Genomic DNA, 67,866 nt, shown 5'->3' on the forward strand with positions numbered 1-67,866 from the left:
GGGAGGAGGGTTCAGACAAAGACACAAAGGAAGGGAGGTCGCAGGATGCGAGAGGAACAGTGGGCGGTCCAGTTTGGCTGAAAAATAGGGGATAGATGAGGGCAGGGGAAAGGAGGCAGGCTGAGGGTGGGTGGTGGATCTGGTGGATGGGCGGAGTGGCTTAGAATGTCAAGCTGAGCCTGGAGGAGCTTGATGTGGAGACGGCCATGCTCAGAGGCGTGTGAGCAAATGGGACATGGGCATAGTACATAGGGTGTGTGTGTGAAAGTGTGTCTGTGTGTGTGTCTCCTTTGGTAACCCAAGGCATCATTATGAAACGTCTTGAACATCAACGTGCCCATTTCAATGTGCTTCCTTCTCCATTGGATAGTGGTCAAAAGTGCTTCTGGGATCAGACACTGCTAGGGTTCAAGCCTGGGGCTCCGCCACTTACAATCTGGGCAAAAATTACATAACCTGTCTGAGCCTCAGTTTCCTTTGTATCTAGAATGAAGATACCACACTTTTCCAGGGACGAGGTGAGGGTAGTGAGGTGTGTGTGTAAAGCACTAGTACAAGGCCTGGTGCATAGTCGGTGCTCAATAAATACCAGCTGCTATTATTACTGTTGTCGTTGTTGTTATTTCCCCTCTGTTGCTCACTGGGCACCCCAGGTACCTGCTCTGGTAACCATCCCCCGGCTCCCCCCTTCCACCTCCCATCCTGGGCCATCCCGCTGTTCCTGGCCTGGGAGCTGTGGTCTCCTCACACGGATGCTCTCTGGCTGGGACCCCCAGTCCCACTGCTCACTCCAGGGTCAGACCTTGTGGGAGAAGACCCTCTGAAAGGGTCCCAGGCAACAGGGAGCCCTTTGATAGAGGCTGTGTGGAGAGTGTGGCCCTGTGCTGATGGTCTCGCTGAGAGAGACTCTGTGTTGGGTGGGGCTGAGGGATCGTGCAGGCTCATGGGAAGGGATGGAGGTGGATGGGCTGGCTGGGGGTTTTAGGAATCCAGATGTTTGGAACCCTCCCCCAACACTGGTGACACACAGCCACCAAGCTCCTGGGTCCTGCTTCATGAAGTGGGTGAACAAATAATGTGTCGGTGGTGTGGGAGCCATTTCCGTGCTTTAGTGAGTGTAGATGCACTTTCCCTCGGCCTGTGCCCAGGGCCAAGGGTTCTAGGTTGCCCTGAAGTGTGGGTCCCTGTGGCCTTGCCTGCGGGGCCCCTGGAAGGCTCTTCCTCTCAAAGCTGCCCCCTCCCTCACCCCTAAGATGGCCCGTCCTTTGTCCCTGCTCTCAGCGCATCTTGTGGCCCAAACTGAAAGACGGAGGTTATGATTCTAGCTCACCACCTGAACGAACTTGTCCCAACCCGGCTTCCCGTCCCCACCTTCATCATCTCAGCAAGTGCAGAGTGCACGGGCCTCGCCTGACTCACCCTCGGGCGCCCTCGGGCCCTCAGCTGTGGAAGAAATGCTGCTGAGGCTTCAGTGTTGCCTGAGTGTAGGATTTTCCAAAACTCCATCTTGCTGATGTTACCCAAGGAGAGAGGAGAAATGACTGGGAAGTTCCCCAAGCCCATAAAGGTGACAACGCGGCCGCTCCACACGGGGAGGCGGGCAGACCCAGGTGTCCGGGTGTATAAAAGGGGCAGGCAGCGGGGGAGAGGACAGCATCCTCCGCTTCTTCCTCTGCCTTCGTCTCCTCCAGCCTACAGCCACCATGACCTGTGGATCAGCTCGCTTTAGCTCCTGCAGTGGAGTCCGCACGTCCAGCTCCTGCGTGGCCACTCAAGGATACAGCTCTGGCCGCACCTTCAGCTGCTCCTCGGCCTGTGGGCCCCGGCCTGGCCGCTGCTGCATCACCGCCGCCCCCTACCGCGGCATCTCCTGCTACCGCGGCCTTGCCAGCGGCTTTGGCAGCCGCAGCGTCTGTGGGGGCGTCCGGGCTGGCTCCAGCGGCCGCAGCTTCGGATACCGCTCTGGTGGCCTGTGTGGACTTAGCGCACCCAGCATCACCGCTGTGTCGGTCAATGAGAGCCTCCTGGTGCCCCTCAACCTGGAGATGGACCCCAACGCGCAGGGTGTGAAGCAAAAGGAGAAGGAGCAGATCAAGAGCCTCAACAACAAGTTTGCTGCCTTCATCGACAAGGTGGGTGTCCTTGATCACACCCTTCCTGAGTCCCACCCATGCTCAGGACTCAGGCTGAGGCAGGAGGATGGGGTCCAGGTGAGCTCCCAGTCTGATGGAGAGATGGACGCACATCCAGGCCACAGACATGGAGAGATAACAGGGCAGGGATTCCTGGTTCGATACAACTGTTATTAAACACAACCTCTGTCCAGATTGACAGGGTCCCCAAAGAGAGACAAGGACAAGACTTAGAACTGCCTGTCAGAGAGAGGAGGCCATACATGCACACAAGATGCATAAGAAATACACATAAGAGATAGGAGCAGGACCACAGGGTCATCCTTTGGGATGATCCTGCTGCCTGGAACTCCCAGCCTGATCTCACACACAGACACACACACATAGACACACACTCATAGTGAACATGGGACCAGCTGAGGCCTCCTGGGCAATGCTCCCTCCCAACAGGTGTGGGTCAACAGGAGAGTTAGCCAGAGAAGGTGTCCTAGGGGAAATCTCTGTGATTTGGGAGGGGATTTTGATCCCTGGCATGGTGACCCCGGGTATGAGAAAGGATGTCTCCGCTTGGACATCTCCAAGATCATGGGAAACTTGGACTAATACTTGCAACCATTTCAAATGATAGAGAGAGGCCCTGGTGTGTGGGGGGGGGGGGGTGGCGGGAGGGGAGGGAAAGGCTGACGTGGAAGCTGGGGGGGGGGATGGGTCCTCCAGGATGCCAGAATTATGGGCAACTGGATGGCTGTTCTTTGGGGCCTCAGGTGCGCTTCCTGGAGCAGCAGAACAAGCTGCTGCAGACCAAGTGGCAGTTCTACCAGAACCGCAAGTGCTGCGACAGCAACCTGGAGCCGCTGTTCAGTGGCTACATCGAGACGCTGCGGCGGGAGGCCGAGCGCGTGGAGGCCGACAGCGGGAGGTTGGCCTCGGAGCTCAACCACGTGCAGGAGGTGCTGGAGGGCTACAAGAAGAAGTGAGTGTGGTGGGGCCGGGCGTCTTCTCTTGGAAGGGGATACACGATACGACAACGGGGGGGGGGGGGCCACTGACCGCGCTTGCTTTAGAAACTTCTTTCTTCATGAACCGGCTCTGTGCTTTTATCAGCTTCAAAGGCAGTGATGGGAAGACACATGAAGAGAAGAGAAGCTAAAACAGCAGCTATGAGCCCTTCCCCATGGCATTATGAACTTTTCAGGATGACCATCCCTATTCATCCATCCATCCATGCATCCATCCTTCCATCCATCCCATAAACCTGGTCTGAGCACTTACTCTATTCCATTATTGTGCTAGGTACCAGGGGTACAAAGAAATGACACCACCTCTGCCCCACTGTTCCCACCCGCTGGTTCCTGTTGCCAATTCCACCTGCCTTCCCAGATCTAAGCCCGGGCAGTCAGCTTATTATATTAGATGAATAGAAAAACCCAGATCTTTAAAATGAGCAATGTTTATATAAGTTAGAGAAATGTACTACTGAGGATATGGGTGAGCCAGGTGTTTCAGAGCTGGGGGGAGGGACATGGATGACAGGGGTATTTCAGACATCCCGGGGGAGGGACATGACAGGTCAGGTTGGGGTGGTCTTTCCTCCCTTCCATTACTAGCCAGACCTCCGAATAATTTCCCAAATCCCTTTCTTTTGTGGAGGTATGAAGAGGAGGTCACCCTGAGGACCACGGCAGAGAATGAGTTTGTCAGAATCAAGCAGGTGAGTCGGTCTGCCTGTGGGCCAGCAGCCTGGGACTCTGGCAGCCCCAGGGGCATGCGGTCCTCCCTCCGTCAGTTCATCAGCTCATACTTGATTCCCCCGATGGAAGGGCATTTTCCTCCTCACACCCTGGGAGGTCCATAGGGCAGGAATTCTCTGGATCTGCCTTTACAGAGAGTCCCAGAGAGGTGGAGGGACTTTCCAAAGTCACATGCTGCATTTTGCTACTGTGGGAGGGAGAGCTTAGCTTCCCGACCCTCAACTTCTGGGTCTGTGCCCGTGACTGGCTTTGCCGGGCTGGCAGTGGGATTGGGGATTCCTCCAGGGTGGGACTGGGGGAGGTGGAGTCCCCTGGAAAACCTCTACAGCATCTGGGGACTGCCTGTGTGTCTGTGTCTCCAGGAGGTGAACGGTGTCTACGTGCGCAAGGGAGACCTAGAGGCCAATGCCCACAGCCTGGTGGAGGAGATCAGCTTCCTGAAGTCCCTGTATGAGGAGGTGAGCATCGGCCGGGAGGGCGTTGGTCACCCTCCTCTCTCTGTCCCAGGCCAGCCTGTGTCCAGAGCAAACAGACAGAGGGGTCTGCAGGCCTGAGGGCTTTGGAAATGGTGGCTCCACATGTGTGTGTGCATGTGTGTAAAGGAAGGATGTGAGCTCTGTTCTCCTTGGCTCGGGATGATATATGTGATGTGAATGGCTGTTGGTCCCCCAGGAGATCCGCGTCCTCCAAGCCCACATCTCAGACACCTCGGTCATCGTCAAGATGGACAACAGCCGGGAACTGAACATGGACAGCATCCTGGCTGAGATCAAGGCTCACTATGATGACATTGCCAGCCGTAGCCGGGCTGAGGCTGAGTCCTGGTACCGTGGCAAGGTAAGTGGCACAGGACAACTGCCTCCACACATGGCAGTGGGAGGAATGTGAGGTGTATATTAGAAAAGGCTTCTTTTGTCTGGGGATTCTGATCTTTGGGATGATAGTAAAAGCGCAGAGAGGGCTGAGGTTGTGGGGGTAGGGCAGGGCTGCCATGTTTGGTTGCACAGGTTGAGCACTGTACAACCTGCACTATCATCTCTGCTGTCCTGAATGGTGGGATGTCCCATCCTAAGCCTCAAGGAGTCTCTCTGCCTCCCCCCAGTACGAGGAGATAAAGGCCACGGTGGTCCGGCACGGGGAGACCCTGCGCCGCACCAAGGAGGAGATCAACGAGCTGAACCGCATGATCCAGAGGCTGACCACCGAGATCAATAATGCCAAGAGCCAGGTAATGGTTGTTTGGGGCTACCCGGGTCCCACAGGCAGTGTGTGCCCCATGTGGATCTCACCATTCATCCCCCAGCCCATGTGCATGAGTAGGGTCCCTGGTTGTAGTCACTCAGGGAGACCCAGTGGATAGGGCAGGAGGACTGTTCCTGGGGTGTTCCCAGCTGGGTGGGAGGCCTGGACACATGCAGGAGATGGACGGAGAGACCCAGGGACCACAACCCACCCTGTTCTCTTCTGGGTCCCCAGAACTCCAAGCTGGAGGCGGCTGTGAGCCAGGCTGAGCAGCAGGGCGAGGTGGCCCTCACTGACGCCCGCCGCAAGCTGGCTGGGCTGGAGGAAGCCCTGCAGAAGGCCAAGCAGGACATGGCCCGCCTGCTCAGGGAGTACCAGGAGGTGTTGAGCTCTAAGCTGGGCCTGGACATCGAGATCGCCACCTATAGGCGCCTGCTGGAGGGCGAGGAGCAGAGGTGGGTGCAGCCAGCACGATTGGGCTCAGAGCCTCACCTGCAGACCTGACCCGTTTATTTGCCCCATTACTTTCCCAGCCCCCATTTCTTCTGCTCCCATCTTGGAACCCTTTCGGGGTTCCTCCTTGCCATGGGGAGAGGCTAAAAAGAATAGTCTTCATTGAGGTCCACTGCTTGATTTCCAATAGTCTTCTTGTATGATTTAATTAGGGACAATGGTTTGCTGGATGTCTGAGGGGGAAAAAAATCCCTCTGATTCATAGTATTTGCTGATTCCAGTGGTGTAAATACTTCCATCATGGCTGATTTCAAGCTACCAGTCTGACTTCATGAAGAATTGGCCAGACATGTGCAAAAGAGGCTCTGTGAGCTGGTTGCAGAACACCACTTGTTAGGGGCGAGGATAGAAGGGGACCTCAAGCAGAAGGGGAAGATAGAAAGAAAGACATATTTCTATTAGGGAGATGGACAACCTGAGGCCCAGGGAGACTGCATTGTTCCAGGTCATGTAGCCAGTCTATGGGGCGGGGGAGGTGGGCTGGAGTTGAATTCCTGGGGGCAGGTGAAGAGATCTCTGCGTCCCGCTGCGTTTTGGCAGGTCCCACTTCCCAGACAGATTCTGGGAGAGCCCGCCCCTTGTGCTCTTTTGGGATAGAGTTGGGGAGATGCTGAGCTACGGGGGATGCTAGACCTCAGACCTTCTCCTCGGACCTTCTGGGGGGGGGGGACTTGGGTGATTCCTTGGGTGACCGGGTTCAGAGCTGGTGACCACATGACTCCTGGGATCATTGCCAGGAACTCCTGCCCGGTCCTAATGCTGACCTTTTCTCTCCCTCATCAGGCTGTGTGATGGCATCAGCTCTGTGAATATCTGTGAGTAATTCTGGCCCGTAAGGGAGACACCGAGGTTAGACAGCGGGAAGAACATCTTAGCTCTGAGGGTGGACAGACCCAGGGCGTGGGGGTCCCATTCATTTCCAGCCACACAGTTACAGAGGGTTGACAGGTCCTGAGTGGAACAATTCCTCACTCCAGGCCTGTCAGGGTGCCGGTCTTATTTTCTCCCTATTCAAACACGCTGGTCCATGTTCCAGAAAAGTGTCCAACACTTTTCTGGATTAAACAGGTATTTTATCAGCTCGGTGTCCCCAGGGAGGTCTTCCTGAAATCAGTTACAAAAGAGTAGATTAAGAAGGGGTTGAGATGGACTACAAGATGGACTCCCTTCCAGTGAGAATGGAAGTCCCGAGGACAGACCACAGGGAAGCTCCCATTGTCTGTCCTCGGAGATGTGGCTGAGCAGGAGCTGTCCACCTGGGTGCTCTAGGCTGGTAGGGAGGGAGTTCTGATTGGAGGTGCGGGCTGTTTGGGACCAGCTCCCCACCCCCACCGAGGGTTCTGACTTCTCATTATTGTCCCTGTGCAGGTGTGAGCAACTCCCAGGGCGGAGTCGTATGTGGGGACCTCTCAACCACCCGTACCTGCACCATCAAGTCCCGCGGAGTGGGAATCTGTGGCAGCAGCTATAAGAAGTGTTAAGTTGGCAGGGCTTGGAGGAGCACCCGAGCCCCCAGCCCTCTCACCTTCCCGAGGATCCCAACTGGCCCTTCTGCCCAACCTGACCATGTGCAGCCTGGTGGCGGGTGCGATAGCTTGATCTCATGTGGACCCATCTTCCCTGCTGTCCGCTTCTTGTTTCTCGTTGCGTGGGAGTCCCCTCGACTCCTGCCTTCTCTGGCTGAGAAAGGCTGTTGGGAGGAGTGACACGTGGATCTGTTCTGTAAGAGGATTCTGGGCTGCCTGAGCCCATGAGGAGGACAGCCCCTCCGCCCCCCACCCTCCCTTTCTCTTGCTCGTCCCTTCCTTTCCCAAATCTTCTTTTCCTCCTTGCTGTCTGTGCTTAAAATAAAGTCATATAGTTCCTGCCATGGTTGTCAATCTTTCTGTCCATTATTTCAGGCCTGGAGGGGTGGGTGGGATCTCCAGGAGGGCATTCGACACGGTGGGGGCTGCTAGGGCCATGCCAGCGATCCATTCAATCGTGTGTTCAGGGCTTGGGGTGTAGAGCAGGGGGCTCTGAGGGCTCAGGGCTCCCCGAGGTAATTCTCCAGTGCTGGGAAGCGTCTGGCAGAGGCTTGTAGCAGGTGCTGGGCAGTGTTACGAGAATGAATGAATTCGTCTCCAAGGTTCCCAGCTGCCCAAAGGGCATCTCCATTTGAATGTTGCCCTGATATTTGGAATTCAACATGCCTTCAAAACATCTCATCATTTTCCCCTCTACTGATGCTCATTTGTGAGCTTTCCCTCTTTCTATCAGTTCTTCCTGAAATCTCCAGCTTAAAACCTATTTTCCCCACCCAATGAGTCATCAAACCTTGTCAATTTTTTCTTTGAAAAATGCCACCAGGAACTTCTTTTCTTGCAATATGTTGGACTAGGAACTCTGAAAAACCCTTTGTCATAAGTCACTTAAAATTCTGCATTATATACTTAAAAACTATGTTTTAATTCATCAACTATAGCAAGAAGGTATGGGAGATCATCAGAGGCAAAAACAACAAGAAAGCATGACTCCAGGGAGGGATGGGAAGGGATGCAGCAGGTTGGCATGGCAGGGGCACCTGTCGGTCACTGGTAGAGTGGGAGGGAAGCCCACTGTGCTCACGGATGGGGCACAAGAGTAGGCCCCTGAAAGGGAGAGTGGATGCCATGTCCCTAACAGACAACTGAGGCCGTCTCCAGCACCGGGGGAAGCAGGAACAGACTCTGCAAGGGGAGAGGAAGGAAACGGGCCTTCTTGACCCTGGCTTTGGGTAAAGGGAAAAATGTTTTCCCTGATAATTCTGAACTACAAGTTTGCCCTCACATAGGTTTGGCTTGGAGTTCATATTTTTTTCTGTGGTAAAAACCTACAACACCCAAGGTGAGAACATAGTTTCAAATGAGCCCAGATTGATGTTTCCCCCCTAAATCTGGCAAAAGCAAATGCAAATCCTCTCTAGAGGAATGCCATGAAAACTCAGGCTTCTGGGAATTCTCCGAGAGAGTCCCAACAAATGCAAGCTCACAATTAAACAAAGGTCGCGAAACGTGAGCAAAGATGCCATCATAAGCGGGAGTCAGCAGAAGCACCCCACTCCAGAACCCTCCCTGTGAAGACTGAGGATACTGGAATTAATCAGAGGCAGAAAAAACTGGGTGTGTTTCATATGTTAAAAAAAAAAATAAAAGAATACTAATACATAAGCTAGGAATAAGAGCTTTTTAAAAATAATAGACTGACTCGAAAAAGAATCAAATAGAATTTCCAGAAATGTAAACTATAACAATTATATGAAAACCCCAACAGATGGTGAAACAACACATTAGGCCCAATTAAAGAGAGAGTAAGTTGACAGATAAATCTGAAGAGATTTCCTGGGATGTAGCACAGAGAAACAAATAAAGGGAACATATGAAAGAGAAATCAAGAAGAATGGACCCCAAGATGGCCCAGATGTTGGAATGAGCAGAAGAAGACTTCACAGAAACTGTTATATGTTTGGAGAACTAAAAGGGTATATAATCTTAGTGAGTGAAAACAGAGAAATGGAAGCTATAAAAAGAACACAATGAAAATTCCAGACTTGAAAAGTGCCGTAACTGAGATGAACAATTCAATGAATGGGGTGAACGGCAGATTGAAGGTATCAGAAGATGGTGACAGTGAACTCGAAGACAGAAGAATAGAAATTTTCCAATTGAAACCATAGAGAAAAAATATTGAAGTAAAAAATAACAGAGCCTCAGAGACCTGTAGGACGTTATCAAGGAATCTAACTTCTCTATAATAAGCATCCCAGAAGAAAGAGAGAGTGAGAATGAGGTGGAAGAATAGTTGAAAGAACAATTTCCTACATTTGATGAAAAACATCAGCTTATAGTCTAAGATGTCAGAAAGCCCCAAGCACGATAAATACAAAGGTATCACAGGCATATCATAGTGAAAATCCTGAAAACTGAAGATAAATAAGCTAGAAAGAAACCAGAAAAAAAAGGTACATTACATATAGGGGAGCAATAATAATTACTGCTTACCAGTTATCAGAAGCAAGAGGGGCCAGACAACAGTAAACCCAGAATTTTATAATCAGCAAAAATACTCTTCAAAACAAGGGTGAAGGAAAGACATTTCAGAAACACAAAAGTGGACTGAATGTGTCACCACCAGACCCGCGGGACAAAGAAAGGATGACGGAGATTCTGCAGGCTGAAACGAAACGACATCAGACTGAATCTCAGATCTCGAACAGACACTTTACAAAAGGAGATGTATTAAGGGCCAATAAGCTCACGAGAAGTAGCTCGTCGTTCTTAGTCATCAGGGAAATCCAAATTAAAACCACAATGGGAAAAAAAATCTAACACCCACGAGGCTAAAATGTGAAAGACTGACAATACCATGTGTGGGGCAGCTGGAATTTTCATGGGGTGTAAAGTGGCATAGTCACCTTGGAAAATAGTTTGGCAGTTTCTTATAAAGTGAAACATACACTTAACAAATGACACAGCAATTCCATTCCTGGATGTTTGTCCAAAAGCAATGAAAATAGATTCACACAGAGACGTGTATATGAATTTCATAGGAGCTTTATTCATAATAGCCGCAAAGTGGAAACAATCCAGCTATTTATCAACTGGTGAATGGGTACGTAAACTGAGATGTATTCATGCATTGGAATATTACTCAGCAATAAAAAAGAATGAACTAATGACTCATGAAACAATGTGGATGAATGTTAAAAACATTATGCTAAGTAAAAAATGTCAGACACAAAAGAGTTTACTGTATACTCCTAGTCACATGAAGCTCTAGAACTGGCAATACTAATCTACAGTGACGGAAATTAGGACGGTGGTTGCCTGGGATGGGGTGAGGTGATTGACTGCAAAGGGGCATGAGGGGTCTTTCTGAGATGATGGAAAGGTTCATATCTTCATTTAGCAGTGGTTAAATGGGGACATACATCTGTTAGAACTTGTTGATTTGTGCGTTTAAAATGTGTGCATTTTATTGTATGTAAATTATATCTCAAGAAAGTTGGTAAACTAATGATTTAAAAATTTATAAGACATCTAGAAATAAATCTAACACATGTGAAAGATCTATACCTAGAGAAATATAACCTTTATGTAAAATGTTAGAGGAAATGAAAGATAACAAAGCAGATTTAACTAAATGAAGAGATGTATCATGTTCATAGATAAGAAGCTTTACTTTCATAAAGATATCAATTCTCCTTAAACTGAGTTACACAATCAATGCAACTACCATCAAATTCCAAACAAGGATTTACATAACTCTTAACAAGTTGATTCTAAAATTTATGGTGAGGAACAAAGATCAAGAATAGTCAAGGCCCTGATGAAAAAGAATGAGTCAGTATTTGCCCTTTCAGAGATTATGACTTGTTATAAAGCTATAGTAATTCAGTGTAGTATCCACACAAGAACAGATAAATTGACCAATGGAACAAAATGGAAAACCCCTCAAGTGACATATATATTGTCTATTCTTGTGTGTGTGTGTCTATATATATAATATAAGTATATTAAATATATAAATGAATTATATATAATACATAAAGTTTTATATATATATACTTTATAAATCTATATCTATATCTCTTTGATACATAAAGCTGTGGTATGGCAGATCAATCAGTAGCAACAGAGGGACTATGTACCGGTTTTCCCTATGGAAAAAAATGAAATTGAATTCCTGCCTTTTATTATTCACAAAGTCAGTTACAAGCAAATTAAAATGATAAATGTCAAGTGCAAAACTTTAAATTTTTTAGAAGAAAAAATTAGAGAATGTCTTCCTGACCTTGATGTATGGAAGGATTTTTAAACAAGGTACATAGAACGCTTAATATAAAAGAAAAGATTAAATTAGTCTACATTAAATTTCAGAACTTTTATTTATCAAAATATTCCATAAAGTGAAAAGACAAGCCATAAATTTGAAGATGAAATTTGTGATACATATAAATGACAAAGTAGTAATATCTGGAAATATAAAGAATACTTATAATCCAATAAGAATAAGGCAAACAACTCAAGAGAAAAAATGGGCAGAAGAAAAGGAAATACATACGAATAATAAACATTTAAAGAGATAATTCAGCCTCAATACTAATCATGAAAATGCAAAGCAAGACCAAAAATGAGATTGATTACACCAATAATTATTGAAAATTCAGATGCATTGGAGAGGATATGAATCTTTTCTACTCTGTCGATCAAAGTGTAAGTTGTTATTATAATGACTTTGGCCAGTAATTCTTGTCTTGTAACCTTGAACATTTGACCATCCTATGGCCCGGAAATTCAACTCCTGGATGTCTATCAAAGAGAAATTCTCATATAAGAGCATCAGGGGACATTTAGAAAAATGTTCATAGCACCAACTTTGTAAGAAGAAAAAACAAAACAAAACAATAACAGAATTACATAAAATCTGGAATATTCACTCAATAGAATACTATGAATCTTAGTGGAGGAATCCTAATTACATAATACTTTTTTAAAAACCAAGTCTCTGTGTACCATCTTTTTTATAAAAAAAGAAAACGAAACAAGAAAAGCTAAATATATCTTTAGGCATATGCACTTATGTGATAAAAGTAACAAGCAAGAGAATGATGACACACATTCAAGGAAGTGGTGACCCCTAAGGTGAGAAATAGGGGACAGGGTGGGGAAGGAGTGCGCAGGTGGATAAAAATTAATAGTAATCTTTTGGTTCTCGTGTCAATAAGTGGGCTCACAGGTATTTCATTTTCATTATATTATTAAATAAATAATAAAAGCAATGTGCTATTTATACGAAATGAACCCAAAACATAAGATCATAAATTGACAGTGAGAGAATGTGTCAAAGTGATGGGCTCGTGTATTGCACACAGCAGGAGTAATTGTTCATTAAACTTATTTCAGTTCATCTGTATGAATATGTATGTAGGTACCAATTCATGACATAAAATATATTTCTTTTGTGAGTTGTGGTTAAAAACGTTCGACAGCCCATATCCTGAAGAACCTCTTGCCAAACTACACCAGCAGTTATGTACAAAAAAGTTCAAAGCAGCATTACTTGTGATAACAGACATAAAAACACACATATGTATGGGCCAGCCCCAGTGGGCAGTCTAGTTGTTAAGTTCAGCGTGCTCTACTTTGGTGGCCTGGGATTGATTCCCAGGCACAGACCTACACCACTCGTCTGTCAGTGGCCATGCTGTGGTGGCAGCTCACATAGAAAAAGAGGAAGATTGCCAGTGGATGTCAGCTCAGGGTGAATCTTCCTCAGCAAAAAACCCCAAAAAACAAAAATCAAAAACCACGCATATACCTACCCATAGGAAAATGGAGAAGTATTCATAGATTGGAATACTACACAGCACTGAAGATAAAGAATGCTACATGCACCAGAAAGAATGAATCTCACAAACAGAATGTTGAGGAAAGAGTACATCATTGAAGCACACAGTCTAATTCTATTTATACAGAGCTTAAAGGTAGGCAAAACCAAAGAGTTTCTTAGGGATTCACACACACATGATAAAATGATAAAGAAAAGCAAGAAACGATTAACGCAAAAACCAGCATAGAGGTTACTTTGGAGATTGGAAAGGGTCAGGGGTGGAGGATGCTGTGATCAGGAAAGCCCACAGGGGGCTTCAAAGGTACTGGTGGGTACACAAGGATTTGTTTCATTACTGTTGCTATTTGAGTCGTCAAATGTATGTTTTACATGCTCTTTGCACGTCTGAGAAATGTAAAAAAGGAAAAGAAAATGCCGACAGCAGCTTGAGCTCTCTGTCCCTGGATACTCCCTCAGTTCAGAGTCATCATCCCAGATTTCCCACCTAGTCTTGGAACTGGAGTCCCCAGGCCCAGGTTCTCTCCCTCCACAATGCTACCAGACAGGCCTTCCTAAATTCCATTTCACACCAGGCCACTGACCTCCTCAAGCACCTTCTGTGGCTCCCCACTGCCCATTCCACAAGCCCAAGTTCCTCTGTTCCACACATTTCCCCTACCTGAAGTACCTGTCTTCCCCCTACCTTCTCCTTCCTTCAAGGCCCATTCCAGCCCAGGGACCTCCACTTTCTCTTCTGGGTTCACAGAAGGGCCCCTTCCACCCACGGTCAGAACTCTGCAATTGTAACAAGGTGAGGTCACAAAGCCCCCAGGAAGGAGAGGCCTGGTCCTCAGAGGTGAGGATTCTGGGAGCTCCTCGGGCTGCAGCTGGGCTTAGGTGCTCAAGGAAGGCGTCGAGCAGACCACAGCTCCCTTCATCATGGTGAGACTCGTCCACGTGGCTGACGGGCTCACAGCGGGGGAGGCGTCTTGGACTCCACCTAGATCTGTTGGCCCCAGCCAGGCACAAGCTTGTCTGCTGTGTCTACAGCCTCTGGGAATGGGAGCAGGAGAGGGTGGGCGGTGGGAATAGGGCAGAGAGTGGCGGGAGATGACGTTTTGCAGTCTGTTCATATCCGTTGCCCCACACGCTGTCTGCCTTGGAAAGAAACTTGCACTGGGCTGACATGAGCAGTTCCTATTCTCTGCATTGAAGTGTGTGTGTGACATTATGTCTCTCAGGGTGTAGAGCAAAAAGCGTGGGCTTAAGATGCAGTCCGGCTCAGCTGTTGAACAGCAGGGCCACTCACGTCCCTCTGGGTCCTTAGTTCTTTGCACGGCAGATGCCATGAGCATCAGCTTGCCCAGGGAAACATAAGGGAGGCAGCAACACCTACCTGGCCTATTTCACAGGTGGTCGTGGGGCCCCAGGAGATGGTGGAGGTAAATGACAGGACAGCATGAGGCTGTGCCAGTGTCAGTTATTGTGCCCAGGCTGGTCATGTGCTGGCATGTGGGGACAAGACGCAGGGAGGGAAAAGGCCCTCTGATTTTGTCCCTGTGGACAGCACTTCCCATAGTGGCCTTTGGTTTGGGGAAGAATCCAGAATTTGGATCCCCGTCACTGATTAAGAGCATTCATCAAGTTAAGGAAGTTTCTTCATACTCTTAGATTTTTAAAAGTATTTTAAAATTAGGAATTGTTGAATTTTATTAAATGCTTTTTGTGTTAATTTAGATGATCCTGTGTGATGAAGGGAGGATAAGTGATTTCCTAGAGTTTAACTAACCCTGTTACTGGGATAAACCCTGTGCGATCTGAGTCCGAAGCCTCGATTAAACAGATTGCTGCTCTGCCTTGTTGCCTTTGTGCCGGACTCCACGCTCCCTCTGGCGTCCCCAGGCCTGGTGGAGCACCCACCACTGGCACAACACAAGCGCATTTCATTCTCTCAACCACCCTTGGGGATGGGGAAGATTACCATCCCCATTTTACAGATGGAGAAAAGAGAGGCCCAGAGGAGTTAGATGACCTGCCCGTGATGGAAGGCGGATGGGTGGGCACTGGAACTGCCTAGCTGCCTCATTCGAGCACCCTTGTCTGCTCCCCTCATCTCCCTGAGCCTCCCCCCTACTCTGCTCCCCCCACCCCACAGTGTGAGGAGATAAAGGCGACCGTGCAGAAACACACGCAGAGCCTGAGGCACAGCAAGGAGGAGCTGAACAGACTCAACCAGGCTATCCAGCGGCTGACTGTGGAGGTGGACGGCGCCAAGAGTCAGGTGAGGGTGGGAGCAGGGGCGGCAGAGGGCTGATGGTGGGGGGTGTGTCCATTGTTCGTGACAACTAGACTGGACGTCTCCCCCTTCCTTCGGAATCGATGGACAGAGTTTCTCGTTGTGAGTGTCTGGGCAAACAGGAGTGTGGCTGCAGGTGCCTGGCAGGCTTACATTGCCTAGGACTCTGTATTTCACGTGGGTAAGTAATTGCCATGTGGGTAAATAGGGATGAATATGTATGCTTGTTTCTATATCGTTTTTTATGTGTATGTACATTTTTATGCCTGTGTGTTTTGTTTATCTTACACAGCATTAAATTTGAGCCCATCTTCAGAACTTAAAAGATTTTACCTAGAACTCCAGTTTTTTGGGTTCTCTTGAAAAATGTGCAGATCTGGCACTATTAAACTATGATCCCACATGGTAGTATTTGGCTGGAGAAGAGAGGACTCTACCTTCTCTGTCGTCTTCACAGGAGGATATGCTCCTGTGTATGCCACAGTCCCCACCAGTCCGTATTGCCTCTTTTGACACCGAGGCAGAGGGTTCTGGGCCGTTTACTATCCCCTTGAAAGAGAAAAGGTGCTGAACCTCTGTCTCTATCTAAAGCAAAGAAATGAAAGACCGAAAACATGAAAGAGGTTCCAGCAGTCTCAGGAAAATGGGAGCGTGTATCTCTCCTTGTGGAACTGGACACTGTTGATTATATTTAACATTTGGCGCCCACAGCCAGGCATCTGCAGATGTTTGTGTTCACGACTCAGGCTTTAGGTCTTCGGAGGGAGCTTCCCACAGGAATGCTTCCCTCCTCAGCCGCCCTCTCCCTCCAGTCCCTGGCCACGCTCCAGCCCGCAGAAGGAAAGGGTTCTGTTCCCTGTCGGTCTGTCTTGCTTTCTGCAGTTACAAGTGTCTCAGGCACTGAGGGATATTTGGGGGCCTCTCGCTTCTCCAGAAGTAATGACTTCGAGAAGGGACAAGCTGTTCAGGTTCTGGGGCGGAAGTGTGAGTGGGTGGGCCCATCGTGGTTCAGTCTCCCACCAGCCACAGCTGCGCTCATTCCCCCCCGGGTCCCTAAGCAGCAAGCACTCCTCACCAAGGCAAGCACTTATTATTATCATTTTCCCCAGAGACTACACATTAGAGCTTCCTGCGAGGAAAGGATATTCCTCCTGTTAGTTTCTCTGATGAAACCGTAATCCCAGTGCATTACGTGCTAAGGGGAATTTGATGCTTCCTGATCCGAGCTCACATTAGAAGTGTCGCCACACTGGATGTAAAAAGCTTTCTCTCAGCTGTCCCAGATGTCCGGCCCCAAATCTTCACCCTGGGAGCGGGGTACACATTTAAACCCACGTTTCCGAACAGGCGTGCTCGCTCCTCACAATGCTCTCTAATGCCTCCTTGGCCCTCCAGCCTCTGAGAAAGGTCTGGATCCTTGAGGGGAGGGGCATGGGGGCCAAGGATGTCCTTCTGTCCATGGTCTTCCCTTCGCCCCCAGCCCTGCGAACTCGAGACAGCCAAGGACTCGCCTGCTCTGCAGGAGGAAGGTGCCTCCGGCAGCGCCAAGGGCAAGCTGGCCTGGCTGGAGGCCGCCCTGCAGCGGGCCAAGCAGGACATGGTGCGGCAGCTGCGCGAGTACCAGGAGCTGATGATCGTCAAGCTGGGCCTGGACTTCGAGATCGCCACCTACCGCAAGCTGCTGGAGGGCGAGGAGAGCCGGTGAGGGCTGGGCAGTGCCCGGGACAGCGAGGAAGGCAGGGACACAGGGAGGTCCCCACCTGGGTCCTCACCAGCTGGGGAGGGGTGGGGAGAGGGAGACCGGGCATCCAGGGATTCATTCTCCCGGAGCCTGTTTTTTCCTACCCTCTTACAGCCCTCTGGAAAGGTCCCAGCTAGTGAGCACCCTTGGCCCCTGGGATGGGGCGACTCATAAAGTCATTCACTCCCAGGATCAGAGAGCAGGGGCCAGTGTGTCCATCAAGACAGCTGCAGGGACCAAGACCCAGCCAGTGGAGTAAGGTCCCCAGGGTAGAGTGCCTTCCTCTCAACTTTGCCCCTCTCCCCCCAGCCTCCAGCTGCTTACACCAGGCGGAGGGGAGGGAGAGGGAGCCCACCACGCAACAGGCATGCTGCATTCATTACCTCCCACGTTTACTCACCCCCACAAAAACCCTGGGAGGGCTACTATCCCCATTTTACAGATGAGGAAACTGAGTCTCAGAGGGTAAAGGACCACCTCAAGGACACGCAGGTAGAAAGTGATTGGCTGAGGCTTGAACGATATTCTTCAGATAATTGAGCTCTCTTCTCTGTGGTATCCTTTAAAATGCCCCTCCCTCCCCCCACCATGGTCTCTCCTTTCAAGATGTTGAGGCCAAAGAAAGTGTAGATGCGTTGCCTTCTCCCTCTTCCAAGAAGTCATCAATAGAGGGGAGAGTTATTGAATTGAAAGCAGGAAGGACTGAGTTTAAAGGTCCAGAAGGAGTCTTTACTTCAAAGAGGTGTGGGGATCCGAGAGCAGTAAGGAGGTGCAGGATGGAGAGCTCTGCGGGTCTGCCAAGGGCCGGGAGGGTTCTGTCGTGGAGGAGGATATTCTGCCTAGCAGTCAGAGGCACTCACTGCTTCCTCCTTCTCCCCGCAGGCTTGGTCTGGGATTTGGGACCGGGAGTGTCAGTAAGTAAATAAGAGGTGTGACTTGGTTAGAGGTGTCAAATCTCGACGCCCCCCGCCCCCCCCCCCCCCCCCCCCCCCCCCCCCCCCCCCCCGCGTGCATCTTCTTGGGAAGGGCTTGTGGCTTCCCTGGACCCACCACCCAGCACTTCTTGGGGCTGCTTCCTCTGGGTGTCTCCCTTTGGTGGGGGGCCATTTCTTCTCTTGGGGATGATTCTTTGTTTTCACAGGTGTTGGGGGGAGGGGTCCTGTGGTCTGTTCTTCGTCGGGGGAGGTTCTGTCTGTTTGTCCTGGGGTGTAGGAGGAAGTTCTGTGGCTTTATCCTGTAAAAGAGACTGTTTTATTCTCGGATGGGGAGAATCTGCGTGTTTGACTTCAAGGAGGGGGGATTCTTGAGTCTGTTTCTTGGGGGAAGGGGTCTGTGTGTCTATTCCTTTAGCGAGTTTGCAGTCTGTCTCCTGGCGGGGAGGAGGGTCAGTGCATCTGCCCCCGGGGGAGGAGTCTGTCTGTCTTCTGGGACTGAATGGGGGCGGGGCGAGGGGAAGAGGGCGTTTCCTCTCTCCAACAGCCGCTCTCCGCTCAGCCCTGGGCAGCGCCCCCACCTGCGGGCCTGGCTCTGCCGCGGGCGCGGCCCCCCCGCCGCCGCCGCCGCCGCCGCCGCCTGCCGCGGGCTCCCTGGAGACGAGCGCCCCTGGCGGCGGCTGCGCGCTCTGCGGCTCCCCCGGCTGTGTCGGGGCCTTCAGCTGCACCGGCCCCCGCGGATGCTGAGCCCTCTTACCCCGCCCCGGAGAAGTCAAGGAACCCTCGCTTCTGCTCCCGAAGACTTGGCCCTGTGTCTCAGACGCCCCCTCCCACGGATCTGGCCCTCCCCTCACCTCTCCCTTTTGTCCCCCATCCTGGAGCGCAAGGTCTTGGAATGTAGATTCCTGGTCGGTGACAGACCCGTCCCCAGGGCGGAGAGCGCCTGGATGCTGTGATCCTCGGGAGGCCTGGCTTGTGGCTTATCTGCGCCCAGCCCTCTGCCCCTCTGAACTGCCCCATCCCTCTTTTCCTGGGACTCCTCCTTTGCAATAAAAAGTTCTGCAGTGGACTGAGCCGCCAGCCTGCTTGTGCCTGGTTCCTTATGCTATTGGGAAGCAAAGACAAAGCTGGCCAGACTTGGGGCGGCGACAACACTACCAAGAAGCCGCCCTCCCCTTATGGTGTGTGGGTCCGCATGACTTCAGTTTATGGTGATATTACAGAACTAGGATCCAAGGTGGGGAGGGGATGTGATCAGAGGGCCCTCGTGAAAGCCACAGAAGGGTTAATTCATGCAGAGGGTCTGCTTGTCCCCTAGTCTGGGGTCTGCAGTCAGCTCTTCCCGGCAGAGGAGCTGAGAACTGCATTCATTCATTCACTTACTCCCTCTACAAATACTTATTGAAAGCCCTCTGAGGGTCAGAGCGCTTGGTGAGTGAACCACACTCTAATCCTGGCCATCTGGGGCAGACGTTCCTGGCGGGAGGCAGGCCCTACACAAGGAGACAGACCAGGAGAAGAGAGTGGGATGCGGAGGAGGACGAGCCTTGGACGGCTGGCCAGGGGCACTTGGGGACAGGCCCTGGGGGAGATGGCCCTGGCAGGATTGGGGCTGGGGGAGATGAACACGGTCAGGTGGCTAAGGCCCGAGTTCTAGTTTAAAGGTGATCTGATGGTTTGCTGGGAACAACCTACTAACCAGCTATGGTGGAGGAAAATGTGGGCTTTGGAGTCAGACGGCGATTCTGGCTCTGCCTCTGCTATCAGGGCTATTGCGTAGTTTGGTCTGAGTTTTCACGTGGCCACTGGACTTTCGGGGGCAGAAGACAGGCCAGTTTGGGGAGTGGGATGGCCAGCGAAGGGCTGGGTTTCCGGGCTCTTTCCTTGCCACATAGGCCCTGGAGAAGCCTCGGTTCAGAGAGCTCACATTCTTTTCTCTTGCACAAAGGATTACATCATCCACACATCCGGGGAACAATGGCTACTGCTTTCCATGTCCCTGGGTGGGGCTAAGGTACATCATTGGCCAGACGCCCTGGGTTTACCTTTTAAGGTATGCTAGAGCCAGGGTGTCTGCTGTGTTCTCCTGGGTCCCTGCCCGGAGAACAGGTATCCCAAAGGCCCCCTTCCTGGTAAACAGAGCAGTCTCATGCAAGAGGAATGTGACCCAAACTTGGCTGGCAGGCTGCCACCCACCTTGAAGGGTCGGGGACACGGCCCCACAGGACTCACGCATCAGCCCTGTTTGATCAATCCTGGGCGACAGCAACTGTGTAAACATTCTTACCAACCCTCCCAATGCTAGCACTGCCTGAAAGCAGGGCCACCCTCTGTAGGACTTGTCGGTCGGGCTCCAGTTCCCACATTTTGCTGGGAGGTAACGACATTCTCTGATTTTCAAGGTCAGGTTTTTCCTGCTCCTGCTGTGCTGGTCATGTCAGAGAAGGAACTTTGTGGGAAGCACAGGGAGAATACCACTAGGAGTTGTCGGGAGGGTTATGGTGAGCCTTCCGCAGCAGCTCTCACCCAGGGCTGGCCGCCTACGTTTTCCTTTTCCCAATCCCGAGCCTGAGGTCGGTCCGGGAGATCCCAAGGGCTGTGGGATTTGAGACTCTTGCTGGGCCAGGGCCACGTGGGCCACCAGCAATGTTTGTGGTTTGGGGACAGATTCTCTGAGTGGCTCCCCTGGCCCTGGGCCACATTCCAGCCCGGGGAGGGAGAGAACTGCTATTTACGGTGCATTTATGGAGAGTCAGTCACCAGCCCATTTACAAACTTTGTGAGTGGGTGACTTCTGAAGGGAAAGGGTCGTCACCGTTCGGTCATGGCTTCTCAGCAGGAGGAGGACCAGAAGGGGTGAACCTTCTGTCGGCTCCCCATGCCTGCCTCACACTTAATACACTTAAACGTGATGGAGGCAACTTCGAGTCCATTGATGGACGCCCGTCGAGGCCAGTGACCGCTCATCCGTCCATCTCCAGGCCTAGAGGTGAACGGGGCTGGGCCCTGCGGTCCTGTTGGCCTGTCCTCGGATGTCTTCGGCCCTCTTCTTTCACCATTAACGTGTCTCGCCCTATGGAAACCCCATGGGAGTCTCTTGATGAGTCTAATTGTCATCCTCCTGTTGCAGTTTCAGCTGCGATGTATTAACCAGGCCCGCCTGGACTGAGAAGGAAGGTCGGATTCTGTTCCCCATTTGCTGTTACCTTGGCCCAACTCTTCCCCTGTTTCCGGGCCCCAGTCCCGCCCTCCCGCAGCTCTTACTGGTGAAGATTCATTTATCCTTTTTCCTTTTCCTCCTGGCTTAACCTCTCTGCACCACAGTTGATCTGTAAAGTAAGAATGGGACCCGTCACAGGGCAGTTTGAGAATTAAATATATTACTGTAGGCAGAGTGCTTAAACATAATAAGAGCTATCTAAATGTAATTAACGTTTCACTCACTGGAGTTCTGGGCAAGGGTTTTGACTACCTTCGAAGAAGGCGTTACAAAGTCCAAGGCCAACTGGCCTTCCTCTGGCCCCACTGGAGCCGGAGTGCCCATAAAGCAGTGGGGGTGGGTAGGTGAGCCCGGGGCTAGAGCTCGGGCCCCTAGCCAGAGGGCACCTCCCCAGTGTGACAGCCAGCAGCACCCGCCCATCACCAGTCTCACCTCAGCCCAGTTCTCCATCCGTGAGCCCACCTCAGCAGCACATGAGTCCACTTGTGCACCCACATTGCACTCATGTCCACATGTACCCACAAAACTCCTCTCTTTAGCATGTCTACCCAGCAGACACACATTCACACATGTAATCACATGTCGAGAAACCCTCCGGCACCCACACATATGTGTTTCCACACAGATGCCCGGAGATGTGCGCACACCTGGGTGCAATCCTGCTGTTCCACTCACAGACAGCTGCCCGTAGACGGAGCTGTGCAGAATGAAGATGCTGACAGTGTGCACCCAGCGCAGCTGCATGGTGCCCAAGCTCCCTGCTTCCCTCCAGCTCCTAGTCCTGTCCTCCGTCTCCAGCAGAAGAAGAGAGCTTTCAATTGGTAAGGGACCTTAGCAGCCATCCGGTCCAAACATTTTTTCTCACTTGTGAATACACTAAGGCTCAGAGAGGGGAAGGGCTTGCTAAAGGACACACAGCAAGGTGTTCATTTCCTCCCTGTTCTGCATCGTGGGCATTGTGTGTTAAATCACTCCCCCTTGTCCCTCACCTGAGCCTGTCCAGGAGAGGGAGCCTAGAGGGAGGCGAGGATTGTGGCTCTGGAGCAGGAAAGAGGAGAAGGTTCAGAGCTGGAGGGAGGGTGAGAGAGTGGAGGAGGCAGGTCATCAAGGTCCGGATGGGCTGATGAGACCAGCGAGAGGGGAAGGGAGGGGTCAGTTGGCAGAGCTGAGAAGTCCCTCGAGCTGGTGCCTTCTGAGCTGGGGAGGGATGGAGGGATGGAGCGGGTGCCCGGGCCTCAGGTCCAGACTCCTGATGGGGCTGCTTCTGAGCTGTGTGGCGTCACAGCACAGAGGGCTGGCTAGAACAGTGGCACACTCTGGAACTCTCCCAGGGCTCTGTCCTGCTCAGAATTCCATCACAGGGGTGGAGGGCCAGGTTGGTGGCCAGGAGAACAGGGATTGGTCCTGTCCCTTCAAAGAGCCCTTGTCTTTTCAAACCACTGGCTTCTGGTCTCTAAATATTCTTAATTATTTCCATTGCCCTGAGGGCTCACATTTCTGCTCCAGTTTTCTGGGCTTGGGACTGGAAGTGTGGAGATTCACCCCGCTGTCCAGATGTATGTTGGGGGACTCGCCTTGGCCCATAGTGAAGCTGAGGGACCATCTCCCTACTCCCACCGCCACTTGTAAGGGCCTTTTCAATATGTGTGTGCATGTGGGGGGCTGGGGGGGACAACAGTTCCCTGCATGGAGGAGCTCCATGGCCCTGGAAGACGTGGAGAGTTCTCTCTGATCACAGATATAAGTGTAAAGAGAGGCAGGCCACAGCCGTGTCCCTGGAGGGATTGCTACTTTATATTCTGAAGAAGAATACAACTAACGAGAAACACATATTGTGGTTATTTTGTGGCAGGCAAGAAGCATGTTATGATGTGAAATTCCTTAACCCTCCCATCAGCGCTATGAGGTAAGTGCTCTTATCATTCTCAATTTAGACATGCGGAAACTGAGGCACAGAGAGGGTAAGTAAATGCTCAAGGTCACTCAGCTAGGAAGAAACAGAGCCCAGTTTGGACCCCAGCAGTCTGGCTCCAGAGCCCAGGTGCTCACCTCTACGCCACATCATCTTCTTGCTGCATGCTGTTTTCTATCTTCGGGGGTAATGTATCAGCTATGGCAGGCCCCCAAACCCCCAAAGGACTCCATTAAAAAAAAAGGTAGCCGCATCAAAGGCTTTCTGAAAGTTTAAGTCATGTTCACGTATTTACCCCTTAAAGAATTCTCATAAATTACTCAGGCGTGAGTCTCCCCCACGAAGCAGTGAGTGATGTTTCCTTAAGCTTGGAGTGACTGGTGAATCAAATTTTTGTTATCCATCAGTTGGCAGTTGGGCACAGGGATGTTTTCTGGGAGGCAGCTGTGGTTTAGTGAAGTGAGCACTGGAGTGGCATTCAGGGTTCATCCCCCAGCTGCACCACTGACCTCAGTGCCAGTCAGGCCCAGCAGCCACCTGTGTCTGAGCTCCATCTGAGAGATGTATCATGAAGGTGGGGTGGATAAAATCACATCTTGTGGGGGCCCAGCGCAACTCTTGGCTAAATCTGAGACTGCTGTGACCCCAGGGACGGAGGACCGTCCTGGAGACCCCAGACTAGGCCTTTTTCTGCTTCTTGTGACTTTGGGGACCCTCCTAAACCGCGACCCTTGAGGAAGATAACAGAGGTGCAGACAAGGCGCAGGGTTGGCTACATTGATTTATTGGAAACACAGAGACAGAGACGGACACGGCAGACGAGGAAAGGAAAAGGCTGGGGGTTTCTGGCTATTGGCCCCACGGCAGCCTGGTCCTCTCTGCGCCGCAGCTCCCTTCCTGCGTGCGCCAAAGGGACTTCTTTCTGGGGTAGCCCTTCCCAGCAGAAAGAGGCAGACGGAGGAAAAGGGGATCGCAAGTAGACGTGAGAGGCCAGGAGTGGGGCGGGCCTTTCAAAGCGCCAGGGAAGTAGCGGAGTGCCTGCTCCGCCCAGGCATGGGCGGGGCTGGACCAGGCGGGGCGGGCCGGGCCAGGCTGCGTAGGGGAGATGCCTGGGCCGGGGGTTTGAGCTGGGGCGCCTAACATTTGCGGCAGCTGCTGGCGTAGGAGCCCACGCCGCAGGAGCTGATGCCGCAGGAGCCCACGCCGCCGGTGCCCAGGCCACAGGACGTGATGGAGTTGCAGGGCGCGCAGGGGGCGCACAGGCCGGTGCTCACCGCCAGGTTCCCGGTGCAGGGGGCGCTGCAGACGCTGCCCGTCACAGGCCGGGAGCCCGACACGCAGAGGTCCCCGCAGACGACCCCGCCCCGGGAGCTGCTGACAGCTGCGAACGCCAGAGACCCCGCTGAGTCAAAATTCTAGGGGGCGAGTCATCCCGCTTCCCTGACGATGCCCCTCCCCAGGCCCTGAGTGCTGGGTTTTAAAAGTCAGGAGCATCTTTACTTGACCACTCTAGGTCCATTTAGCCTCAAAGCTGTGGGTTTTCCTGCTCGCTGACCCCAAATCCCTCCTGCTGGGAGGTCAACCCACTCTTTCATAGTTAGGTTTCAGGGAAACCCCTCCTCCCGGACTCCGCCATCCCTTCCGGGAAGGGAGTAATCCGTCCACATAGGGCCCGTGCTACTCACAGACATTCACAGCCCCAACGCCTTCACACAGCCTGACAGGGAAGGAGAAAAAGGCAACGTTAGTGGCTCCCCAGAGCTGCAGACAGAGCGCCACAAACCCCAGGGGGGGGGGGTCGCCCACAGGAGGTCAATACTGCAGGAGCAGAGGGTCTGAGGGAGGGGAGGGAGGGGAGGGAGGGGCCCTCCCAAACTGCGCTCTCCCCAAGAGTGATCTGTAATACGTTTGTCCCAGACCACTGGCACTGTTGAGCCAGGAGAAAGGGTGGCCTTAGTTCAAGGGGCAGGAAGGGGCAGCTCAGGGCCAGGGTGGGTTGGGCCCCACCTCTGCTCCTCGCCCTCCAGCAGGCGCCTGTAGGTGGCGATCTCGATGTCCAGGCCCAGCTTGGCGTTCATCACCTCCTGGTACTCCCTGAGCAGGCAGGCCATGTCCTGCTTGGCCTTCTGCAGGGCCTCCTCCAGCCCGGCCAGCTTGCGGCGGGCGTCAGTGAGGGCCACCTCGCCCTGCTGCTCAGCCTGGCTCACAGCCACCTCCAGCTTGGAGTTCTGGGGACCCAGAAGAGAACAGGGTGGGTTGTGGTCCCTGGGTCTCTCTGTCCATTTCCTGCATGTGTCCAGGCCTCCCACCCAGCTGGGAACACCCCAGAACAGGCCTTTTGCCCTCATCCCCTGGGTCTCCCTGAGTGACCGCAACCAGGGACCCTACTCATGCACATGGGCTGGGGGATGAATGGTGAGATCCACATGGGGCACACACTGTCGGAGGGACCCAGGTAGGCCCCAAACGAGCATTACCTGGCTCTTGGCATTCTCGATCTCGGCGGTCAGCCTCTGGATCATGCGGTTCAGCTCGTTGATCTCCTCCTTGGTGCGGCGCAGGGTCTCCCCGTGCCGGACCACCGTGGCCTTTATCTCCTCGCACTGGGGGGAGGCAGAGAGGCTCCTGAGGCTCAGGATGGGACATCCCATCCATTCAGGACACCAGCGATGATAGTGCAGGTTGTACAGTGCTCAACCTGTGCAACCATACGTGGCAGCCCTGCCCTGCCTTGCTAACATACACCTCACATCCCTCCCACGGCCATGTCAGGAGGCAGGTGCTCTGTGCCACTCACCTTGCTGCGGTACCAGGACTCCGCCTCAGCCCGGCTGCGGTTGGCGATGTCGTCGTACTGAGCCTTGATCTCGACCAGGATGTTGTCCATGTTCAGTTCCCGGCTGTTGTCCATCTTGACGATGACCGAGGTGTCTGAGATGTGGGCTTGAAGGACACGGATCTCCTGCAGATGGTGGGGGCAGTGGGTGGAAGGAATTGCTCACACAGCCTCCCCTACCAGCCTATATGCAGTCTTCTCAGCCCTTCCCGGGGCTCCAGCCCCTGTGCCCTCTGACAGCCTCATGGATGGCCACCCCTGCCCAGATGCCGTCCACCTCCAGTCCCAGACCAAAGGCCTCTCTTCCAGGCCGGCTGCCTGATTTCTACCTGGACCACAAGCCCTCACCTCCTCATACAGTCGCCGTAGGAAGTCGATCTCCTGGGTCAGCGCCTCCACATTGGCCTCCAGGTCCGACTTGCGGAGGTAGGCGCAGTCCACGTCCTGGGAAGGTGGGGGGCCCTTTGAGCTCAGTGGAGCCCTGGTGATCGTCACCCCAAACTCCTCTCTTCCCACCCATTCCGTGGAGGCCAGGGGGAAAGGATTCCCCAGTGTTCCCATTCCCATCCCATCTCCACACCTTCCCACCTCCAGGACGGGCCTCACCACCTCCTCCTCTTCTAAGAACAGACCCTGGTGCCTTGGAGATGGGCCACCAGCCTTTCCCCCCTCCCACCTGAGACATCTTGTCCCCCCACCTCTCCTTTTTACCCTCCCCTCTTCCAGGAAGCCTGTCAGACTGACTCCCCATCTCGGCCACCTTGACCCTTGCCTGTCCCCCACAGTCCTCCAAGACTGCCCCTTGCCCCATGGCTCTGCTCCATCCGCCCCAAACCCTGGCACTGTGGCCCTGCTCTTGGTCAGACTTGCCACAGTGCTAGACAGGACCCTGTCCCTCCACAGAGAGACTGAAGCTGCCGTGCCCGTGTGTGGACCCCAGCCACAGACCACAAACTCGGAGGCAGAGCAGGACATCCAGGGGGTGACCCAGCCGTGTCCCTGCCCCAGGGCCGGGTGCTAGCGGATATTCCAAGGTTACAGCCCTTTGTCAAAGCCCTGGACGTGCCTTCCAGGACCTGATCTCTGGGGATTTGCCATCCTGAGGTGGCGAGGGCACTGTGCCCCACACTGAGGTGGCGGCCCTGGGTCTCCCCTAGCAGAGCCTGTCACTCCGAGAGCCCTCGTGTCTGTGCCCACCCATCCCACGTTACCCACCTTCTTCAGAGCCACAAACTCATTCTCGGCTGTTGCTCTCAGAGAAACTTCCTCCTCATACCTGAAGCACAAGAGGGCAGAGACGGGGGTCACAGCAGAGCGGGTCTCCCCGACCCCCTCCACTCATCCCAGGGAAGGGGGAAGTGTCAGGACCCCCCGCCCCTCAACACAGCTGGCTCCTGGCAGCCCTGCCGGGTCCTTCCTGCTTGGACTGGGGTGTGTCTGTCACTCTTTCTCCACCGAAAAGGCTTGAGTGGCTAATCTTCTGGGACCTCACAGCCCTGTTCCCAAAGCTGCTCTGAGTTCCTCTCAGGAGGCAGATAAGCCTCAGCACCCAGCCCCACGCAGGAGTGGACAGCACCAGCTCTGGGGCGCTGAGGCCCCACCTCCCCTCCTCTGGAGTCCATCTTGGCTCAGGTGTGGGGGCCTATGAGACCCATCGGCCGTCAGCACTCAGCACCCTTGGCAGTGGGATCCCCCAGAGCTCCAGGACCCGGGAGCCCTGAGGGACCAGATGCTCACATTGGGTCCAGGGGCTATGGTTGGAACCTGGTGGTCAGGAGAAGAAGGCCTGGGAGATGGCAGAAGGCCCTCCCACAGAGCACAGAGGGCAGCTGCCAGGTGAGCAGGCTCAGAGGAGAGAAGGCTGAAGTCGGGGAGAGCTGCAGGGGAACCTGGCCCGCTACTCGCACAGGTAGCTGGGCCACAACTGCACCGATGAGGAGACCCTGCCTCACACTCCTACCCCGGCCTGCACGGCCATGTGCCCTGCTTGGAAATCCTTCTTGTGTCTAATCCGCTGGGCTTTAGCCTGAGTCATTTCCTGGGCCCAGCATCCCTCCTGGCTGCCTCACCTCTTCTTGTAGCCCTCCAGCACCTCCTGCACGTGGTTGAGCTCTGAGGCCAACCTCCCGCTGTCGGCCTCCACGCACTCGGCCTCCCGCCGCAGCGTCTCGATGTAGCCACTGAACAGAGGCTCCAGGTTGCTGTCGCAGCACTTGCGGTTCTGGTAGAACTGCCACTTGGTCTCCAGCAGCTTGTTCTGCTGCTCCAGGAAGCGCACCTGCCATTTGGGGTGGGGAGGAGGGGTCAGATGGCTCCTGGTGCCCCAAATGCATTTTTGGGGGGAGAGAGGTGATTGCTTTAAGGTAAACTGCCAGCCCAGAGCTCCGCAGAGATGACAGAGCTGGGCAGTGAGAGACAGGGCCACTGCTGGATTTCTTGACTGGGTCTATGTCTCCATTTTCCAGCTTATAGATGGGAGCAAGAGGCTGGGGAAGGTCAGTCCCACTCCAGGTAAATTGAGTTATCCCGACCTGATGAGTCCAGGTGGGTGTGGTCAGGACTCAGTAGAGGTCTCTTCCTCTGCCCTGAGTGCCTATCCTGAGTGGTGGGTATGTTTCAGGTAGGACGTGATCAAGGATACCCAAGCAAAAGGTGACCCTGTTATCCTGTTCCTATTTCTTATGTGCATTTCTTGTGTCTTGTGTGCATGTACGTCCTCCTCCTCTGACAGGCAGTGCCAAGCCTTGTCCTTGTCTCTCTGTGGGGACCCTGCCTGTCTGGATAGAGATTGTATTTAATAACAGTGCTATTAAATCAGGAGCCCCTGCCCTATACTCATCTCTGTGTCTGTCTGTCCTGGATGTGTGTCCATCTCTTCCATCAGACTGGGAGCTCACCTGGACCACATCCCTCCTGCCCCTGACTACCTCTTCAGTGCACAGCCCAGGAAGGGAAGGTTCAGGAAAGGCGTGATCAAGGACACCCACCTTGTCGATGAAGGCAGCAAACCTGTTGTTGAGGATCTTGATCTGCTCCTTCTCCTCGTGCTTCACGCACTGCGCGTTGGGGTCGATCTCCAGGTTGAGGGGCGCCAGGAGGCTCTCGTTGACCGACACGGTGGTGATGCAGGGCGGGCTGGGTCCGCACACGCCGCCAGAGCGGTATCCGAAGCTGCGGCCGCAGGAGCCAGCGCGGAAGCCCCCACAAACGCTGCGGCTGCCGAAGCCGCCGGCGAGTCCGCGGTAGCAGGAGATGCCGCGGTAGGGGGCGGCCGTGATGCAGCAGCGGCCGGGCCGGGGCCCGCAGGCCGACACGCAGCTGAAGGCCCGGCTGCTGAATCCTGATCCGCAGGCCATGGTGCTTCTGGAGGTTTGGGTTGCAGAGTACAAGGTGTGAGGTCTGGAGTCTTGCTGGAAACTCCAATACGCTCCTCTCGGCGCCCCGGTCCTATTTATGCTGGGATCTGAGCAGGCTGGGCTCTGCGATGGGGTTGGGGCAATTTGTGCTTTATAGGCTTGGGCGGTTAGGCGGGCTGTGCCTCTCTAGAATGTGCTTTAATGGTGGAGTGGCCCGCACCCTCCTCTGTGTAAAGGATGCCAACCCCTGGGCCATCGGGGACTCAGCATGTTTCATCTTCAAAGTGCCTCGCCAACAGGACTTTCACGCATCTGAGGGTTTGCTGGGAGAAGGGCAGGGCAAGTGGGGGGGTGGGGGAGGAGTGGGGCCAGGAGAAGGGGAAGAGAAGGGAGGAGGAGGGGACCTGTGTGCGTGTAGGGGATGAGTGGGGAGGGGACCCAGGAAAGATTGAGATATTAGCAAAACGTCTAGAAGTTTCCATTCCAGTAGTGGCCGAGAGGCTACTAAACCACGAATCTGGATTTTCCTCATCCCCAAATGGTCCAGTGGGCTGATCAAAACATCTGAACTTTCCTACTGTGGCAGCAGCCAGCAGATTATTAAATATTTGTGTTTTATGGCTTTTTCAACTTTTATTATGAGAGTTTTCAAACATATAGAACAATTGAAAGAACGGTATAAAGACATCTGGTGATGTTCCCCCTCGATACCTGGAGTCAACAGATGTTCACACGCGGCCACCTTTGCGTTCACATGTGCCCGCTCATCTGGCAGTCACAGAAAGTGTGGCGCGTAACCCTCAAACACCTCGGCGTGTGTTTCCTAACATAAGGACAGCACCATTTTCACATGCGAGAAAATGAACAATTCCAAAGAGTCATTTACTACCCACTCCATATTCCATTTTCCCAATTGTCCCGAGAATTTTAAAAAATAGGTTTTATGCGAGTTAACCTGTGGCTCTATTCCTCGTGTTTTCCATAAACTGGGAGTGAATTCCAGAGCTGAGCTGTTCAATATGAAGCCCATAGGCACAAGTGGCTATTTAAATTTAAATTAATTGAAATTAAATTAAAAATCGAATCCTGCAGGTGCACTAGCCGCATTTTAAATCCTCACTAGTCACACGTGACTGGTGGCCTCCTGATCGGATAGCGCAGATCTAGAATGTTTCCACCACAGCATAAGTTTCTGTTGGATGGACCAGAGTGGTCCAGAGGCTGGGTGATGTTTAGCTTAAACATTGTGGGGCAGAATACTTCGTAATAATGCTATATTACCCCTTATTGTATCACAAAGTGTCAGGTTGTCCTGTTGGTGGTGCCACACTGATTCGCTTGAATACATATTTCTCTTTACAATGGGACAGGCCTCTGTAGGGAGATGTGGGTCCTATTTTAATAAGAGGATATTTGCTTTTCACTGGACACCTACTATGTGATCATCGCTATATGCCATATACGATCTCCAGTTCTTGCATCAACCATATGAAGTATGTACCACTATTCTCATTTTACCGATGAGGAAACTGAGGCTCCAAGAGGTTAAATAACTCAGCTACAGTCTCCCAGGTGGTAAGGAGCGGAGCCCAGGAGATGCAATGCCTTCTTGCCTACAAGCTATGGCAACCCCTGGATTTCCTAATCCTTGGAAAATTTCAAGAGGGTAAATTTCAAGAGGGTAGAGAACGTTGTTTAGGAGGGGATATCTGTGGATTCAGGATTGGGGAGAGTCAGTCTAAGGAAGATGGGCAGGGTCAGAGGGGGCTGGGACGGTTAGAACTGGGAGGGGCCAATGGGGCGTGATTTGGTACAAGGGCAATGCGAGGCTGGGGCTGAGGGGCATGGGTTGGATCACAGGACACTGCGGCTGAGATCTGAAGGGAGGGGATGGGAAACGGCAGTTTAGTTATCTGTATACCTCTGCTGACTGTAAGCAGCTTGATCAGTCGTACTGTGTTCTGCTGACCCACAAAGCACCCCCTCTCCAATGGAGCAGGTCCGGAAAAAAGATCCCGTAAAGTAAGGGGTTTGCATTAAATGGAAGAGAAGACAAGAGGAGTGAAATGAGTGGTTGGCAGCCCCCTTTAGCTGCTGTGCCTTAGGGGGAGGGCAGGCAGAGCAGCTTAGGGATGGAGGAAGCAGGCGGGGTTGGTGGGGAAGGAGAAGAAAGGAGAAGAGAAGAAGAGAGGGCTCAGGGCAGGGCTGTGTCTCTGTGCAAAACGTTCTGGAGCGAAGCCTGGTGTCAGGACAGACGGGGTCACGGACTGTGTCAGCTACCTGGTCATCCCAGAGGAGGGAGTGGCACCTGCTGTCACTTTATGTGTTTGGGGAACTGGGCGAGCACTTCCGAGGCCCTTTGTACCTTCCCTGCAATTCCGGGCCCTGGCCTCAGTTGAGCCCTGGGCTCCCAGCTGGCTGGTGTCCTGAGAAGCGCTGAGTCAAGGTGATCTCGCACGCGCGGTGCCGTCTCTCCCAGCCTAACTCCTTGTAAAAACGCCCCGCACACACACGCGCTAATTACCCACGGCTGGCCCTTACTAAGCAGTTTTAAGGAAGCGAGAAGCAATTTAAAACAAGGTGCAAAAAAATTCAAATGTGACCCATGTCGTTAAACTTCAGGTGTTAATTGCTGCTAATTGTTGAAGACTGGAAAGGACATTCAGCCTGTGTGGTTTCTTTGAATGAAAAAGCTTGTGGTGGGGGAGGTGGGGGCTGGCCAGAACTGCCCCTTTACCGTCTTGGCTCTGGCAATGCGAGCTTTATGGAGGTTAACATTGTTTTTATTGTGAAATACGTCACACACACACCCTCAAGAATGGATAGGTGGTGTGCCTACCACCTATAGGAAGAAATAGGACATCCGTGGAACTTGGAGCTTCCTCTGAGCCTCATTCTGATCGCAGCCCCTTCCCTCCTGGCCAAGGGACGGCCCCCCTCTGGGATTTTGTGTTGAATCGTTCCTTTGCTTTTCCTTACAGTTTTAGTAAGCACATGTCTGCATGATGGTGCACAAACCAATGTATGCATAAACCTAAACCACGCATTGTTTAGTGTCCCAGTTTTTGAACTTCACGTAAATGGAACCTTATTGTGTGTGTTCTTTCCTGTCTGGTTTCTTTGGTTTGGTGTTGTTTCCTGTAGCTGTGTTGTGTTCATTGTCACTGTGGGTTGTACTCATTGTTCGGCTACGCCGCAGTATATTCCTCTTTCCGCTCCACTGGCCTCATGCTTGTTCCCAGGGTTTGTATTACGGACAGAGCTGACATGAACATTCTTTTCCATGTCTTCTGATGCATTTATGCAAGAGTTGTTCTAGGGTATATGGTTATTTTTTAAAATTATGCAAGTCATATATGTTTAGTGTAGAAAGCTATTTTATGAATATTCTTCCAAACTTACAAAATAATGTCTCCTGATGTTCATCTTACTTTTACTAGATACTACACTGAGAGCTCCAAATGCGTTAATACATTTAATTTTTACAATTGCCCTCTGAGGCAGGTGTTATTATTCTTGTTTTACCGGTGGGGACCCCAAGGCCTAGGGAGGTTTAGAGACTTGCTCAGGTCATGTAGTTAGTGGCAGAGCTGGCACTTAGAGCTTGGTGTGTTTGACCCCCGTGCAAGGGATGAATTGATTCCATTGCACTCTCATCCATCACCACTCGCCCTCATTACAGATATCACACAGCAGGCAATGTCTGCATATGACGTGATGCCCTTCATGGTGCTTTCAGGGTTCAGAGGATGGAGGAGAGCTCACCCATGTTCGTGCCGAGCTTCCAGTGCTACAAGACAAGCTGGACACATAACCAGATCATGAACAAAAATGCAAACCCTACAACACATCAATGGGTATAGACGCTTGGTTCATGGGTCTATTCCAAGGGCCTGGCACATAGTAGGTACTCAACAAATTTTTGTTGAATGAGTGAAATGAATACAAGCTGCATATTAAGTGCTGAGTAATGGAGCCATCAAAGCTTGGTGGTTAATTGTGCAAAGCTTTCTGGTAGGATGGGGTGGGGACCAGATGAAGCAGACCAGAGGACAACCATTCCTGGGGGTGGGGTGGGGTGGGGTGGGGTGACATTCCTGGCTGGGGACTGAAGGAAGGATGAAGTGAGCAGATGCATCTTTGACCAAAGCAAAGTCTTTGACCTGAATGATGACAAGGTAGTAGGCAAAGCCAGCCAATGAGGGCAAGAATCCTGGAGGGCTTGGGGCAGTAGAGACTGGGAGGAGGGTTGGGGAAGGAAAGAGAGAAGTGGCTGGGAGGTAGATCTGAAGGAAAATGGAAGAAGAAGATGCTTGGTCTTAGACTATTACCCTCTAGGGCCACTTGGAAGAAGGATGGAGACTGGCTAAGGGGTGAGGAGAATGGGAGGAAGGAGAGATTGGAGGAGACAGAGGGAGGAGGAAGGAAGTGGGAGAGAGTCAATGAAACATGGGGAGAAGACTCAGGGGAGAATGGTGGGGGACACTCCAGGGGTGGAAGAGCAGAGCAGGAGGAGGTTGAAGGGGGAAGGGGCATAGCACTGAGGACAAGGTGTAGACCTACCTGAAGAAGTGGGCAACCTTAAATGCAGCTTTATAACAATGGACCCACACGGGGCAGCACATGGACATGGGCTGGGGAAGGTGCAGGGGCTTAGCCTGTTTAGTGGGATGGACCTCACCAGGGGTGGAGCTCTTGAGTCAGGCTTCATCCCCACCCAGGCTCTCCACGAGTCCTCTGGAGAGTTCTGATGGATAATTGGCTAGTGTCCTGGGCTGTCTTGGCTGAGGAGGCAGGGTTCTGACTTGGGCCTTTCCTCAACTCACTAACCCAACTTCCCTGCCTGGTGGCTGGACCTGAGGTCAACTCCCTCATCACCAGTCCAAGTGTTGTATAAACAGCTACTCCCTCACCCCTCAGTTTCCCTCACTGGAACCTGGCGTGCACCTGCTATCTATGAACAGAAAGCATAAGCTGCAAAGTTACAAAGGGCACAGCCCCTGGGATACCTGAAGCCTGGGGTGTGGATGCTTTGGTACCCTCCAGATGCAGAACCCACAGACTGCCTCCTAGCCCACAGCCATGGAACAGAATCCCAGAGATGACACTGGCCCTGCTTCTGATGTCTCTGCCTCAACTGACTTCCTTTCTCCCTCTCCACCATCACAGCATCTCATGATCCATTTCCTCCCCTACAGTAAGGGCCTTCAGATGCCCTTAATGTCCACTTTCTGAAATATCTCCATGCACTCTTTTGCACCAGCACTGTCCCACCTGCCTCCTTACTGAAGCCAGTCCTCACTATTTCCAGGGAGCCTTTCTTGCCTTTCCCATCAGACTAGCTGCATTTCACATTGCCCCAGAATGGGCACTGTCAGTAGGCATTGCATTCCTGAGCATCCGATGGCACATCTGAAAAGCGGTCCTGTTCAGACTTCTGGCTTTTCTCATGAACTTGGGTTTGTCTTCCTGGTCAGATCAGAAGCCCCAGGATCCATGTCTTCTTCCTCCTTTTGTGTTTCCCTCCCTTCAAAAATAAGACAGGGTTCTGCATAAGGCAGGGTCTCATCAGTCACAGAATCCCTGAATCCCCCAAGAAGATGTTATCTCATCTAACCCATCATCCATCTTGGAGAATCTGCCTATAATATCCTCTACAGGAACAAGATGGACTAAGGGAGACTTGAAGAAGAATTTCCTAATGTTAAACTTCCTAATGTTCTTTCCAGGCATCCTTTGAAACAAGACCCACTTGGGCTAAAAGAAGAAGCTCTGATCTCTAGTTCTGAAGGTCTTTTGGTTCATCCTGTCTCCACATCCATGGTGGCCACTCCAGAATAGTGTTTCTCTTTTGTTTAAAGCTTCCCTAAGTGGGAGACATAATGCAAGCTCCTTTAGGAAACCATGACTACATGCCCTCCTTCTGGGAAGTTCTTCCTCGAATCCAACTTCCATCTGTTTAGCGGCAGTGAAAGCCTGCCTTCTCTTGATGTCTTTGGAGTTCCATTTTACTTGGGTGGATTATCAATGGCATATCCTCCACCCTCAACCTCATGGTATCCCCTGGCTACCGATAAATCAGGAGGTTTTTGGATCAGGCAAAAAGCAAGATGAGTGAGCATACCATTGATTTATGACTGAAGATTTCTGATGGCCTGTTAAGGCCAAATAAAAAATATAAATTTATGAGTAACTTATGACAGGCTTTTTGGATTGTCCAAGTTTCTCTTTTCATCCACTAGTGTGTCTGCCCAAGGACTGGTGACACTTTCTCTTTGTCTAAGAGGAGAGATTCTCCCTGGGCCTTTCCTGGGACAGCTGGGCTAGAGAGGGAACATCAGGAGGGCGATTTGTTTTTGGGTTCTTTTCCAGGATAAAGGGAATAACTATGGCCAAAGGTCTCAGTTACTCCCTACCCTTCGGACTGAGCCCCATGGTAAAGAATAGTAGATGACATTTATTGAGGAGGTGCTGTGTGCCAGGTACCGTGTTAAGCATTGTCTATGCATTATTTAGCTTAATCTTTTGACTAGTCCTTTAAGATAGGTAGCATTAGTGGGAATGGTACATGGGGGGTTTAAGAATGTGGGTAGGTATATTCCACCAAAGCTGCAGATATACCCACAGCAGCAACAACAACAGCGGTAACAACAACCATAATAGTAACACGTATCTCCCCATCAAGCCTGTCACTGTAACTATCGCAGCGGCAACAACTACTACTGATATGGCTACACACTTACAGCGTGTCAGCCTCTGTTCCAAATGCTTCACGTGGATTAAGTCTTTTAATCCTTACAACAACTTTATGAGTTGTCCCCATTTTATAAATCATGAAATGAGGTACAGAGATGTTAAGTAATTGCCCGAATTTACAGAGCTAGAAAGTGGCAGAGGTAGGCAGTCTGGAATCTAAGTCTGTGTTCTTAACTGATAGGCCATGCATTAAAATTTTTAGTTTCAATCATATTAAGAAAAATTTTTCATAGTGACTAAGTACACACGTACGTGCACATCGCATTTTGAATTGAAACAAAAGGTCATGAAACAACATCCTTACTATGTATTATGCACTCTGATATTTTCTTCTCTGTTCTACTCTACTTGATTTTGTTCTAATCTATTTCATTAAAATAAAATTCTGGTTTCTCCCATTAGTGGGTCACAGTGTGAACCCTGAAAAAAGTGTTGCCACAGAGCCTCCTGCTTCTTAACGATTACCGTACAGCGCATCTGCACCGTGCTCTGGAGTTTACAGAGCATGTGCACATCTCTGTACTTCTCCAAGGTGGCACTGGGAGGGAAGGCTGAATCCATCTTCCAGAGGAGTGAAGTGCCTCCCCCCATATCACACCGAGCTAGTCATGGCACAGCCTTGGTTCCTACCCAGCCCTTTTGGGTTCAAGGCCCATGCTATCCACACTGGATGGATGGTATGCACCAAAGGGATCTGTTCTAATGCCTGCCAAGGTTACTGACAAACCACTGTAAGGGAAGAGGCTGAAGGGTGAGTACAGCATGGAAAGCAGCACAGACTCAGGGGGGTGATGCTCTCCTCATATGGCTCTATCCAGATTGATTCTATTATATTCTGAGCCAAATGCTATAGAGACTTGTAACAGTGGTGTCCACCCCAGGCCTTCTGGGCCCTAGAGAAAATGCGGAGGCTTGGGGTGAAATCAAGACATGCTGTCTTTGCTTGGGGCATTGATGGAAATGGTTGGGCATTCCTAAGGCCAGTGAGCTGGTGTGTGCCCCCTTAGGCCTCATGGAAGACTCTGAGGAGGGGAACACCTCCTCTCAGCAGAGGCTGGCCAAGGAGGTCTAGTAGGTTGGCCCAGGGACTGGTCTGTGTGCACTAGGGGGCAGGTAAGTGTGCACGTGAGCTTGTGTGAGCATGTGTGTGTGTGTGTGTGTATGAGAGAGAGAGACAGACAGACAGAGAGACACAGAGAGAGACAGAGAGAGACACAGACAGAATATGTTGATAGGAGTAGGTGAGTAATTTGGGAGCAGACGTGGGGATGTTGGGTTCGTGTGTGGGTGATTGACAGATTGTGAAAGTGTGGGGCTTTGGCGATGCAGAAAGAGGCCGTCCGTGTTCGGGAAATCACCAAGCACACCCCAACTTCCACATCACCTTCTGTTGATCCCACCCTCTCTCAGCGCTCGGGGCTGGTCCGATCAGCACCGCGGACAGCGGCGCAGGCCTCAGCTCGCGGGGCGGTACCCGAGGAGCCACAGCCCCGCCTCTGCCCCGCCTTCCATTCCAACCTGAGTCACCGCCCCGCCATCCTCCAATCCCAGAGTTTCGCCAACTGTCGCTGCGGTGGTTGGGGTGGGTATGGGGGAGGTGAGCTGGCCCTTTGAAGATAAAAATTGTGCTGTTTAGGGTAAAAGGCCATAAACAGCTGGCCGCATCTGGCCCCCAATTAAGTACATTAAGGGAGGAGCGACAGCAGCTAAACAAACCAAGCCTATAAAGGCGTCTAATTGCTCCTAACCTTGTGGACGCAGCAGGCTCCCCACATATATAAAAGGCCCAAAGAAGTCCAAGACACAAACACCTCGTCCACTGTGCCTCCGTTAGGACGTCTCCCTTCTCAGAGTCTCCCCTGCCCCAAAGGAACACCATGACTTGTGGATCTTACTGTGCTGGCCGTGCCTTCAGCTGCTCCTCGGCCTGCGGGCCCCGGCCCGGCCGCTGCTGCATCACCGCCGCCCCCTACCGCGGCATCTCCTGCTACCGCGGACTCGCCGGCGGCTTCGGCAGCCGCAGCATCTGCGGGGGCTTCCGGGCCGGTTCCTGCGGCCGCAGCTTCGGATACCGCTCTGGCGGCGTGTGCGGACCCAGCCCGCCCTGCATCACCACCGTGTCGGTCAACGAGAGCCTCCTGGCGCCCCTCAACCTGGAGATCGACCCCAACGCGCAGAGCGTGAAGCACGAGGAGAAGGAGCAGATCAAGATCCTCAACAACAGGTTTGCTGCCTTCATCGACAAGGTGGGTGTCCTTGATCACACCCTTCCTGAACCTCATCCATGCTCAGGACTCAGGCTGGGCACTGAGGGAGAGTGGAGGCAGAAAGATCTCTGCCTGCAGGAGCATTCAGTCTGATGGGAGTGGCAGACAGACAGACAGACAGACACAAATAGGCACTCACATAAGACCCAGAAAGACTCAGCTGAGAGTTCAGATAAGCAGAACTTATGGAAGAAAAGTGTGACCTGGCTGTTCTGGGGCACAAACTGGACTTCAGGAAGTTAGGGAGGAATATGACTGCTGCTTCTGAGACCACAGACGTTTGGACTGTCTCAGGCTGCAGACTGCATTCTCTCCCAGGGGGTGAGGTGAATTGGCTGTCAGATGAAGTGAGGAGGAGCCAGGATGCCTAAGCTCTCCTCTAGATGGCCTGTGACATCTCCCTGGCCCCAGACACCTTCTGCTGTGAACTGAATCTGGGGGCTTCCTTAAGAGGGCTCCACCTCTGGCTTCAAGGTGAGGGGCTGAGCTTTCCGCCTGGCTCCTGACCACAGGACCTGGACTCATCAGACAGACTCATAGAACCCAATGAGGAAATCCAGCAGTGGCTCTGTCTCTCACTGCCCAGCTCTGTCATCTCTGCGGAGCTCTGGGCTGGCAGTTTACCTTAAAGCAATCACCTCTCTGCCCCCAAAAATGCATTTGGGGCACCAGGAGCCATCTGACCCCTCCTCCCCACCCCAAATGGCAGGTGCGCTTCCTGGAGCAGCAGAACAAGCTGCTGGAGACCAAGTGGCAGCTCTACCAGAACCGCAAGTGCTGCGACAGCAACCTGGAGCCTCTGTTCAGTGGCTACATCGAGACGCTGCGGCGGGAGGCCGAGTGCGTGGAGGCCGACAGCGGGAGGTTGGCCTCAGAGCTCAACCACGTGCAGGAGGTGCTGGAGGGCTACAAGAAGAGGTGAGGCAGCCAGGAGGGATGCTGGGCCCAGGAAATGACTCAGGCTAAAGCCCAGCGGATTAGACACAAGAAGGATTTCCAAGCAGGGCACATGGCCGTGCAGGCCGGGGTAGGAGTGTGAGGCAGGGTCTCCTCATTGGTGCAGTTGTGGCCCAGCTGCCTGCCCCAGTGGTGGGCTGGGTTCCCCTGCAGCTCTCCCCGACTTCAGCCTTCTCTCCTCTGAGCCTGCTCACCTGGCAGCTGCCCCCTGTGCTCTGTGGGAGGACCTTCTGCCATCTCCCTGGCCTTCTTGTCCTGACCACCAGGTTCCCACCATAGCCCCTGGACCCGATGTGAGCGTCTGGTCCCTCAGAGCTGCTGGGTCCTGGGTCCCACTGCCGAGGGTGCTGAGTGCTGATGGCCGATGGATCTCATAGGCCCCCACACCTGAGTCAAGATGGACCCCAGAGGAGGGGAGGCGGGGCCTCAGCGCCCCAGAGCTGGTGCTGTCCACTCCTGCGTGGGGCTGGGTGCTGAGGCTTATCCGCCTCCTGAGAGGAACTCAGAGCAGCTTTGGGAACAGGGCTGTGAGGTCCCAGAAGATTAGCCACTCAAGCCTTCTCGGTGGAGAAAGAATGACAGACACACCCCAGTCCAAGCAGGAAGGACCTGGCAGGGCTGCCAGGAGCCAGCTGTGTTGAGGGGTGGGGGGTCCTGACACTTCCCCCTTCCCTGGGATGAGTGGAGGGGGTCGGGGAGACCCGCTCTGCTGTGACCCCCGTCTCTGCCCTCTTGTGCCTCAGGTATGAGGAGGAAGTTTCTCTGAGAGCAACAGCCGAGAATGAGTTTGTGGCTCTGAAGAAGGTGGGTAACGTGGGATGGGTGGGCACAGACACGAGGGCTCTCGGAGTGACAGGCTCTACTAGGGGAGACCCAGGGCCGCCACCTCAGTGTGGGGCGCAGTGCCCTCGCCACCTCAGGATGGCAAATCCCCAGAGATCAGGTCCCGGAAGGCACGTCCAGGGCTTTGACAAAGGGCTGTAACCTTGGAATATCCGCTAGCACCCGGCCCTGGGGCAGGGACACGGCTGGGTCACCCCCTGGATGTCCTGCTCTGCCTCCGAGTTTGTGGTCTGTGGCTGGGGTCCACACACGGGCACGGCAGCTTCAGTCTCTCCACGGAGGGACAAGGTCCTGTCTAGCACTGTGGCAAGTCTGACCAAGAGCAGGGCCACAGTGCCAGGGTTTGGGGCAAATGGAGCAGAGCCATGGGGCAAGCGGCAGTCTTGGAGGACTGTGGGGGACAGGCAAGGGTTAAGGTGGCCGAGATGGGGAGTCAGTCTGGCAGGCTTCCTGGAAGAGGGGAGGGTAAAAAGGAGAGGTGGTGGGGCAAGATGTCTCAGGTGGGGGGCGGGGGAAAGGCTGGTGGCCCATCTCCAAGGCACCAGGGTCTGTTCTTAGAAGGGGAGGCGGCGGTGAGGCCCGTCCTGGAGGTGGGAAGGTGTGGAGATGGGATGGGAATGGGAACACTGGGGAATCCTTTCCCCCTGGCCTCCACGGAATGGGTGGGAAGAGAGGAGTTTGGGGTGACGATCACCAGGGCTCCACTGAGCTCAAAGGTCTCCCACCTTCCCAGGACGTGGACTGTGCCTACCTCCGCAAGTCGGACCTGGAGGCCAATGTGGAGGCGCTGACCCAGGAGATCGACTTCCTGCGGCGACTGTATGAGGAGGTGAGGGCTTGTGGTCCAGGTAGAAATCAGGCAGCCGGCCTGGAAGAGAGGCCTTTGGTCTGGGACTGGAGGTGGACGGCATCTGGGCAGGGGTGGCCATCCATGAGGCTGTCAGAGGGCACAGGGGCTGGAGCCCCGGGAAGGGCTGAGAAGACTGCATATAGGCTGGTAGGGGAGGCTGTGTGAGCAATTCCTTCCACCCACTGCCCCCACCATCTGCAGGAGATCCGTGTCCTTCAAGCCCACATCTCAGACACATCGGTCATCGTCAAGATGGACAACAGCCGGGAACTGAACATGGACAACATCCTGGTCGAGATCAAGGCTCAGTACGATGACATCGCCAACCGCAGCCGGGCTGAGGCGGAGTCCTGGTACCGCAGCAAGGTGAGTGGCACAGAGCACCTGCCTGAGACATGGCAGTGGCTGGGATGTGAGGTGTATATTAGCAAGGTGGATGCTGATCCTTACAACAATTGTGGTGTGTTCTTCCCTAGAGATGGTAAGAGAAAGGCAGACAGCTCTCCGGTTGGGGTGGCAGGGGAGGGCTGTCATGCATGGTTGTACAGTCTGAGCATCGTACAACCTGCACTATCATTGCCGGTGTCCTGAATGGGTGGGATGTCCCATCCTGAGCCTCAGGCGCCTCTCTGCCTCCCCCCAGTGTGAGGAGATAAAGGCCACGGTGGTCCGGCATGGGGAGACCCTGCGCCGCACCAAGGAGGAGATCAACGAGCTGAACCGCATGATCCAGAGGCTGACCGCCGAGATCGAGAATGCCAAGAGCCAGGTAATGCTCGTTTGGGGCCTACCTGGGTCCCTCCGACAGTGTGTGCCCCATGTGGATCTCACCATTCATCCCCCAGCCCATGTGCATGAGTAGGGTCCCTGGTTGCGGTCACTCAGGGAGACCCAGGGGATGAGGGCAAGAGGCCTGTTCTGGGGTGTTCCCAGCTGGGTGGGAGGCCTGGACACATGCAGGAAATGGACAGAGAGACCCAGGGACCACAACCCACCCTGTTCTCTTCTGGGTCCCCAGAACTCCAAGCTGGAGGTGGCCGTGAGCCAGGCTGAGCAGCAGGGTGAGGCGGCCCTCAGCGACGCCAAGTGCAAGCTGGCCGGGCTGGAGGAGGCCCTGCAGAAGGCCAAGCAGGACATGGCCTGCCTGCTCAGGGAGTACCAGGAGGTGATGAACGCCAAGCTGGGCCTGGACATCGAGATCGCCACCTACAGGCGCCTGCTGGAGGGCGAGGAGCAGAGGTGGGTACCACAGCCTGTTTCTCTCCCAGCCGTGCCTGGGTTCTCAGTGTGCCCTTTCCTTCATACTCCGGGCATCGCTCGACTTCCGTTTCCTAACCTCCCCTTCCTGCAACTGGACAGGTAATTTGAGTGCGTCCTTGGAGTGTGTTTCCACCCCGTTTGAGTCTCTCGTGCCCACTACATGCTGATCTGGGATTGGTGGCATTTGCAGATCTGGTCCTCAGACCAGGTGTCAGGCTGTAGCAATCACCGTTCTGAGCAGCCAGCCTGGCTTGGGGTCCCCTTCTCTCACTAATGCTCCTTCTATCTTGGGACCTTGTTGCACACGCCCCTCAAGATCTCAGCTCGCTTCTCAAGCCCAGCCCAGCCCAGCCCAGCCCAGCCCTGGGAGTTAAGATTTATCCCATGAGGACAGGTTCGATAGAGGGTTTTCTCAACTCATACTTGCCTATTCTAACTATAGTGAGTTCCCCTCGGTGGTCTTCCATTGCAGCAGGTAGGACTGAGGGCAGACAGACAGCAGGGACTTGTCCTTCGAGGCACCTATGCTCCACTCTGGGCATTTTGGCTTATTTCTTGCTTTGAGGGCAGGGGGACACTCATAGGGCATTGAGCCTTCCTATGGCTGGAGGGCAGCAGAACAGCTCCTATGAGGACAACACGCCCAGAATGTTGCCCTTAGGTTCTTTCCCCAGGTTGGTCAGGCGCTCACACCCTGAACCTTCCTCTTCTGGTGGACAGCCAGGCCCCTGGCCCTGGGCAGAGGAGAGTGGAGGGTGAGGATGCAGAGGGAGCATCCTGTGTATTGGGGAGATGGGGATGCAGGTTTGGTACCAGAATCAAAGTGGTTGCATGGTGAGATCTGCAACAAGCTCCAGCAATTGCGCTGGCGAGCTCAGAGGCAGGGGGCTCCCCGGGCCCGGGGAGATCCTGAAGAGTCCCAGCAGGAGTTCTTCAAGACTGAGTTTGGAAGGTGGGGAGACACGTGCGGAATGCCCTGGAAATGGAGTGTGTCCCTGCTCTGCCATACCGGCTCTCGGAGTGAACTCAGAAGCTTTAGCGTGGGTCCCTAGGAAGCCTGGGCATGGAATGATCAGAGGGTGGGCTGCAGAGGGTCCTCAGATCTGAAGCTGATTTTGACGCTTTGCCACGGTCCTTTGCCGCTCACGTTTGTTTCCCTAAGGAGACGGTGTTGCAGAGGAAGGAGAGGCAGGCTGGGTGGAGTTAGGTGGCCCGAGTTACAGCCCTGCCTCTGTCACTGGTTGTTTCCTTTCTCTGGGCCTCAGTTTCTCCATCAGTCAAATGAGGGAATAGGCATGGATAGACCTGAGCCCATTCTAAATGGGTTCTAGAACCCCATTCCTTCATGCAACAGTCCTTTATGGAGCCGGGCACCATCTTAGCCACTGTCGATTCTGCCATGGGGAAAAGAACCAAGAAAATCTCTGTCCTCCTGAAGCCATGTTCTTGTGACACCAGTTAGACCAGATTTAGGAAGTTAAGTCTGCAGCCCCTCAAATGCATTTACGGGTCAATCAGAAGCTACAGAAGCAGTAGCAGCTAAGGTTTCTGGAGTGCTCCCCATGTGGCGGTGCTAGGCGCTGACATGTACTGTTCAAAGTCAGCCTATAACAGAGATCCGGGTGTAGCTTTTCCCCTGAGGAAGTGGGCTGAGGGAGGACGAATCTGCTGAGGTTGCTCAGCTACTAAGGGGTGGAGAGCCTGGTGTCCTGTCTGCAGAATCCACACGGTGCCCGGGGTTCCTTGGCTTCTGGATTGGTCTGTTTATTGCCCTTCTCCTGGCAAATGCCCGGAAGGAGGGCCACCCATCTCACCTTCCACCTTGGCTGTTCCCGCAGCACTGACCTTTCTCTTTTCCTTTCCCAACAGGCTGTGTGAGGGCGTTGGCTCCGTGAATGTCTGTAAGTAGCTGTCCTCCTCCCCCCATCTCCAGCTGGGGTGGTCCCAGTGCCTTTAGGGAGGAGCCATTTTCGCTCACCCCAAAGCCACCTGGCTGTGGCCATGCCTGACCCTTGCCTCTCCTGTTCTCCCCCCATTCAGGCGTCAGCAGCTCCCGCGGTGGCGTCGTCTGTGGCGATCTCTGCGCCTCTGGTGCTGCCCCTGCTGTCACCACCAGCGTCTGCAGCGCCCCCTGCAGCGGCAACGTGGTGGTGGGCACCGTCAACGCCTGCGCCCCCTGCTCCGGGGTCAGCGCCTGCAGCGTGGGCTCTAAGAGATGCTAGGAGGCTGCAGCCTCCACCAGTGTGTGTCACCGCCACCCTCCGCCCGGCTAGGACCCTGCGCAACGGGAACTCCCCTCCCGCTGCCCCATGCACCAGCCGCTGGCTCCCTGGAACCCGTCGCCAGAGATGTACCCTCTGCACGTCCTCCCCACCCGCACCTGCTCCTTCTGTGCACCATGTCCCAGGCGCCCTGAGCCCTGGGGTGGCGGGGGCGGCACCCTGGCCTCTTTCTGCAGCCTCTGCTGGTAGTCCATTTGTTGTCCTGAGGATTCATCCTTTCTTCCGCCTTCTGTTTTCTGCTGGATTCATTGGTCCTACCTGACCCCTTCACCCAAGCGTGGAGGCACCGGACAGGCCCCAGAATCTTCCTGTCTGCTTGTGTCTGTGGAATGGAGATGGGGAACGCGATGGTGGTTTTCCTGTGACTCTGAGGGATATGGCCCATGGGAGGGGAGAGCATCTCGTGCCAGGGCTGCCTGCGGAAGCTTCTAAAAAGCCAGTGACTCCACTACCTGCCCTTCCTTTGCCTTTGTGTCACTCTCTTTCCAATAAACTCATTGTAGCTGATCAAACCTGGTGCCTTGGAGTCTTGAGAATGCCAGGGCCCTCCTGCATGGGTGCTCCCGCCGGAGACCTCCTCAGGACATCTCCACCCACGTGGTTATTTTTCAGTAGATGAAAAGGACTGTAGGAGGCGCTGCCTGTTTGGCCCGGAGCAGCCCAAGCCTCGGGGAAACGAGAGAAGACTCCTGGAAGTGGGGATCTTGTGTGGTCATGGGTCTCTCTAGAGCAAGGTTTCTCAGCTTCAGCACCATTGGCATTTGGGCTGGAGAATTCTTTGTTGTGGTGTAACTGAGCAAAAAGGGGCTCATTCTGTTCACCACAATCTGGTGCCCATCAATTGCAAACAAGCCGGTGGTGGAGAAAGGAAAATTTATACGATTAGCTGGCGTCATCGGAAGATGGTGGAATAGTGTCCTGAAGACCCATCTTAGAATCACACAGTATCTTGAGCAGTTCTCTAGGGGAAATGGGCAGGGAAGGAGAGGGTTAGGGATGTCCACTATCCGCTTTGATGGACTTCAAGGCGCCATATTATCTCTCTCTTCTGTCATTTGTGATGGGTACCAACGTAGAATTTTTCTTCCTGGAGGTCGTCATGCTCCTGGGGAACTTGGAGAACAAAGTTGTCTCATCACAGCTGGGACATACGCATAAGCAAGAGCCATAGAACTAGCAGATCGTATATTTTGTAAAAGTGAGAGGTGCTTAATCATCTAGGCTCCGGGCAGGCTAGAATGTATTCACAGAGACTGGTGAGTCAGGGTCATGGTTACAACGTTCCTTCTTTTCCCTAAGTGGCTTCCCTCCTGCTAACTTAAGATCTAGCTGTCACAATGGGGCTGTTTAGCAGTATTGCTGGTCTCTACCGACTGGAGGTCCAGCCATATGCCACCCCCCCCCCCCCCCGCCCCAATTGTGACAACCAAGATGCCTCTAGACCTGGCCGGATGGGCCCTAGGGGTTCTCAACCAGGTGATTCGCCCCCAGGGGCATTCCTGGAGGGGTAGTGCCTGAGGAGGTGTGTGAGGGTGGGAGGCAGACATGAGAGTCGTGCAGGGCGGGGAAGAGGAGGAGCCCTGGACGGAGAGTCAGAAGGACTGGGCTTCTGACTCCGAGTCCTGACTCTGCCGTTGCCCGTGTGTGTGTGACTTTGGGCAAGTGGCTTCCACCTTCTGAGCTTCGGTTTCCTCGCCTGTAGAATGAGGGCGGTTGGACAGCATTCCTGGGGTCTCCTCTGGCTCCCTAAATGAGATTATGTATTTAAAAGGGTTTCCTTAATGTGAACCCGTGTTAGGATGCTGGCTCAGCTGTGGACCAGTTCTGGGGTGGTGGACGAGTCACCAGTTCTCGCCGAGCTTTGGCTTCTCCGGCTGTAAAATGGAACAACGACACCTGTGGGCTTGTAGGGAGGTGTTGCAGATATCCATTGCACATAACAGATCATTCCAAAATTTAGAGGCTTAAAACAATAATACTGTCTTACTTCTCATGATTCTGTGGGCTTGCGGGGTGGTTCTACTTTGTGAGACGTTGTTGGGGGCGCTAAGGTGTCTGGAAGGTCCAAAATGGCCTCATTTCACACGGCTGGGTTTGGTGTTGGCCACCAGCTGGGAGTTTAGCAGGAGCTGCTGGCCAGGTTGTTATCAGTCAGGGTCTAAGCCAGGCGTAATAATTTAGACAGATAAAATTTAACGTAAAGAATTAGTAACTCTAACTGGGGATTGGAGTAACCAGGGATGGGCTAGTAAAAAGCAAGAAATCTAAAGAATACAGGCGTTGCAGAGGTAAGGAGCAGCCCCTTCCCCTGTTCTGAGACAGGGCACCCAAGGAGGAGGACCCCTGTGGCCGAGGTCCAGGTCTTGCTGGAGAAGGCTCATGGCATATGGCAGTGGGGTACTGGCAGAACCTGCTGGAAACCCAGCCTTTTGAACTTGCTAGAATTCTGCCTTCCATGCTGCCAGGGAAAGCTGTTCATGAAGACACGTCTTCACCTCAAAACCACCTGAGAGGGATCCTGGGGGCTGCTGGCCACTGTGCACCACAGGGGCTGAGCTGTGGAGAAGCTGTGGGCGCTGCAGGAATCTGCCGAGAGGAGCACCCGGAACCAGGGGGGAACCCCCTTCTTCCTGCAGTCTCTCTCTAGCACCCTCTGCTGACAGAGCTCAAGATCATGCCAGGGGACAATGGCAAAATACTTAAAGGGCCCCTCTCCGTTTTCACAGAGCAGGCGATGAGGGGTGAATCCGGAGCTGAGAGACAGTAAATTCCTAACTGGCATACAGAGACCCAGCTCTCCTCCACATGAGCCTTTCTTTTTTTTTATTTTTTATTTTTTATTTTTTATTTATTTATTTATTTATTTATTTATTTATTTATTTTTTTTATTAATGTTATGATAGATTACAACCTTGTGAGATTTCAGTTGTACATTTTTGTTAGTCATGTTGTGGGTACACCACTTCCCCCTCCGTACCCTCCCCCCACCCCCCCTTTTCCCTGGTAACCACCAATCAGATCTCCTTCTCAATATACTAATTTCCACCTATGAGTGGAGTCATATAGAGTTCGTCTTTCTCTGACTGACTTATTTCGCTTAACATAATACCCTCGAGGTCCATCCACATTGTTGTGAATGGGCCAATTTCGTCTTTTTTTATGGCTGAGTAGTATTCCATTGTGTATATATACCACATCTTCTTTATCCAATCATTAGTTTCTGGGCATGTAGGCTGGTTCCACGTCTTGGCTATTGTAAATAATGCTGCAATGAACATAGGGGTGCAACGGACTCTTGAGATATCTGATATCAGGTTCTTAGGATAGATACCCAGTAATGGGATGGCTGGGTCATAGGGTATTTCTATTTTTAACTTTTTGAGAAATCTCCATACTGTTTTCCATAGTGGCTGTACCAGTTTGCATTCCCACCAACAGTGTATGAGGGTTCCTCTTTCTCCACAACCTCTCCAACATTTGTCGTTCTTGGTTTTGGATGTTTTTGCCAATCTAACGGGGGTAAGGTGATATCTTAGTGTAGTTTTGATTTGCATTTCCCTGATGATTAGCGATGATGAACATCTTTTCATGTGTCTATTGGCCATATTCATATCTTCTTTTGAGAAGTGTCTGTTCATGTCCTCTGCCCATTCTTTGATCGGGTTGTTTGTTTTTTTGTTGTTAAGCAGTGTGAGTTCTTTGTATATTATGGAGATTAACCCTTTGTCGGATAAGTGGCTTGTAAATATTTTTTCCCAATTAGTGAGCTGTTTTTTTGTTTCAATCCTGTTTTCCCTTGCCTTGAAGAAGCTCTTTAGTCTGATGAAGTCCCATTTGTTTATTCTTTCTATTGTTTCCCTCAACTGAGGAGTTACAGTGTCCGAAAAGATTCTTTTGAAACTGATGTCAAAGAGTGTACTGCCTATATTCTCTTCCAAAAGACTTATTGTCTCAGGCCTAATCTTTAGGTCTTTGATCCATTTTGAGTTTATTTTGGTGTGTGGTGAAAAAGAATGGTCAATTTTCAATCTTTTGCATGTGGCTGTCCAGTTTTCCCAGCACCATTTGTTGAAGAGACTTTCTTTTCTCCATTGTAGGCCCTCTGCTCCTTTGTCGAAGATTAGCTGTCCATAGATGTGTGGTTTTATCTCTGGGCTTTCAATTCTGTTCCATTGATCTGTGGACCTGTTTTTGTACCAGTACCATGCTGTTTTGATCACTGTAGCTTTGTAGTATGTTTTGAAATCGGGGATTGTGATTCCGCCGGCTTTGTTTTTCTTGCTCAGGATTGCTTTAGCAATTCGCGGTCTTTTGTTGCCCCATATGAATTTTAGGATTGTTTGTTCAATTTCTGTGAAAAATGTTCTTGGGATTCTGATTGGGATAGCATTGAATCTGTATATTGCTTTAGGTAGTATGGACATTTTAACTATGTTTATTCTTCCAATCCATGTGCAAGGGATGTCTTTCCATCTCTTTATGTCATCGCCTATTTCTTTCAAGAAAGTCTTGTAGTTTTCATTGTATAGATCCTTCACTTCCTTGGTTAAGTTTATCCCAAGGTATTTTATTCTTTTCGTTGCGATTGTGAATGGGATAGAGTTCTTGAGTTCTTTTTCTGTTAGTTTATTGTTAGTGTATAGAAATGCTACTGATTTATGCACGTTAATTTTATACCCTGCTACTTTGCTGTAGTTGTTGATTATTTCTAATAGTTTTTCTGTGGATTCTTTGGGGTTTTCTATGTATAAGATCATGTCGTCTGCAAACAACGAGAGTTTTACTTCTTCGTTACCTATTTGGATTCCTTTTATTTCTTTTTCCTGCCGAATTGCTCTGGCCAGCACCTCCAGAACTATGTTGAATAGGAGTGGTGAAAGTGGGCACCCTTGTCTTGTTCCTGTCCTCAGAGGGATGGCTTTCAGCTTTTGTCCATTGAGTATGATGTTGGCTGTGGGTCTATCATATATGGCCTTTATTATGTTGAGGTACTTTCCTTCTATACCCATTTTACTGAGGGTTTTTATCATAAATGGGTGTTGGATCTTGTCGAATGCTTTCTCTGCATCTATTGAGATGATCATGTGGTTTTTGGTTTTCATTTTGTTAATGTAGTGTATCACGTTGATTGACTTGCGGATGTTGAACCATCCCTGTGTCCCTGGTATAAATCCCACTTGATCATGGTGTATAATCTTTTTGATGTATTGCTGTAATCAGTTTGCCAAAATTTTGTTGAGGATTTTTGCATCTATGTTCATCAGTGATATCGGCCTGTAGTTCTCCTTCTTTGTGTTGTCCTTGTCAGGTTTGGGGATCAGAGTGATGTTGGCTTCATAGAATGTGTTAGGGAGTTCTCCATCTTTCTCAATTTTCTGGAACAGTTTGAGGAGAATAGGTATTAAGTCTTCTTTGAATGTTTGGTAGAATTCTCCAGAGAAGCCGTCTGGTCCTGGACTCTTGTTTTTGGGGAGGTTTTTGATTACCGTTTCTATTTCCTTACTTGTGATTGGTCTATTCAGATTCTCCATTTCTTCCTGATTCAGTTTGGGGAGATTGTAGGAGTCTAGGAATTTGTCCATTTCTTCCAGGTTGTTCAATTTGTTGGCATATAGTTTTTCATAGTATTCTCTTATGATCTCTTGTATTTCATTGGTATCTGTTGTGATTTCTCCTCTGTCATTCCTGATTTTATTAATTTGCGATTTCTCTCTTCTTTTCTTGGTGAGTCTGGCTAGGGGTTTGTCAATTTTGTTAATTCTTTCAAAGAACCAACTCTTTGTTTCATTGATCCTTTCTATTGTCTTTTTTGTTTCAATATCGTTTATTTCTGCTCTTATTTTTATTATTTCCCTCCTTCTACTGACTCTGGGCCTTGTTTGTTCTTCTTTTTCTAGTTCTGTTAGGTGTCGTTTGAGGTTGCTTACGTGAGCTTTTTCTTGTTTAGTGAGGTGAGCCTGTATTGCGATGAATTTCCCTCTTAGGACTGCTTTTGCTGCATCCCAAATGATTTGGTATGTCGTGTTCTCATTTTCATTTGTCTCCAGATAATATTTGATTTCTTCTTTAATTTCTTCAATGATCCATTGTTTGTTGAGAAGCGTGTTGTTTAGTCTCCACATTTTTGCACCTTTCTCTGCTTTTTTCTTGTAGTTGATTTCTAGTTTAATAGCGTTATGATCAGAAAAGATGCTTGATATTATTTCAACTCTCTTGTATTTATTGATGTTTGCTTTGGTTCCCAAAATATGGTCAATCCTTGAGAATGTTCCATGTGCACTTGAGAAGAATGTGTAACCTGCTGTTTTTGGATGAAGTGTTCTATATATATCTATTAAGTCCATCTGGTCTAATTTTTCATTTAATTCTATTATTTCCTTATTGATTTTCTGTCTGTATGTTCTGTCCATTGGTGTTAATGGTGTGTTGAGGTCCCCTACTATTATTGTATTGTTGTTGATGTCTTCTTTTAGTTCTATTAAGAGTTGCTTTACAAATTTTGGTGCTCCTGTGTTGGGTGCGTATATATTTATAAGTGTTATGTCTTCTTGGTGGAGAGTCCCTTTTATCATTATATACTGTCCCTCTTTGTCTTTCTTTATCTGTTTTGCTTTGAAATCTACCTTGTCTGATATTAGTATAGCGACACCTGCTTTCTTTTGTTCATTATTAGCTTGGAGTATTGTTCTCCATCCCTTCACTCTGAGTCTGTGTTTGTCTTTGGGGCTGAGGTGTGTTTCCTGGAGGCAGCATATTGTTGGATCTTGTTCTTTGATCCATCCTGCCACTCTGTGTCTTTTGATTGGGGAGTTCAATCCGTTTACATTTAGAGTGATTATTGAGACGTGGGGACCTACCACTACCATTTTGTGTCTTGTTTTCCGGTTTTCTTCAGTTTCCTTTGTTTCTCGTCCCATGGTTTAATCTGTTCTGATGTAGAGCTGCTACTCTCTGTTGTTGTCCTTCTACTTATCTCCTCTGCTCTTGGTTTTGTAGCCCCTTTCCTTTTTTGGATTTTTCAGGAATGAGGGTTTTCCTGAGGATTTCCTGGAGAGGAGGTTTTGTGGCAATGAACTCCCTTAATTTTTGTTTATCTGGGAAAGTTTTTATTTCTCCATCGTATTTGAAGGATATTTTCGCTGGGTAGAGAATTCTCGGCTGTAGGTTTTTGTCCTTCAGATTTTTGAATATATCATTCCACTCTCTTCTAGCCTGTAGAGTTTCTGCTGAGAAATCTGCTGATAGCCTGATGGGGGTTCCTTTGTAGGTTAGTTTCTTTTGCCTGGCTGTCCTTAATATTTTCTCCTTGTCGTTGACTTTTGCTAGCTTCACTACTATATGCCGTGGAGTTGGTCTTCTTGCATTGATAAAGTTTGGAGATCTATTGGCTTCTGTCACCTGAAGATCCATCTCCCTCACCAGATTTGGGAAGTTCTCAGCCATTATTTCTTTGAATAGGTTTTCTGCCCCTTTCTCCTTCTCTTCTCCCTCTGGTATACCTATAATCCTTACGTTGCATCTCCTAATTGTGTCTGATAATTCTCGGAGAGTTTCTTCATTTCTTTTAAGTCTTGCTTCTCTCTCCTCCTCTGCCTGCAACAATTCTATATTGCCATCTTCCAAATTGCTAATTCTTTCCTCCATATTATCGGCCCTACTGTTCAGAGCATCTAGATTTTTCTTAATCTCCTCTATTGTGTTCTTCATTTCCAGTATTTCTGTTTGGTTCTTCTTTATCGTATCAAACTCTTTTGTGACATAGCTCCTGAACTCGTTGAGTTGTCGGTCAGAATTCTCTCTTAACTCAGTGAGTATTTTAATGATGGCTGTTTTGAAGTCATCATCATTTAGGTTATATATCTCATTTTCTTTGGGATTGTTTTCTGTGTATTTGTTACTTTCTTTCTGTTCTGGAGATTTAATGTATTTTTTCATATTGCTTGATGATGTTGATTTGTGCCTCCGCATGGAGATAGAGTTTAGTTGCTCCTTTCACTTGTTTCAGCTGCTGCGGTGGGGGGAGCAGCTGTTTATACTTCACCAACCAGGAACCCTGTCCGTAGTTGCTAACTGGGCCTGGGCCCCTCTTCGTAGCCACAGTGGCCCTTTGGATTCCCTCCTCTGCCGTGGGGGCCGTCACGGGGGGCTTCAGGCTGCAGGTGCCTACTGTTGTTGCCCACCTAGATGCGCTCTCTCCTTGGGGTCTGCAACGGTGTTATGGGCTTTTCCAGCGGCCAGGGGTGGGATCACTTTTATTTGTCGCTCGGTTGCTGTCGGCACCCACCAAATCTCACTTGTCCTCTATGGGTCGCAGGAGAGCTATTGGCATCTTCTACAGTCTGTGGTTAGTACACCTAGCTATGCTGCTTTTGCCCTGGGGTCTTCCAGCCTTGTGGCTGGCGGCTGGGTGCCTTCTACTGGTGCTGTGCAGAGGCTTTCCCTAAGGCTTCTGTGAGCCTGTAGGGTTTCCCCCTAGGCTACTAAGCTGGGTCTCTGGAACTCTCTCCAGCCCCAGTCCTCTCCGAGATCTCTGGCAATCCCTAGTCCCACGGGGCGGGCAACGGCAGCTGGGGGACGCCCCGCCCTCTGGGCTTCTGTCCGAGCCTCTGCCGGGAGCCCTGAATGCTGGGCGTGGCCCCTCTGCTACCGGCAGACAGAGAGTTTTGTCTGCTGCCTGGCAGAGCTCCGGCGCTTCCCCTCCGGGTCGCCGGACCCGCCTTTGAAAGTTCCCCCGCCCCGGTCCTCTCCGAGATCTCCGGCAATCCCTAATCCCACGGGGCGGGCAACGGCAGCTGGGGGACGCCCCGCCCTCTGGGCTTCTGTCCGAGCCTCTGCCGGGAGCCCTGAATGCTGGGCGTGGCCCCTCTGCTAATGGCAGACAGAGAGTTTTGTCTGCTGCCCGGGCGGAGCTCCGGCGCTTCCCCTCCGGGTCGCCGATCCGGCCTTTGAAAGTTCCCCCGCCCCGGTCCTCTCCGAGATCTCCGGCAATCCCTAGTCCCCCAGGGCTGGCAACGGCAGCTGGGGGACGCCCCGCCCTCTGGGCTTCTCTCCGGGCCTCTGCCGGGAGCCCTGAGTGCTCAGCGTGGCCCCTCTGCTACCGGCAGACAGAGAGTTTTGTCTGCTGCCTGGCGGAGCTCCGGCGCTTCCCCACCCGGTCGCCAGACCCGCCTTTGAAAGTTCCCCCGCCCCGGTCCTCTCCGAGATCTCCGGCAATCCCTAGTCCCACGGGGCGGGCAACGGCAGCTGGGAGACCTCCGTGCCCTCCGTGTCTCTCTCTGGGACCCTCCGGGCGCCCCGAGCACCAGGCCGGGTCTCCCCGCCAATGGCGGGGAGAGACTCTCCCCGCGGGCTCCGGTGTGCAACTCCAAAGTTTCCCTCTGCGTTTAGGAGTAATTGCGGGGGGTTTAGGTAGGGTTCTGGTCACCTGTTTCCACCGTCGCTCCTCTGTTGTGTTCTCGCTCCTGCCCTAGATGTGTGTGGATCCTCTGGGGGCGTCCGTTGGAAGAAAGCCGCTTGCGGGTACTAGGCTGCCCATCGGGGTCGGAGAGTTTTCACCTATTTCCACATCCTCCCGGAGGAAAGTCTCTCCGCCTTCCGATGTATAGTCGCGTGGGTGTCTCAGACGTCCTGAGATGCTGTCTGGATATCCTTTGTCAAGCGATAAGTGTCCAAATAATTGTAGACTCGAAGGGCGAGAGACAAAGAGGACTACTCACGGCGCCATCTTGGAATTCCTCCCACATGAGCCTTTCCCATGTGGCTTCCTCACAGACTGGTGGCTGGGTTCCGGGAAGAAGGAGGGAAGGAAGCAGAGGCTGCCAGTCCTCTTGAGGCCTGAGCTCAGGTCACTTCCACCACGTTCTGCTGGTCAAAGCCGTCACAAGACCAGCCCATATTCAAGTGCAGGGGAAATAGGCTCCGTCTTTGGGATGAGGAGCGGCATGCACAGAGAGGGGAGGGAAAGCTGGGGGCCACTTCTGAAGATGGCTATCACTGGAGGATTCAGTGAGACAAGACAAATAAAAGCTTAGAGGATTGTGTGGCACATCATTGGTACTCAAAAGTTGCTACTTGTTAATATTGTTGTTGTTGTTACTATTACTGTCATACTGTAGCAGCACAGCATTCCTGACCTCTGAATCGCAGGGGGCAGAGTGGGGTGGTAGAGAAAGACGGAGGCCGGAAGTCTGGAATCTTAGGCTCTTGTCCTGGTTTGGTCACCAGGGGTGTGTGGTCACGGCTCTTCAGCTTTTGGAACCTCAGTTTACCCACGTTTTGGGGCGACAACTGGCCTACTGAGTGAGCAAGAGCTTCTGCTGCTGTGCAGAGCGGGGCAGAGCCTGAGGGGCGGCTGGCTGGGTGTTGTTACTACCCCGGCTGGCCCTATCTCAGGCCTGTCAGCACAGGGGACCTGCCACCCAGACAACTTGTATCCCTCAGCAGTCAGCAGGAACCTTCCGGAGAGGAGGCAGCGGGCTCTCTGTGAAATGTGGGAGACCTTGTTCATCGGCCCATACCATCTTCCTCTCAAGATGGTGGGGACGGGCCTGGAAGGAAGCAGGGACGAGAAGTGACCTTGGATGAAGAAGCTTTTCTGGGCAGAGTTGGGGTTGGGGTAGGAGAGGGCAGTTGAGGAGAGTGTAGAAGTGAAGGGCTTTGTTTTAAGCGTTTAGGGGGCACTGGAGAGCAGTCCCCCCAGCCTCCCCCACCAGCCTTAGGAACTTGTCAGAGTTTCTGGATGTTTCCAGGCTCTTTTTCCATCCCCATCTCCTCATATGCTATCCCCACGTCTGGAACCCATCTCTCCCTCCTGGTTGACTCCTTTCTTACATTTACCGTTTGCTCTAACATGTAAGCTTCATGGAGGATAAGCATCTTCAACTATTTTCTTCACTTCTATGAACCCAAGCTTGTATAACACTACTTGGTATACTAAGTGCTCGATAATTATTTGTTGATTGAATAAATGAACTGCTGGTCTTCCTTCTGGTCTCAGCTTCGATGTTACTTCCTTCAGGAGACGAGCTTTCCCTGGTTAACAACCCTCCAGCTGTGCTTCTCCTTCCCTCCCAGCGCCAAGGCCCAGGCCTCCTTGGGGCCGCACCCGTCCTCCATGAGAGGGGCAGAGTGGAGTTCACGGACTCAGGACAGCAGGCTCTAACGGATGGAGGGGATGCAGCACCAGTCCTGCCTGGCCCCTCGAGCTGGTCGGGTAGAATGAAGGTGCCTCAGCTCCAGAGGCAGGCAGCCTCCCTGGGCTCCCCCGGGTGGCACCTGGATGACCCCGCAAGGCTGGCAGCCCTTACATACCCTCCCTAAGTCCCTGGGAAGGACGTGTCCCAATCCCAGAACAGAGCAGAGCCCAGAGTCACTTCCCAGGAGGTCAGAACTGCGAAGGCCCTTGCAGAGCCTCTGGTCCAGCCCTCCTCTGACAGGTGTTCAGGGCACCTTGAGCCAGAGCAGAGCAGGAAGGTGGCGGGCGATGGGGCATGTAAGAGGCTCTGAGAGACCATCAGAGCCGAGTGTGTTGGCTGCACGGCCTGCGGGCAGTGGAGACCCCCCTGCAAGGTCAGACTCGTGTTTGATAAAGATCCTGGCTGCTGTATAGCATGAGTTGGAGGGGAGAAGTACAAGCCTCCAACCAAGATAGTGGGGCTGGAGTGTGGGTGGTAGCAGCAGGAGAGGGAAGAGAAGGATCAGAGGGGCCCTTAGGAGGCAGAGAAGGAGAGCACCAGGGTTGACCTATTCACAGGGCTAGCGTGTGGGCAGCTCAAGGTTCAGGTCTGGGCAGCTGCATTGATGATCCTGATGGGGAGAGAGGAGGAGATGCCGGTGGAGAGGGTAGGACATAGTGAGTTCAGCTTGAAGGTCTGTTGGGTTGGGAGGATCTCTGGGACTGCAGTGGAGATGTCTTGTAGGGGCTGGGGCAGTGGGTCTGAAGCTGAGGGGCCAGGCAGGGCAGCAGGAGAGTCCTCAGGACTCTGAGGCACAGTTAGAGGATTCTAACCAGGGAGGACACCAACCACGGTGGCCACTGAGGGCAGGAGACTGATGTGATTGCCCAGGGGGCTGTGCAGAGGGGAGAGAAGGGTGCTGAGGCACTTTAAGGTTTCAGGGTAGGCTGTCTGGGTGAGGGACTGCCTGGGAGGAGCTGAGAGCCTGGCCTGCCCAGCAGGGAAGTGAAAGGCCCAAGACTCAAGGCTCAGAAAGCAGGAGGGAGAGCCGGAGGCAGGGAGCAGAGGGGGCTCGAGTGAGACTCCAGGAGAGAGTGAGGGAGGGGGTGGACCTGAGACCGAGAATGAATGTGTTAACATCTTCCCTGGTTAGTGTGCAACTGTGCCTGGCACCCCCAAGGTTGGCGTGGGAGACAGAGTAACCAAAGTTTCTGAGCTTATTTTGTAGGACAGCAGGAGGACCACTGATGAGACAGCAGCTTGCTGACAGTCCCCCACTGGACTCAATGTAGTGCGGGAGTGTTGAGAAGCTAGAACGACCAATTGTAACCTTTAAGTGTCACAGGCTAAAAATCCACCATGTGCAACACATAACCCCCCTGAATTTGCACGTGTGATCTATGAAGAAATATGAAAGACAGTCGTGCCTGTGCAGAGCACTTTTCAAACTTTAACCTCCAACGCCCTCCTACTCACTGTCCTACCCAAAACCCTAGACAAAACCCCCAACTTTTTTCCTTAGGGTGGGTGGGTTTGAGTTTTAGCTCCTGTCTCCTTATCTGGCTGCCTTTCGATAATAAACCTCTTTCCTTGCTACCAGCCTGACCTTTTCCATGGTTGGCTCTGCTGTGTTTCAGGTAAATGAACCAGTGTTTGTGTTCTGTGTCAGGCCCTCCTAGGCGGTGTGGTGAGATGGTGGGAAAGGTCAGGGCCTGGAGGGAGGGTGTCCACTGGGGCTGGGGTTGGCCTGGGGCAAAGGGAGGAAAGAAGACAGGACTGTGCAGAAGGTGGCTGGGGCCCGAGGAGGGGAGGCTCCAGGCCTGGTTCTTCCAGAATGGGGTTCAGGGTTTCTCAAGGACTCCCTCCCAGGAGCTCCCAGACTCTTCCTGAACAGAGGACAGGAGAGGTCAGGCCATGCAGGGGACAGAGGGGCCATCCTGGCCTTGGGATTGAAGCTCTGAGGTGTCTGGGGATGAGGCAGGGTGTGAGGAGTCATCGATGGCATCCTCTTATTAGCCCCACGGCTTTCGAGGGGGCTGTCCGGGGTGCTGAAGAGGTGTGTGTAGGGGAGAGAAGGATGGACAAGGGGTGGGTGCCAAGGGCCCCTTGCTTGATGGGCAGCAGTGGTGGTGGTGGGGTGGGGTCCAGATGGACACACGGTGGCCACCCAAGGTGGCTGTTGGCACTTGTGGCAGTTGCTGCTGTGGCACGTGTGTGTGTGTGGGGGGGGGGCGGGCAGAGTGAAGGTGTGACAAGAAAGCTGGGCTTGTGTGGGGGAAGGAGGCTAAAGCCACACATACACACACACACACACACACACACACACACACTCATCCTGCCTTCCAGCAGATCCCGTGGCCTCCTCTGGTTCCCTTCAGAACCAGCCAGAGGAACAAGCCCAAAACCACCCAGACTGACACAGGTGACCCAGGCGGAAGGTGCTGTGAGCAGAGTCAACACTGCCTGGCTGGGGGAGGATGGTGCTCTTTGGGGACAGGCCCTGCAGGGGTTCAGGTTGAGGACATCCCAGAACGACCCCTGTCCTCAGGCCATCTAGCTGGGCTGGGGTGCTCCCCAGTGGGCGGACATGGGCTCACTCCAAGAAAGCAAGACATCACAGCACAGAAGTGAGTCCCGCAGTTTATTGAACAAACGGGAGACCAGAGGCCAGAGAGTCGGGGGGCAGTCCAGCAGCGCTCCTCCAGGTACGGAGAGCCCTTCTCCGTAGGGCGGCCCAGAGGCCACAACGGTGGAAGCGAGGGTCCATTCCCAGGCAGCAGCCCCATCCAGGAGGACACGATGAGCAGAGGAACAGCTGATGGGAGGGAGCTGCGTGGTGTATTCTCAGAACACGGGGAAAGGCTGCTGAGGTGCCACTGTTCTCAGCTTGGGGGTGGTGGCAGTGGCACATCTGGCAGGCAAGAGGGTCTCTCTGGCTCTCTTGGGGCCACCTAAAACCTCCCCAGGCCACAGGATCCGGCAGTGGTGTTGAGTGGGCCGCAGGGGGCACACAGGCCGGTGCTCACCGCCAGGTTCCCAGTGCAGGGGGCGCTGCAGACGCTGCCCGTCACGGGCCGGGAGCCCGATACGCAGAGGTCCCCGCAGACGACCCCGCCCCGGGAGCTGCTGACACCTGTGGGAGCAAGGGCAGGGTCAGGAGGCCTGGCTGGTGGTGGTCACCCCATTTGGCCACCTTCCTTTGGCTTCTCTGATCTGTCCAGCCCTCTAGGCAAGGACACAAAGGGCCTTCAGTTCTAGTTCTGAAGGCGTGGAAGGATCCTCAGCCTGGGAGCCAGGGGCCCTGGGTTCTGGCCTGGTTCTGCTCTGTGACCTTGGGTAAGTCCCTTCCTCTCTCTGGGCCTCAGCTTCCTCACCTACACAAGGTGGGGGTCGTGCTGATGTTGGGGTTCCTTCCTGCAGTGACATGGTATTCTGTCCCTTGTCCAACCCCGTTCACGCTGTGAAGTTCTCCCGCAAGCTAACCTCATCCTCTCCTGCTGCATGACTGACCTCCTCCCATTTCCTGGAGGAATTCTTGAAAACATTATACACTCAGAGCCGGGAGATTCTTGTTGCCCAACTTAAAATGTTCCTTTTCAGGGCTCAGGATACTTACAGACATTCACAGATCCAACACCTTCACAGAGCCTGAGTGGAGAAGGGGCGAGAAAAGGGAAGAGAAAAGAGGTCAGCATGAGATCCTTGCATTTCCCCTAGGTGCTGGAATGGGTCATCTCAGGGCTATTTCTGGCCTATGTTTGTGCCCTTGTGTAACTTAGAAAGTGCCTTTCTGGCAATTGCTGCCACGCCAGGGCATACGATTTGGCAAGCAGAGCCTGGGCTGGATTTCAGCTCTCATTTGCCCCTCAGCTGGCTGCTGAAACTGTGGCTAGAGTATGCAGGAATCGAAGGTGGGCGGATCTGTGCGAATGGAATCCTTGGGGCAGCTGGGTTGGGCCTCACCTCTGCTCCTCGCCCTCCAGCAGGCGCCGGTAGGTGGCGATCTCGATGTCCAGGCCCAGCTTGGCGTTCATCACCTCCTGGTACTCCCTGAGCAGGCAGGCCATGTCCTGCTTGGCCTTCTGCAGGGCCTCCTCCAGCCCGGCCAGCTTGCACTTGGCGTCGCTGAGGGCCGCCTCGCCCTGCTGCTCAGCCTGGCTCACGGCCGCCTCCAGCTTGGAGTTCTGGGGACCCAGAAGAGAACAGGGTGGGTTGTGGTCCCTGGGTCTCTCTGTCCATTTCCTGTATGTGTCCAGGACTCCCGCCCGCCTGGGAACACCCCAGAACAGGCCTCTCGCCCTTATCCCCTGGGTCTCCCTGAGTGACCACAACCACGTACCCTAGTCGTGCACATGGGCTGGGGGATGAATGGTGAGATCCACATGGGGCACACACTGCCTGTGGGACCCGGGTAGGCCCCAAATGAGCATTACCTGGCACTTGGCATTCTCGACCTCGGCGGTCAGCCTTTGGATCATGCGGTTCAGCTCGTTGATCTCCTCCTTGGTGCGGCGCAGGGTCTCTCCGTGCCGGACCACCGTGGCCTTTATCTCCTCACACTGAGGGGAGGCAGAGAGGCGCCTGAGGCTCAGGATGGGACATCCCGCCCATTCAGGACACCAGTGATGATATGCACGTTGTACAGTGCTCAACCTGTGCAACTATACGTGGCAGCCCTGCCCTGCCTTGCTAATATACACCTCACATCCCAGCCACTGCCATGTCTCAGGCAGGTGCTCTGTGCCACTCACCTTGCTGCGGTACCAGGACTCTGCCTCAGCCCGGCTGCGGTTGGCGATGTCATCATACTGAGCCTTGATCTCGGCCAGGATGCAGTCCATGTTCAGTTCCCGGCTGTTGTCCATCTTGACGATGACTGAGGTGTCTGAGATGTGGGATTGGAGAACACGGATCTCCTGGAGGGGCAGGGATTGGGGAAGAGGCAGAACAGCCAAGTTATCTGGACTTTTCCTCACCTGCCAGTGCCGATGCCTATCATCTCTTTGGCTCATCTAGAGCCTGAGTCTCATGTCTGGAGCAGAAAATCCTCTGATGGAATTGCATAACTTTCTGTACAGACAAGAATTCCCTTTTAGGGGAAAATACAACCACTTCTCAAATGCTGGCTTCTGGGACGGTTCAGGTCCGTGTGAACCTGGCCTCAGCCAGGATGTGGTGACGCTTCCTCAGGGCCCAGGCCCCGTGTCCAGTCATTGTCCATTCTCTGAGACCAAGCCCATAAACGAAGGCCATTGGCGGCCAGAGAGAAGGGGCTGAGGCTGTGTGGGCTGCGTGTGGCCCAGGCTTGGCTTCCCGAGGTGCAGCTGTCCTAGGGGCCGCCCTCTCTTGCCCCCTGCTAATTCTGTCTGTTTTTGCCTCTCCATTCCTCTGCCTCCCTTTTTCCCGTCCTTGCTCCCCTCTGCCCCCCAGCCGCAAGCCTGGGTTCTCATGTCCGCAGGTCTGCGGGGGTCTGGGCAGGGGTCGAGGATGCCCACCACGGCCGAGAGCCCCCCTCACCTCCTCGTACAGTCGCCGCAGGAAGTCGATCTCCTGGGTCAGTGCCTCCGCGTTGGCCTCCAGGTCCGACTTGCGGAGGTAGGCGCAGTCCACGTCCTGTGTGGGGTTCAAGGGTCGTGAGGCCGGCTCCCCTCAGGGCGCTCCGAGGGCCTGGCTGCCCCGCACCAGGGCAGAAAGGCCAGGAGGACGGTGGCCGGGGGCTCAGGGCGGGGCTTGGCTCAGGCACTCACCTGCTTTAGAGACACGAACTCATTCTCTGCTGTGGCCCGAAGCGTGACTTCCTCTTCATACCTGAGGGGCACGAGAACAGGACTGTCCGAGCAGCTCTAACTGCGCCGTGAAGCACACACGCAAACAAGCTGATTCCTGGACCTCCCCCTGCTTGTCCCGCCGCCTCCAAAAGAAATGGGGCAGAACCAGGAAGAAGCCCCGTTCTCCATCAGCTCAGCTTTTCAGTGGGGCCGGAGGGCAGAATCTGGAAACTGTGTGCGTGGTTGGGACACAGGCGGTGGCTGTTTTTCTCACCTAGGTCTCCGTTCTCCTTTCCATTGACCCCTCTGCCTGGCCCTGGCTTGGCTACAGGTAGTGGGACCCTGTCATTCCCCTCCTGGGCTTAGCCAAGAGGAGGCCAGCCCGGCCCTTCCCCTTGCTCTGTGGGCTGGCCTGCTCAGAGCCCGAGGAAAGTGGCCTGGGAAGGCCTCGACTGAGCTCGCTCCTGAAGGCAGCAGCCCCCTCGGGACCAGAGTCCCTTATGGGTCCCAGTGTAACCCAGTGCGCACCCTCGTGTCACGTGTCACACTTCGTAGCTGAAGGTTTCTGTCTATGACAATGCCACGCCAGCCTCCCTGCAGCCTAGCAGCCCCACGTGGACAGGGACTGTGTCTACCACTTGCCCCTGCCCATGGCACCCAGCCGGGGTCTGGCTGGCACCTGGCAGGCGCTCAGAAAGTGTTAGTTGAGAAAAGGAGTAAACTTCAGAAGAACGGTCAGGGCATCGAGGGCTAGACTCAAGGACCAGGGAATATTAATTTTTCTGGGGTCCTAAGAGAAGGGTCTTGGGGATGGCAAAAGGGAGAGAACAGCCATTCCCTGACCTGCTTGTGGGAAGACCAGGTGAGCTCCATCCCCCAGGGGCCACGGTGCTCCCCCAGGACCCAGGGGCCTGGAGGCGGGGCAGGAGTGCAGGTCCGTCCTCAGGCAGACACCCTGCCACAGAGCGGGACACTGTCCTGTGCTGGGAGCTGCCTTCGAGCCCTTTCTTGGGCTGGCGGCTTCCCGCGCTCACCTCTTCTTGTAGCCCTCCAGCACCTCCTGCACGTGGTTGAGCTCCGAGGCCAACCTCCCGCTGTCGGCCTCCACGCACTCGGCCTCCCGCCGCAGCGTCTCGATGTAGCCCTCAAACAGCGGCTCCAGGTTGCTGTCGCAGCACTTGCGGTTCTGGTAGAACTGCCACTTGGTCTCCAGCAGCTTGTTCTGCTGCTCCAGGAAGCGCACCTGCCAGAGGGGGAGCCTGAGAATCCCTTGTTGCAGGATCAAGAGGGGGGTCCCCGCACCAGGACCTGCAGGCCCCCGGGTGTCTGACCCAGAGTCCCCCCCACGATCCCCCCGGCAGGGGTTATGTCATCTCTCTCAAAACCACATGGGGGTTTAGTCAGCTCACCCCCTGGCAGTCCTTCCTGAGAGCTAACTTCAGTCTCTTCAAAGGCAATTTAGCTGGTGACATGGAAAGCTAAACCATGCCGAGCCCAGGCTCTGCTGCCGCGGGTTAGTGACGTGTCCTTGCACAGCACTTAAATCCCCGGCAGAGCGCCCACCCCGCTGTGAGTTTAGTGAGCCCTGCTATGCAGGGGCTGCGGCACGTTGAAGAGCTGTGATGCCGTCAGGTGTGACTGTCAGTGCGCAAATGCTCAGGTGGGCCCTTTCAGAAAGGCGGACTGTAGAAGTCAAAAACTAATATGTGCCAATCATTGAAATCCTACAATGTGCTTAGAATAATGGTCAGCTGGGACATCAGTGCAAGATGTGCTGTGCTCTGACCCCTCATGCTACGGATGAGCAATCGAAGGCCCAGGGAGGCTCCTGCCAAGGGAGAGGAAGAAACTGACCTTCTGCCCTGCAGGGGCTCCTTCTTTCACTGTGGTAATTACGGACTGCTGGGTCCAAGGAAAACCTCACATCCACCTTCCTGTCACAAGGGTGGCCCTTCCCCACTGCGATCCCTTTGTCTGAAACCTTTGCTGCACCCCTGGTAAGTCCTTTCTTGTGCTATCCTCGGTCTCTCATGCTGTGAAGAGTTCCGGATTTTCTTGGTCCTTCCTGGTGGATCTCTCTCTAGCGTGACTTCTCTCAAGGCTGGCTCTGGAGAGCCCTCCCCAGGCTCAGGACTGCTTCCCAGGGGAGCCTTCTTCCCCCGGCTTCTCGAACCACCACCACCTCGTGCTCGCTTGGATTCAGTGGAGAAGATGCTGCGGACTTGAGCTGGACACTGACATCTGTGGATGGTTCCAACCGTGTCCAGGAATGCGTCCTGCCTGCCTCCCCATGAGACCCAGGAGAATGGGGCCTGTGTCTGTTGCTCACCCCTGGACCCTGAGCCCCAGGCACAGGGGCTTAAACAAACCATTCTGGCCCCTGCTCAGATCCACGAGGTTCCCTCCAGGCCATCTTCCAGTATCACACCCACTAGCCCTGCCCCTGACGTGGGGAGGATCTCCGTGCCGTCTAAGCAGCTCTTTGGCTTCAGATGCACTGAACACCCACACAGCGGCCCTTTGCTCATGAGGAGATGCTATCCCTCAGCACTCAAGTCTTGGGCCCTAGTTCTGCTTCTGTGTTTTCGGTTTATCTCCCTTATCAGGCTGAAGCTTCTGGTCCTTTTCATGTCTTTCTGTGTCCTAGAGGTAGGACCGTCCCTCCCTTTGGACTGGGATGCTCTATGGGCAAGTGCCCACCTTTGACTCCCCTCTTGGTACTCAGCCTGAGTGCTGAGCATGGGTGGGGTTCAGGAAGGGTGTGTTCAAGGACACCTGCCTTGTCGAGGTTGTATATAATAACAGTGCTATCAGACCAGGAACCCCTGCCCTATGTCTCTGTGTCTGTCTGTGCCCTGGGTGTGTGTCCATCTCCTCCATCGGACTCGAAGCTCACCTGGACCACATCCCTCCTGGCCCTGACTACCCCTTCAGTGAGTAGCCCAGGAAGGGAAGGTTCAGGAAAGGCATGATCAAGGACACCCACCTTGTCGATGAAGGCAGCAAACCTGTTGTTGAGGCACTTGATCTGCTCCTTCTCCTCGTGCTTCACGCACTGCGCGTTGGGGTCGATCTCCAGGTTGAGGGGCGCCAGGAGGCTCTCGTTGACCGACACGGTGGTGATGCAGGGCGGGCTGGGTCCGCACACGCCGCCAGAGCGGTATCCGAAGCTGCGGCCGCAGGAGCCGGCGCGGAAGCCCCCGCAGACGCTGTGGCTGCCGAAGCCGCCGGCGAGTCCGCGGTAGCAGGAGATGCCGCGGTAGGGGGCGGCCGTGATGCAGCAGCGGCCGGGCCGGGGCCCGCAGGCCGAGGCGCAGCTGAAGGTCCTGGGACCGAATCCACAGCCCACGGAGCTGAAGCCACAGGTCATGCTGGAGGAAGGGAAGTGTCTGAAGAGTGGAGAAGCTGGCAGAGAACTGTGCCCAAACCCTGTGCTCCCTGGGCTGTGGCAGGCCCTTTTATGCACCAGGGACAGCTGGCGTTAAAAGGGGTGGCAAAGAGACAATAACCGCATTTTATTGGCTTGGCATCACCCCGGCCTCTTAGGAGCTGACCCGCTTGCCTTTTCAGTGTGGCTGTGTCAACAATCTGTGGCCACAGGCCTGTTTCATCTTCAAAGACCTTTACGGGCTTCCTCTCGCCTCTCCCGGTCCCATTGCTGCTGGAAGTGGGGAAGGAGAAGGGCTCCTGGGAGCACTGGTTGGACTCCAGGCTCTGAGTGCAGGCAGCGGGTGCAGTGACTGGGGATGGCGCCTGCCCGCCGCATCCCAGGGGCACAGCTGGGCTATGCGCCCTGGACCTGTGACCTGACCTCGGGGTGGAGTGGCCGGCCTGTCCCAAGGAGGGGGCTGTGTCCCAAATGACGCAGGCCTTCTAGGCTTCTTTGCCTTCCTCTTCTCTCTAGAGCATGTCCCTTTCTTCACTGTCAATATCAGCCTCTCCTAACCTGCTCCTACCCAGAGCCTAGTCAGGGATGGGGTGGGGGTAGGGACTGGGAGGGAGCATGGAAGACCGAAGCCATGGGACACCAACGGGGACACGGGAGGAACTGAGTCAGAGAGCTCAGGAGGGAATCAGGGTTGTTCTTTAGAGTTCTGGGCCTCATTGCTGGTGGAATAGGGGGCAGGAGTGCGAGTGTGGAACAGCCTAGAGCTACAGGGGTTAATCAGGGAAGGCTTCTTGGAGGGGGGTTTAAGGAGGACTGAGGTGGGGTGGGGATAGGGTTAGGAGGAGACGAGAAAGGAGTCCAGCTCTGATTCGGAGACTAGACGGTGGAGTACCTCATTCTCTCATTCACTCATTAAATGCTTATTGAGTTCCAACTATGCACTAGACACTTGCGAGGTTCTGGGAATCCAGCAGAGACCCGAGGTGTTTGGAGGCGGGAGAGGGTGGTGTGCACATGGGGGTGCCAACGTTTGGCCAGTGGGGAAGAGGGAGAAGCCACAGGCGGAGGGAGGGCCCGGCAAGGTCCCGGCTTAGATGGGGTCTGATGTGGGGTGTGGGAGTTTTTTGGGTTCCCAGCAGAGAAACTGGACAGTGAGTATCAGTGTGTATACCAGGAAGGATGAAAGGTGCTGGAGATGTGGGGTGGCCACCAGGGTCCAGAAATGGCATCCCTTCCTCCTCTGAGAGGACCCACAGGGCGAGAGGAGGTGGGGGTCCTGTGGCTGTCCTGAAAGCCAAGCTCCCTTACTTTGCCCCCTCTTCCCTTCGGGCTAGGGCTGGTGATGACTTGGATGGGTGGACAGTGGGACCGAGCCGGGAGGCTCCCCTAACTGAGGATCTGAGCCCATAAACTCTTCCAGGCGCGTGTCTCTTGACCGCCTTTGTACTTGGGGATGACTCCTCTGACGGACCTGTTTCCTGTCCAGCCACAACCAAATGCTGACCCAGTCTGGGCTAAAAATAGCCCTCCACACCTCCTGTGAGGGCCTGGCCTTTTGCCCTCCCTGCTCCCTCTCAGGCTGCGTGGGCCAGTTACAGCCCAGAGTGAGGGGAGGCCTGTCCTTCCCGTGAGGGCAGGTGATGATGCCATGGAAATCGGTCAGGGGGCTGAGCAGCATCTGCCTGGGTCCTAAAAACAGGACCCTCCCAGCCCCACCTCTTGGGTCCCGTGGGTAGATTTCCACACTCTCTTGTGTCTGGGGTGGGAATTCCGGGGTGTGGGCTGTGGTTTAAGGGCTTCTGTGTGCGAGACACTAGGAGGCAAGGCCTGGGGTCTGGGGGTGGCTCGTTCCAGCTCAACGGCCTGTGGTATTTTGGGGGCACTTGTGTGGCAGACGCGGCTAGTTGGTAATTTCACGCTAAGCATTTGTGGGGTCAGACATCTGCCAGACAATTGAGAAAGAACCAGACTGTTGTCTCCTCTCATCTTGGCTGGAACTGGTGAGCACCCAGAAGGTCCTCAATGATGTCCAGTGATCATGTGAGATTTATTTCTTGATAAAATGCTGAGGATTGCAAGGTGATGTGTCTTCCGTGAGGCATCTCTGTCACTGTGCTGGTAATTGCAGCTCCGTCCTCTGACTCTGCTCATCTGTCTCCACCCAGCGGGCACGGGATCGAGTCGGATGCTTCACTTGGGGTCTCGGTGTAGACACACTGGCCTCATTGGGTTGGGGGAGTCAGGAGTGTGCCCTGGCCCCTGTCCTGATTGGAGATGATGGCAGAGCGGACTCTGGGGATAAAAAGGCCCGGTTTGAAGCCCAGGGCTGCCACATCCCAGCGTACCCAAACAAGCTGCCTTAGTCCAGTGTCCTTTCCTGTGGACTGTGAACGTGATCTGTGCCTTGTGGTGCACATGCTGGGAGGTGCCACCATTGCGTGAGCAGAAACAGCCCAGCGGCTTTACAAGGCGATCCTGGCCACCTCTGAAAGCCTTACTCAGAGCAGTTGTTTGTAAATGGCCCAGAACAAAGAGAATTGCAGACCGGGTGAACCCCTTGAAAACAGACTTAGCCAGAAAGGAAGCTGACAAAGGGACAGTGGCAGCTGACAGCTGCTTCCTTCCACCCGGGCTCCAGGCTGAAGGTTCCTGCCCTCATTGAGGGCTATAAAAGCTCTGGCCGAGGTCCAGGCTGGGTCAGTGGCCAAGGCCTGTGCCCTGTGCCTGTCCTGCACACAGCTGGCCTGTGTGGGCTTGAGGGTTGACTCCTTCCTGCATGACTGCTTGCCCTGTCTGTGGTCCTGTGCTTTCTGCCTGCCTCCCGGGGATTGGACCACCACCTGGCCTCATTCCTCCTTGCGTGGTTTTCAGGTGTCCAACTGCCTGTCTGCCTGGCTTCTGACCCACCAATGCTCTGACTTTCGTCATTTCTTCTTGCCTTGATATTCATGGGCCTTCTAATTTTTTTGTCCCCTCTTAATGGTTTTTTTGATAAACGACTCTGCGATGCACATGCCAGGCGAGGACGCCCACTCTCAAC

The 67,866-nt window shown here is 53.2% G+C and overlaps 5 protein-coding genes and 2 long non-coding RNA genes across 10 annotated transcripts; 4 read left to right on the forward strand and 3 right to left on the reverse strand.

The window, feature by feature from the left end:
• Window positions 1-1,596: 1,596 nt before the first annotated feature.
• Window positions 1,597-7,506, forward strand: KRT88 (keratin 88). The gene is made up of 9 exons (XM_001494298.5): window positions 1,597-2,132; window positions 2,897-3,105; window positions 3,783-3,843; window positions 4,246-4,341; window positions 4,556-4,720; window positions 4,986-5,111; window positions 5,360-5,580; window positions 6,422-6,453; window positions 7,007-7,506. The coding sequence occupies exons 1-9, from the start codon at window positions 1,704-1,706 to the stop codon at window positions 7,117-7,119; spliced, it is 1,452 nt and encodes a 483-aa protein (XP_001494348.4). The 5' UTR covers window positions 1,597-1,703; the 3' UTR covers window positions 7,120-7,506.
• LOC102147529 (uncharacterized) lies at window positions 6,575-13,782 on the reverse strand. The gene is made up of 4 exons (XR_290482.4): window positions 13,692-13,782; window positions 7,204-7,328; window positions 7,062-7,103; window positions 6,575-6,742 (listed from the first exon to the last, which is right to left on the reverse strand). It is a non-coding gene; the product is annotated as an uncharacterized lncRNA (long non-coding RNA).
• A 36-nt stretch (window positions 13,783-13,818) lies between these two features.
• LOC102149928 (keratin, type II cuticular Hb1) lies at window positions 13,819-19,030 on the forward strand. 4 transcript variants are annotated; one of them, XM_023643603.2, is made up of 5 exons: window positions 13,819-13,930; window positions 15,144-15,269; window positions 16,765-16,985; window positions 17,908-17,939; window positions 18,505-19,030. In XM_023643603.2, the coding sequence occupies exons 1-5, from the start codon at window positions 13,928-13,930 to the stop codon at window positions 18,702-18,704; spliced, it is 582 nt and encodes a 193-aa protein (XP_023499371.1). In that variant the 5' UTR covers window positions 13,819-13,927; the 3' UTR covers window positions 18,705-19,030. The 4 variants fall into 4 exon arrangements, with proteins under 4 accessions (XP_023499371.1, XP_014596266.2, XP_070127555.1 ...); XM_014740780.3 differs by having other exon boundaries at window positions 18,520-19,030; XM_070271454.1 differs by having other exon boundaries at window positions 13,826-13,930; window positions 16,807-16,985.
• Window positions 19,031-22,665: 3,635 nt separating this feature from the next.
• Window positions 22,666-26,351, forward strand: LOC111773987 (uncharacterized). Its single transcript, XR_002808769.2, has 3 exons — window positions 22,666-22,802; window positions 23,030-23,083; window positions 26,235-26,351. It is a non-coding gene; the product is annotated as an uncharacterized lncRNA (long non-coding RNA).
• Window positions 23,857-29,349, reverse strand: KRT81 (keratin, type II cuticular Hb1). Its single transcript, NM_001346216.1, is given in 9 exon segments — window positions 23,857-24,470; window positions 24,775-24,806; window positions 25,097-25,317; window positions 25,567-25,692; window positions 25,887-26,051; window positions 26,274-26,369; window positions 27,141-27,201; window positions 27,995-28,203; window positions 28,913-29,349. Coding segments are annotated over 9 exon segments (1,524 nt in total). The 5' UTR covers window positions 29,282-29,349; the 3' UTR covers window positions 23,857-24,225.
• An 8,556-nt stretch (window positions 29,350-37,905) lies between these two features.
• On the forward strand, window positions 37,906-45,008 carry KRT86 (keratin 86). The gene is given in 9 exon segments (NM_001346200.1): window positions 37,906-38,283; window positions 39,014-39,222; window positions 40,005-40,065; window positions 40,838-40,933; window positions 41,156-41,320; window positions 41,598-41,723; window positions 41,973-42,193; window positions 44,084-44,115; window positions 44,255-45,008. Coding segments are annotated over 9 exon segments (1,461 nt in total). The 5' UTR covers window positions 37,906-37,914; the 3' UTR covers window positions 44,437-45,008.
• A 13,287-nt stretch (window positions 45,009-58,295) lies between these two features.
• Window positions 58,296-64,871, reverse strand: KRT83 (keratin 83). Its single transcript, NM_001346211.1, has 9 exons — window positions 64,425-64,871; window positions 62,473-62,681; window positions 61,418-61,478; window positions 61,188-61,283; window positions 60,422-60,586; window positions 60,104-60,229; window positions 59,634-59,854; window positions 59,287-59,318; window positions 58,296-58,803 (listed from the first exon to the last, which is right to left on the reverse strand). The coding sequence occupies exons 1-9, from the start codon at window positions 64,806-64,808 to the stop codon at window positions 58,622-58,624; spliced, it is 1,476 nt and encodes a 491-aa protein (NP_001333140.1). The 5' UTR covers window positions 64,809-64,871; the 3' UTR covers window positions 58,296-58,621.
• Window positions 64,872-67,866: the final 2,995 nt, after the last annotated feature.

Source organism: Equus caballus, chromosome 6, assembly GCF_041296265.1.
Source record: "Equus caballus isolate H_3958 breed thoroughbred chromosome 6, TB-T2T, whole genome shotgun sequence".
Taxonomy (NCBI): domain Eukaryota; kingdom Metazoa; phylum Chordata; class Mammalia; order Perissodactyla; family Equidae; genus Equus; species Equus caballus.

Excerpts from the sequence above, each read along its gene's own strand:
- LOC102149928 (XM_023643603.2), top strand. Across the intron at positions 15,270-16,764 it reads TGGACGGCGCCAAGAGTCAG|CCCTGCGAACTCGAGACAGC; the intron begins GTGAGGGTGGGA and ends CTTCGCCCCCAG. Across the intron at positions 17,940-18,504 it reads ATTTGGGACCGGGAGTGTCA|CCGCTCTCCGCTCAGCCCTG; the intron begins GTAAGTAAATAA and ends TCTCTCCAACAG.
- KRT88 (XM_001494298.5), top strand. The coding sequence starts at position 1,704 with ATGACCTGTGGATCAGCTCGCTTTAGCTCCTGCAGTGGAGTCCGCACG. Across the intron at positions 4,342-4,555 it reads TGAAGTCCCTGTATGAGGAG|GAGATCCGCGTCCTCCAAGC; the intron begins GTGAGCATCGGC and ends TTGGTCCCCCAG. Across the intron at positions 4,721-4,985 it reads AGTCCTGGTACCGTGGCAAG|TACGAGGAGATAAAGGCCAC; the intron begins GTAAGTGGCACA and ends GCCTCCCCCCAG.
- KRT83 (NM_001346211.1), bottom strand. The coding sequence starts at position 64,808 with ATGACCTGTGGCTTCAGCTCCGTGGGCTGTGGATTCGGTCCCAGGACC. Across the intron at positions 62,682-64,424 it reads TTGCTGCCTTCATCGACAAG|GTGCGCTTCCTGGAGCAGCA; the intron begins GTGGGTGTCCTT and ends CCCCTCTGGCAG. Across the intron at positions 60,587-61,187 it reads TGCGGCGACTGTACGAGGAG|GAGATCCGTGTTCTCCAATC; the intron begins GTGAGGGGGGCT and ends CTGCCCCTCCAG.